Source organism: Phaethon aethereus, assembly GCF_964289735.1.
Source record: "Phaethon aethereus genome assembly, chromosome: 16".
NCBI lineage: Eukaryota > Metazoa > Chordata > Aves > Phaethontiformes > Phaethontidae > Phaethon > Phaethon aethereus.
Genome location: NC_138592.1, coordinates 16,660,751 through 16,716,048, shown reverse-complemented (window position 1 = coordinate 16,716,048; position 55,298 = coordinate 16,660,751). Strand labels below are relative to the sequence as shown.

Here is a 55,298-nt window from a genome sequence, read left to right as displayed (position 1 = left end):
CAGCTCATGACCGCGAGCGCTCACTTCGACCCGAAGCCCGGGAACGCTCTCCCACTCTCCTGCCCTTCGTTCCCTGGGTTCACTTTAGCCGTGAAGCGGAAAGAAAAGCGCAGAGCCGGCTCTGCATGTGGAATGCCAGCATTCTCGCCTTCCAACGTGCCATGTTTCAGGCGGCTCTTTTTCAGCCATGTAGCGTACCAGGCAGCACAGCCCTCTCCCGAGACCTAGGACAAACGCTGCTCCAGCAGCAAAGCCCTCTTGCACGCAGCTTTTAGCCTTCTGCGGCTTTTAGCCTTCCTGACAGGCTTTTCTGGATGGGCATTTCTGGGCCTACCGGCTGCTCTACGCGCGGCAACCGGACAAACCACCGACGGGCAACCGTACAGGGCTTCCTTCCAGCCTCAGGTGGCAGAACCTCGTTTTCCTCTGCCCCGGCTTCGGGGAGCTTTGTGCTGTCTGCGTCAACGAATGCTACGCAGGCGACCTCTCGTCCGCAACCTGCACACTCACCCCTGCTGCTCCCGCTCGCCGCTCCAGCTCTCGACACCGAGCCCGGTACTGCAGGACCTGGATGGGCACACGCAGTGGCCATGAGCGGCTGCAGCCTGTGAGGGGCTCGGCTCCTCCCGCCCCGGCTTTTCTCCCGGTCCCGACAGCCCCAGCACCGGGCCCTGCCCGGCGCTGCCCACACGGGCAACAGGGAGCCGTGGCGGCCCGGGGCAGCTCCCGACACGGGCCGGGCAGGCGCCCGCGCTCCTCACCTTCGCCTGTAGCAGCCGCACCGGCACCGCTTGGCGCTGCCGCGCCTCCTGCGAGCTCTGCAGCCGGCGCCGCAGGGAGGCCTGGCTCCGCGCCGCCATGGCCCCGCTCGCCCGCGGGGCTCCGCCGCCTGACGGGCCCCGCGGCGGGGGCCGCTCCGCGGCCGGCCCCGGCGGACCGAGCTCAGGCGGCCCCGGGCCGCGGGCCGGCGCCTGCCGGGCCGGGTGGAGCGGCTCACCCTGCCCGCCGGGCGCGACCGGGAGCCGGGCCGCGGGCCGGGAGCGCCGGCCTCGCTCGGGGCCGCTCTGTGGCAGCGCTTCCCTTCTCGCTCCTCGCTGACGGTGCCGCGCCGGGCTGCGGGGCTGCCGCGGGGGAGAGGCCGCCCAGGCAGCGGTTTGCTCCGGCGCGTTCTGCGCGGAGACCGTTACCGGCCGCGCAGAGCGCTGCGGGCAGCCCCTGGCACCGGGGCGGCGATGGGGCGTGTGGGCACCCTGGGGCGGGGGGGCTGGCACCGCGGCGGCACGGGGAAGCTCCCTCGGCCAGGGCAGCCCGCGGAGCAGCGGCAGCTTTCGGCTGAAAGCTCAAGCTTCAGCCCTTGGCTGCGCTGGAGCAGGAGGCCCCGTCTGGTGCGAAACCCAGAGCTCCGCGGGTGGAGTCGCTGGCGCTTCGTCTCCCCGGTTGCAGCACGAACGGGACGGGCTGCAAGCAGAAAAGAGAAAACACGCTGTGGCAGACAGAACTGCAAACCCACTGCCAGGACAGCCTGCTCTGTGACTGAAGCTCGCTGTCAGCAGCTCGTGAAGAAAGACAACAAACACACACGGCAAGCGGGGCTCAGTCCCCTTTGCCCAGACCAGGCTGTTACGTGGATTCCCTTATCTGCCACTCAAGCCCTGAGGCTGCAGAGCTTACACTTAAGTAACGCTTAATTCCTGCGCTTGCGAGCTAATCAAGAAAAAGGGCTAGTTCCCTGGCCAGGGTGCTCCTCCTCCCTGCTCCGCCACGCTGCGGGCGTCCCCCGCATCTCTCTGGGAAGCGCCACAGCCTCAGCAGTCCGGCTGCTGTTGGATCCGCTCCCAATGAGAGGAGGGGTTAAAGGAATCTTAGCAGTTAATTAGTAGATGAAGCTTGAAATCTTGTTAGCTATTGTGTGAAGTAGTTAAAGCAGGAGAACTGTAGTTCCTCCCAAAGACAGGTCCTGATAAACTGAAAGGAGCAAGAAGATTTGTGGCTCCTCACAAGGACGGTCCCTGATAAGAATTAAGAACTTACCTCAAGAAACTAGCTCTGCGGTTTGGATAGAAGCCAAAAAACAACGGAGCCTGCGCAAAGTCAAAAGGTTACTAGCGGTGATGAAGAGGAACCACCGGCCTTCATCCCCACGACCCCTGACGACCACCACCAGGAGGCAACACGCAAGCGCAGATGGGAGGAGAACTCATTTTAATACGAAGCGGGGATAGATCATGCATATGTATAGGTATATTGCTAAACTTTATGTATATGCAACACTTTGCTGTATATATTTGAAGTAAGTGCCTCGTTGGGCGCGCACGGTTTTTGGTGGGACTACCCCCCCGTGCTGCCCAGCGCTGAATAAACGTACCTACTTTACAATCTTACAGATTGTGGAGTCTGTTTTCCGCACGTCAGTTTTGGCGAGCCAGGCAGGAGACTCTCTGCTTAACCGCGGGACCGGCTGTGGAGCTGTCACCGAAATCGGGAATAAACCTCGTAACACCAATGTAGTGTTAAAAGGCAGGCATTCTTTATTCACGGCGCCGGGAACACGGGGGATAGCTCCTCCTAAATCGTGTTCGCTCGATCAGTTCAAAAATCAAACATTTATAGGCAAGATTAATACATATTCATCAAGTGTCCATACAATGATTGGTTAAGTATTCCTCGCCTACCATGTAAATGACCACGCATGCTCACTATAATTTCTTGGGATTTTACTTCCTTAATCTTTTGAGTCGGAGGGTTTCTTGAGTGGGTGGTCTCTGAGTCGGTGGTCGCGATCTCCCCCTGCCGGAATTACCTTTCCTACAAAGTTCACTTAAGCTTGGCAACACTCAATAGATCTTCACAGGCTATCGGTCCAGTATGCAATCATTCACCCCGCAGTCCTTTGTTTTAAGACAAGACTATAGAATGAATAATTACCTACCCACCGGACCGTAGAACTCACCAAGGTGTTCCTTCTTTCTGACTACTTGTTATTAGAACAAAACATAATACCATGATCACAACGTTACACTTAACTCCTTGATAATTAAATCAAGATGAGAAGGGTTAGGTGGGTTCTCGAGCAGCATTGCTGGTGCATAATGTTCTTATAGTTACAACTTTCTACAAATTCACAAACCTATTTTCTAACCCTATTTTATTTTAATTCTCTACCACCTTGGTTACATTTCCCCCCTTTGGAAGTTTTGAAATAATTTCTTTTCAATACTTCCATTACAAATTAATTTCCTTATTAACATTCAATCACTTTATTGTATGATGGTAGGAGCATTATTAGTTAGTCCATTTAAATTTTGGTGTTTTGTAGTCAATGCAAGTGTAATTCTGCTATCAATGGTAGCTCTTTTTGTAAATTTCTTTTTCAAACAATGATAAATGAATAATATTCTCAAAGATATTATTAATAATAATAACACAGTATCAATTAAAGGACTTCACCCAAGAACTCAAGTTTTATCCCTATCCACTGAAAATTTTATCAAACCAATTTTCTTGCATGTCTTGTTGCATTTCCTGAGTATCCTTTTCTATTTTTCTCAATAAGTCCAAATCATATTCAACATCCTGGGTAACATTTGGGATATCTATGCAACAATGATCTATCCTATCCCTCAGGTATCCACAAACTCCATGTTCTTTTAGTAAGAGCATATCTAGAGCTATCCTATTTTGTAGGGTCATCTTCAAAGTGGCTTGTAACTGTAAATTTAGTTGTTTAAATCCTTTCCTCATTATTTTGGCTAATCTTTTCACTTGACCTGTCAACTTATATAACCAATCCCTATTCCTGTAAGTTGCCAAGGGAGTCAATAAGGATTCTAAGGCTCATCCAAGTTTCACTCCTGTCGAGGGTTCATTCCAATCATCATCATCAATTTGTGATCTTTTTGTCCATAAAGTTAAAATTTTCAGAATCTCCCCTAAAGGAAGATTTCTTTCAGATTGGACATAATCTTGGCATTCCTAAAGTAATTTGTTTTACTTTCCCGTCCATTGGTAAATGGGTGGTCCAAGTTCCATCACTCATTGCCCAAACTAAATGTCCTGGGTTCTGAACTGTAGATCTTCTACAACTAAATATTGATCCCTTTCTAATTTTATATACACTAGTCAAATTTAAATCGTTCTTGAGTCCTCTGCACTAACACCCATATTTCAATGCAGCTGCTAAGGGAGGAACTTCTCGGACTGCTCTATCAACTGCACTGCAATTACATATCTTTTTACAATTCCACCAGGGTACTATGTCTTCCTTTTCCCTGGATGTGGTTCCCCTGTCATTAACTGATGGGAAAACTGTAAAGATTGTTCCGTCCCAGGCAAAACACCATGAAGTATTAGCCATATATTGAAATTGAGATAGAATAGTCATAGACCACACTGAATCCCATGCAGCCTCTGCCTCTAGCTTAGTCTGATTTTCACAATTATGGACTACATGTCCAGCTTCCTCGGGATCATGTACAGGGAGGCCTCTACTTATTTCTTTGCATAATTGTTTATCCCTTGTGCTTACTGCACTCAAATTTGTTGTTAAGATTCCCCATGGAATTGATTCACCTACTGCTCTTGGAATTGGAAGACATGCGGTTATTTGGGTTACATTTTGTGAATTTGCAAATTCTTTTATCAATCCTACCATTAAATTTTCTTCTGGAGTTCTCCTTGGAATGTATATTAGCTGCTCTGCTTCACTCTCCCTTCCAATTGATCTATTATCATCTCAAATAATGCTCCCAACATCATCAGTTTCCAAATCAAAACCCATTTTTCCATATTTTCCAATGATAATTTCTTAAACATGTTTTAAAATCAACTTTGCAGTCTCTGAATCCCTATTGATGACCTTCCATGACGGGGCTTTCTTCACTCGGGTGTCGTGTATCCCCGGTTCCACTCCTCCAACCTTGATTGCAGTATAAGTTGTTAACAGTACCTAGAATGGTCCCCTCCACTTTTCCTGCAGTGGTTCAGAGTTCCAAGTTTAAAGATCACCTGGCTGATACTGATGTACAGGCAAGTGACCTAGTCAGCACAATATATCTCCAAAGTGCTCCAAGGACTTTTCCTAAAGAAATTAGATACACTTGCAAATCAGTTTCCCCAGCTACCTTCATATCCCCTGGGATTAAAGGAGTCTGGTACAGTTTACCATACAGGACTTCATATGGACTTATACCGTCTCTTGACCTTGGTTGGATCCTGATTTTCAAGAGAGCTAGTGGTAAAGCCTGTGGCCACTTCAAAGATGTTTCCTGACAAATTTTACTTATTTGTCTTTTCAACATTTGATTCAATCTCTCAATTTTTCCACTCGATTGTGGCATCCAAGGGGTATATAAGTCCCATTTTATACCCAAAACTTTACTGAACTATTGAACTACATCTGCCACAAAGTGTGGTCCCCTATCAGAAGACATTCCCAATGGCATTCCAAATCTTGGTATTATTTCCTTCAACAACACTTTAACTCCCTCTCTAGCTTTGTTGGTGCGGTAAGGGAAGGCCTCCGGCCATCCAGAAAATGTATCCATTAGTACTAATAAATACCTGTACCCGTTCTGACTGGGTAACTCAGAGAAATCAATTTGCCAATAATCTCCTGAAGAATTTCCTTGTTTTATCATTCCTAGAGGTGGCCTCTTTTGGTTCATGGCGTTATTTTTAAGGCAGATTGGACATTTAGCTATTATTGATTTAACTATTCCTGTCATTCCTACACATACTACAGATGTTTTTAAACTTGAAACCATAGCATCTACTCCCCAGTGTGTTTGTTCATGTTTTTCCTCTGTGAGTTATGTCATAATTTGCAGGGTTACTATCACCTGTTTTTTTGTTTTACTGGTACTAGTGCAAGGATACCTCGTTCTGCGGCCTCTTTTGCAGCTTTGTCTGCCAATCGATTACCTATATTTACAGCCGTCTCACCAAATTGATGAGCTTTACAATGCATTACCGCCACTTCTTTCGGCCTCTGCACATCTTCCAGGAGTTGGAGAATTTCTTCTTTATACTTTATTGATGTTCCTTGAGCTGACAGCAGTCCCCTTTCTTGCCAGAGGGCTCCATGAGCATGGATCACACCAAATGCATATTTAGAATCAGTCCAAATATTCACCCTTCTTCCTTCAGCTATTTGCAGAGCCCGCCTCAATGCCACCAATTCTGCTTTCTGTGCTGAGGTACTTACAGATAGTGTCCTTGATTCCAATACCTCAGAGGTGGTGATGACAGCATATCCAGCCATTCGTTTTCCTTCTCGTACGAAACTGCTTCCATCTGTATATAGCTCCAGATGAGGGTTTTCTAGGGGTTCATCTCTCAGGTCTGGTCTGCTGGAATAAACTTGTTCAATAGTTAACAAACAATCATGTTCCAAATTTCCTGTTGGATTCTCTGTTGACAAAAATATTGGATTGCTGGATTAACAATCGGTGTGGTTTTCAATTCCACATCATCTTGTTCCAATAGGACAACCTGATACTTCAGCATTCTGCTGGGGGATAGCCAGTGACCCCCCCCTTTTGCTCTAGAACAGTTATTACCATATGCGGTACGTACACCACCGTCTTTTGACCCATGGTCAATTTTCGAGCTTCTTGGATCAGCAATACTGTTGCTGCCACAGCGCGTAAACATCCTGGCCATCCTTTACTCACGTTGTCAAGTTGTTTAGAGAAGTATCTCACTGGTCATCTCCAGGGTCCCAGCTGTTGCGTCAGCACTCCAAGAGCCAGATGTTGCCTTTCATGTGCAAACAACTCAAAAGGTTTGGTCACATCAGGTAGTCCCAGAGCAGGTGCCATCATTAATGCCTTTTTCAGTTCTTTGAATGATTTCTAACATTGTGGTGTCCAAGTCAGATACTGATCCTTGGATTCCTTTAAAGCCTCATACGGTGGCTTTACATATAATCCATAATCCAAAATTCAAAGTCAGCACCACCCAATCATTCCCAGAAAAGTTCTCAATTCTTTCAGGCTACTTGGTTCAGGAATTTGACGGATAACTTCTTTTCTTTCATTTCCCAATTGTCTCTGTCCTTGGGATATTTCAAATCCCAAATAAATTACTGTTTCTTTTCCTATTTGGGCCTTATTTCTGGAGACTCTATATCCTCCTTGGCCTAGGAAATTTAGTAAACTGATAGCAGAACACTTCCCTTTTGGTCCTGTCTCTTCCATATCTCTAATTCCTTTGCCAATTGATTCCCAAATATCGTAGGGCTATTTTTGAATCCTTGTGGAAGTACAGTCCATGTCAATTGGGTCTTTCGTCCTGTGGCCAGACTTTCCCACTCAAAAGCAAATATGTTTTGGCTGCCTATATCTAGAGGTATGCAGAAGAAGGCACCCTTTAAATCTAGTACAGTAAACCATTTATGTTCCTCTTTTAAGGAAGTCAGTAAAATATATGGATTAGCCACTACTGGGTGTATATCTTGGACTATCTGATTTATACCTCTTAAATCCTGAATCAATCGGTATTCCTTACCTCTGGATTTCCTTACTGGTATATGGGAGTGTTATATTCTGATTCACACTCTACCAATAGTCCATATTCTAAAAATTTTGTAATCAACCCCTCTAATCCTTTTCGAGCTTCCCACTTAATAGGATATTGTTTTTGTCTTACCGGTTTGGCTCCAGGTTTTAAAATCACCTTTACCAGCTCTGCCAATTTAGATGGTCCCAGAATTCCACTTGCCCAGACCAAAGGAATAACTGCATTTTCCACTTCTTCTGGAATCTGTTCTTCCCTGTAGGAATCCTGTAACATAAACACTCTTGCCTCTATGGCTTTTGATTCTGGCATTAACAACTTGATTTCTCCATCTTTGAAAGTTCTTTGTGCATCTAATTTACTCAATAGATCTCGTCCCAACAAAGACAGTGGACATTCAGGCATATACAGAAACTGGTGAGTTACCCATTGTTTTCCCAATTTAAACTTTAATGGCTCTAAAAATGGCCAATTTTCCTTCCGCCCTGTCGCACCAACAACATCTACTGATTTGTGACTAAATTTCCCTTTACATGTATACAATACTGAGTAAGTAGCTCCAGAAACTCTATTTCTTCATTCCCTAGCTTCAATGTAACCAGAGGTTCAGCTAGGGTTGATTCCCCCAGTCCCCTTCATAGTTCTTCATCCAGAGTCATTAATTTAATTGCCTGCAGAGCCGGATCTAATTCTCCTGCCTTAGGACATTCTCTTTTCCAGTGCCCACACTTCTTGCAAACAGCACATTGATCTTCTGCCAATCGGGGCTTATTTTCCTTCTCTCTCTGATATTCATTCCTTGTCCTCTCCCTCTGCCTATCCTGTTATTCCCTGCCAAAACTGCTAGTAGCTTTCCACCCCTTCGGGTTTGCCTCACCTATTTTTCTTTTACTCTATTGTTATATACAGCCTAAGCAATTTCAAGCATTTTACCTTAGCCACCCTTTCGGGATCCTCCTGATAGGTACCTGCAGTCTCTTTCCATGATCTTAAATCAGTAATTGAAAATTAATTTCACCACCACTGTTTCGAGTTCTCATCACATTTTCCCTTTTTCATAATCTTTACCATGGGATCATACAGATATATTCCATACTGTCTCTGCCATTCTGGATGATTTTGTAGTGTAAAGAACAAATCAATATAAGCCATTTCTTCCCATTTACCCTCCTTTTTACAAAACAACATTAATTGCAAGATGGTGTTATATTGCAATGTCCCATTTTCTGACCATTTCTCCCCACTGTCCAACCTTGGACATACATTGGCCACCAATGATTGCAATATTCAATTAATTGCTTCCGAGTCAGAGGATCACCTCCCAGATCTTTCCAATGCCTCAAAATACAACCCAAAGGTGTTTTTTGTGGGATAGATCTTTTACTCGGAAATGTTCCCATCTTCCCAAGACTAGTGGGTGTGATTGTGCACTATCACAGGCACTAGTCGGAGGGACCCCTACTCTCCTCGAGGGTCCCTCTGGATCTTCTAGCCCCCTGCTAGAAATCCCCCAACCTCCTTACCTGGGCCCCTAGCCCAATCTTGCGAGGCTTTCGCCGCGTCTTATAGGCAGGCATTCCTTGTGAGGGTCTCGTACCCTCACCCTTTCCAGAGGTACCTTTCAGCCCTACTCTGCGTAGCTTTCGCCGCGCCTTACGAGCGAGCTAGTGGGACTCGAACCCACGTTACTTCAATCCTTTAAAGAATGCCTTATTACCTTTCCAGGGGACTTGCTCAGAATTCTTTGGTCCGGGGATCAGAGGTTCTCCCCGAGAATCCCTCGGTGCCGGCTGGAGGTCCTGTGATCCCACGGATCCGTCGAGATTCACAAGCAGGGTCCCATCTGGGTCGCCAAAACTGTCACCGAAATCGGGAATAAACCTCGTAACACCAATGTAGTGTTAAAAGGCAGGCATTCTTTATTCACGGCGCCGGGAACACGGGGGATAGCTCCTCCTAAATCGTGTTCGCTCGATCAGTTCAAAAATCAAACATTTATAGGCAAGATTAATACATATTCATCAAGTGTCCATACAATGATTGGTTAAGTATTCCTCGCCTACCATGTAAATGACCACGCATGCTCACTATAATTTCTTGGGATTTTACTTCCTTAATCTTTTGAGTCGGAGGGTTTCTTGAGTGGGTGGTCTCTGAGTCGGTGGTCGCGATCTCCCCCTGCCGGAATTACCTTTCCTACAAAGTTCACTTAAGCTTGGCAACACTAAATAGATCTTCACAGGCTATCGGTCCAGTATGCAATCATTCACCCCACAGTCCTTTGTTTTAAGACAAGACTATAGAATGAATAATTACCTACCCACCGGACCGTAGAACTCACCAAGGTGTTCCTTCTTTCTGACTACTTGTTATTAGAACAAAACATAATACCATGATCACAACGTTACACTTAACTCCTTGATAATTAAATCAAGATGAGAAGGGTTAGGTGGGTTCTCGAGCAGCATTGCTGGTGCATAATGTTCTTACAGTTACAACTTTCTACAAATTCACAAACCTATTTTCTAACCCTATTTTATTTTAATTCTCTACCACCTTGGTTACAGAGCGGACGCCCCTGGGCGCGCCTCGAGCACTTTCCTCGGAGGGGAGTCCGCTGCCAGCCGCTCACCGCGGGAGCAGACAACAACCTCCTGAAGCTGCGGAAGAAAACGGTATGTTTTATGAGGGGAGCCTGTAAGTCGTACGCGTGGCCGGGGCAGCTGGTAAATCGCGCGGAGACGTCTGGCGTGCAGCACAGTCCCCGTAGGAGGAGGGTACCCTGTATGGGAATAGGGGGATTTGCTGACCGAAGGGGAGGCCGCTAGCGATCTTGAGGGTAGATCGAGCAAATCCGAGGTCACCGCTGCATCCCAGTGTCGGGAGCCAGGATGGACCTGCTAATGACTAGTATATAAGAAGCAGGAGAAGGGTAAGCGGACCTCCTCGCAGTTGCGGTAGGGTTATTATTTTATATATTTGCAGCTGCTGGATGGGTGTTACCTGGAGTGATGAATGTATAAATTAAGTACCCGGGAATTTTATGTTAAAAGTCTTTGTCTTTATGTGTGTAATATATAGAAAGATTGTGAATACCTTTATATGTTAATGAAGAAGCGGGGCAAAGGGAATTACTCCTTCAGTGGTTCGGGCTCGAACCTTGGGGATATCTAAATGAAGGAAGACATTGGATAAAAAGGGGAAATGAACAATTTTTTCTGAGGAGCGTATGTGACTCCTGCAGGGTGGAAAGTGGCCTCAGATTGGGAACAACCTTCAGACATTTTTTGTAAATCCCAGTGTTGGTGGACAAATAGGAGTAATTCCCTGTTTTGTGTGTGGAAAGGAAAATCTAATCCCGGAAATTTGGGAAGTGTGGGAAAAGAACTGGAAAGAAACCATAAAGAAGTCTAAGGAACAGCTTGTGTGGAAACTTATTGAAAAGTATATCAGAAACTAAAGTAATAGAAGAGCTTTGCAAAAATGGGTAACACTCAAAAGGGAGTTTTAAAGAAAAGCCCCCTAGGCTGTGTGCTTGCTCATTGGAAAAACATTGTTGGGATTGGGGGAACAGAAAGTAAAAAAACCCTTATTAAATATTGTAATCAGTGGTGGCCGTTGTATAAGTTAGAGAATGATGCTAAGTGGCCACTTAATGGATCTATAGACTATAATACCCTTTTACAATTGATGTTGTTTTTAAGGAGAGAAGGGAAATGGGATGAAGTTTCATATGCAGACATGTTTTTCACCCTCCGAAACCATCCGGAGTGGCAAAGGGACTGTGGAATGGTGCCACCACAGGACCCCCTGGTACTCGCACTTGAGCGGGAAAATAATAAAGAACTTAGAGGTAAATTAAAGCGATGTTGCTCGGCGTGCAGCATTGGACAAAGATGCATTAAAGTAAACAAAACCCACCAGGCACCGGAACCAGATTTAACTGACCTATTTAAGCCTCCCCCTCGATCTCAGGAACGGGATGTGGACTCAGACGAAACTTCCACCCCCCCAGATAGCCCCGTATCTTCCCGCACTAGGGGGAAGTCTGCTCCAGTGGCCTTACAGGCACCTCTCCGAGAGGCGGTAGGACCCGAAGGTGGGACAATGCTAATCAGAGTGCCTTTTTCTATTGCTGACTTACAAGGATGGGAAGGGGCTGCGAAGGATTACAGAGCTGATCCAGTGAGAGTAATGAGGCATTTTCAATTTATTGTGAAACAGCACAACCCTGACTGGAAAGATATACAGTTATTATTAGAATATATGACTGAGACAGAAAAACAGCTGATTTTAAAGACGGCAGGGAATTTAGCCGAAGATCATTATAAGAGTATAGGAGGGGACGTCAAAGATTATTTTCCTCTCCAAGATCCGAAATGGGATCCTAACAAATCCTCACATATGGAAAGATTGCAGGGGTATCAGGAATGGATTTCGAGAGGAATAGAAAGAGCTATCCCCAAAACAATAAATTGGTCAGCTTTGTATGCAGTCAAACAGGGCCCCTCCGAGTCCTCGTCTGAATTCCTGGATCGGTTGAGAGATGTAATGCGCCGTAACACACCGCTAGATCCTGGGTCAGAAATAGGGATACAACAATTAGTTTCTCTGTTCCTGGGTCAATCTACAGGGGACACCAGGCGTAAGCTTCAGAAGCTACGCACTACAGAAGGAAGGAATCTGGAAATATTGTTAGATGAGGCATGGAGAGTGTTCAGCAATAGAGAAGAAGGATATAGACAAGGACAGCGGAAAGTAATAGCGGCTCTCAGAGAAGAGGAAGGAAAAAGGTACAAACGAGAACCACCTCAGTTAGGCAAAGACCAATGTGCACTATGCAGGAAATTTGGTCATTGGAAAAGAGAATGTCCAAACAAGGAAAAGAGACGGGGCTACCAGATTGGGAAGATGGTAGCCCATGTAAAAGAAGATTGACGGGGACCCGGGGAATCTACCCTAGCGGATCCGCTGGTTATAATGAGGCTAGGGAAAGAACAACAGGAAGTGGAGTTCTTAGTTGATACAGGGGCAACCTACTCGGTTTTGAATCAAGCCTTGATGCCCCTGGGGAACGATTACATCATGGTAAAAGGGGCGACTGGCCAAAGCGAAAAGGCATATTTTTGCAAACCTTTGAATTATAAATTTGGAAAACAATGGGGGATCCATAAATTCCTATATATGCCTAACTCCCCAAAGGCCCTTTTGGGAAGAGATTTGTTAGAACAATTGGGTGCAAAAATTACATTTAGAAAGGGAGAGATTATTCTGGAGATAAAAGACCACGATTATATTCAAGTACTGAGCCTATTTCTAGCCAGTCTTCCTGGAGAAGGAGAGATTAGTGAAAAGATCCTAAATCAAGTATATCCTGGGGTATGGGCCACTGATGTACCTGGAAGGGCAAAGAATGCCCCACCCGTTGAAGTTAAACTCAAAGGAGGTCGGCAACCCGTAAGGGTTAAACAGTACCCCTTGAGGAAGGAAGATAGGGAAGGGATCCGACCAGTCATTGAAAAATTTTTACAATTAGGATTATTAAAAGAATGTGAGTCTGATTTTAACACACCTATATTACCTGTCCGTAAGCCTGACGGGTCATACCGCATGGTCCAGGATCTACGGGCTGTAAATAAAATAACTGAGGACCTTTACCCCGTAGTGGCGAATCCATATACCCTGTTGACTGTATTGACACCCGAGCTAACTTGGTTTACTGTTTTAGATCTAAAGGATGCCTTCTTTTGCCTCCCTCTCCATAAAGCCAGCCAAAAATTATTTGCATTCGAATGGGAAAACCCCAAAACTGGTCGCAAAACTCAGCTCACTTGGACGGTGTTGCCACAAGGATTTAAAAACAGTCCTACCATCTTTGGCAACCAGCTCGCAAAAGACCTGGAATCTTGGGAAATCCCGTCTGAAAAAGGGAAACTGTTACAATATGTAGATGATATCCTGATCGCCACCAAAACAGAGGACGATTGTATGACCTGGACGGTGAGTCTACTAAATTTTTTGGGGCTTCAAGGGTATCGGGTATCTAAGAAGAAGGCCCAAGTAATACAGCAGAAAGTGATCTATTTGGGCTACGAAATTAGTGCGGGACAGAGAACTTTGGGACAAGCCCGCAAAGAAGCAATATGCCAAACCCCGAGACCTCAGACAGTAAAAGAATTACGAACTTTCCTGGGAATGACTGGGTGGTGAAGACTGTGGATATAAAACTATGGACTTCTTGTTAAACCATTGTATGCATTAACAACCACTGAACAGAAACACCTTGAATGGAACAAGGAGACCGCACGAGCCTTTGAGCTACTAAAGAAAGCTCTGATGTCGGCTCCGGCCCTAGGGCTCCCAGACGCGAGTAAACCGTTTTTCCTTTTTTCCTACGAGAAACAAGGAATCGCTCTGGGAGTATTAGCACAAGATCTGGGCCCCTATCGACGAGCGGTTGCATTCTTTTCCAAACAGTTAGAAGCAACTGCGAAAGGTTGGCCTGGATGCCTGCGAGCAGTTGCAGCTGTAATATTGAATATACAAGAAGCCCGAAAATTTACTCTGGGCCAGAAAATGACCGTCTTAGTGTCTCACACCGTATCCGCAGTGTTGGAAGCAAAGGGTGGGCATTGGCTTTCCCCACAAAGATTCCTGAGATATCAAGCTATACTGGTAGAACAGGATGATGTGGAGATCGTAGTTACTAACATTGTCAACCCAGCCTCTTTCCTCAGTGGAAACACGGGGGAACCAGTGCCTCATGACTGCTTGGAGACTATTGAAGCAACGTATGCAAGCCGCCCAGATCTGAAAGACAGCCCTACGGAAAGCGGAGAAAACTGGTTCACAGATGGAAGCAGCTATGTCCTAAGTGGTAAAAGACACGCGGGATATGCCATTACCACTAGTCAAGAAATAATAGAGTCAAGACCTTTACCCATAAATACTTCTGCACAAAAGGCAGAAATAATTGCTCTGGCCCGTGCCTTGGAGTTGGCCCGAGGCAAAGTTGTGAATATCTATACAGATTCAAGATATGCTTTTGGAGTTGTACATGCGCATGGAGCAATTTGGAAAGAAAGAGGGTTATTGAGCTCTCAAGGGAAAAATATTAAGCATGCAGAAGAAATTTTGAGACTGTTGGAAGCAATCCAACTTCCTGAGAAAGTGGCGATTATGCATATTAAGGCACACCAGAAAGTAAGCTCAGAATTGGAAAGAGGAAATGAACTGGCAGATAGAGAGGCAAAACAGGTAGCCAAAGCAGAGGTAAAAACAGAAGGAGCTTTAGTCCCCGACAGGCGAATCTCTTTAGAAGGTAAGCCAAAATATACCAAGGAAGATCAAAAACTTATTACAGATCTGGAAGGATTATACAATGAAGAGGGGTGGGCTTATACCCCACAAGGAAAACTAGTTATTCCCTCTTGCCTAATATGGCATTTGGTAAGAGAGGAACACAGGAAGAGGCATTGGGGAATAGAGGCTCTATATAAACATTTAATTAGAGAAATTGTGGCCAGAAATTTATATACTACGGTGAGACAGGTTACTCAGCAATGTGATCTTTGCCTCCAGATTAATCCCAAGAATATTCCCAGGCTAGAAATGGGCCAAATTGGGAAAGGCAATGGGCCTGGGCAACAATGGCAGATTGATTTTACAGAACTTCCAAGAAAAGGGGGGTATCGATATTTATTGGTATTAACTGATACCTTTTCAGGTTGGCCAGAAGCATTTCCAACTAGAACCGCTAAGGCTCGAGAAGTAGTTAAAGCATTAATACAAGAGATAATACCACGTTTTGGGGTCCCAATGATAATGTCCTCTGATAGGGGACCACATTTTGTTTCAAAAATAGTACAACAAGTTAGCCACCATTTAGGCATAGATTGGCAACTTCATACCCCATACCGTCCCCAGTCAAGTGGCCAAGTAGAAAAAATGAACCACCTCATCAAGCAACAGATTGTGAAACTAGGACAGGAAGCAAATCTAGCCTGGCCTCAGTCTCTTCCTTTAGCCCTCTTGCGTATACGAACTAGGCCAAGGGCGAAGGAGGGACTGAGCCCATTTGAAATCTTGTATGGACAACCATATGGAATACAGAGAGGAATATCCACACAAGCTGGAAACGAAGTCATGACCTCTTACATGGTTGCCCTAGGAAAACAACTCAATAATATTAGAAAACACATAATTGGGACTAGGGGGAGAGGTTTGGATGGACCTGTACATAATATACAACCAGGAGACTACGTATATGTAAAATCTCTTGCAGAAAAGACTCTGGAGCCACAATGGAAAGGACCTTTCCAAGTCCTCCTTACCTCTTTTACAGCAATTAAAATTAAAGAACAAAACGCTTGGATTCATCATACCAGAGTCAAGAAAGCTCCTCGGCTACCATGGAAGTCAACATTAGCTGGACCTTTGAAATTACGCCTCCAACGAAAAGACGAACCCTGATCGTTTGTATAATGGGACTATGGGCAAAAGCTGTGTGTACATGGGACCAAAATATGTATGTACAAATGACTAAATCAATAGTAGATAACATGAACTTGTCTAGCTGTTGGGTGTGCATAGCTCTTCCCAGAGGTCAGATGGAGATACCCACTTTTGGAGTCATGTCTTCTAATTGGTCTATAATTAATGAAGTCACTGAGGTGGACATGTGGAAGTCAGGAAACACATCCAAACTAGAGTGTCAAACTAAGGTGACAATTAGAGAAAGAGGACCTAAATTTGAACTTCAGGTCCTGGAGGGAGGAATATTTTTTGAGGGATGTAAGAACAAGAGCTCCGAAGCATGTATTAGGGCCCCTCAATTTGGAAGCTTTAATTTGAGCACCATAAACTGTACTATCATTGATTTACAGAACAGGAATCAATCGGAACCTTAAGTAACCTGGTTAATGACGACCTACAGGTGACTTTGAATGGAATCTATCTTAATATAACTGCCCAAAGAAGGAGTAACGTGGCAAGCCCAGTACCTATATGTCCAACCCCTCAAGGGACTTGGTGGTTATGTGGAGATGGACGTGCACAAAAGATATTACCCAGAGCTTGGCAAGGGACCTGTACTCTTGGGTATCTCACAACACAATACAGGATCGTTAATCAAACTGAGGTACCTTCAGGAGTCCTGAGGAGCCCCTGGGTACGAGTAAAACGGAATAACCCATTGATAGATAGACCTACTAGTTTTCACAGTTTCGCTCGACGGTTCCTCCCTTGGTTAGGAGTAAGCGAACTTGAAAAAGCTATCCTAAACATATCAGCAACAATGGAGTTGTCTTTAAATGCAACAGGAGATGCCCTGTTGTCTCAGCAAAAAGAAATAGAGAGTTTGCGACTGTTTGCGGCACAGAATAGGATGGCTTTAGGTATTTTATTTGCTAATCAGGGAGGAACATGTGCAGTGATTAATAGTAGTTGTTGTTCTTACATTGATCAGAGTAAAAGAATTGCCGCAGACATCAACCAAATTTGGAAACAGTCAAAAATATTACACCTAGTAACACTAGATGACACTTCACTGGGTTTCTCTGATCTTTGGAATAAGTTGACTTCTTGGCTCCCAAACTTGACTTGGTTAAGACAATTATTTGTTCTGATAATTGCGATTATCTCTTTGGTTATAACTCTCTGTATTACAGTTCGATGTGGTCTCTGGTGTTTTCAGAACACAGGAGACTCTTACAGTGAATGGAAGAAAAACCAATTACGACGCAAATTGGAATCTAACAAGTACTTTGAAAATGTTAGATAAAGAAACATTGTATTAGAAATAGTATCAGAAATAAATCTAGTAAAAGAATTTACTAACTTTTCTAAAAAGGGGGGACTGAGAGAAGGGGTTAAGGGAGTCTTAGCAGTTAATTAGTAGATGAAGCTTGAAATCTTGTTAGCTATTGTTAAAGCAGGAGAACTGTAGTTCCTCCCAAAGACAGGTCCTGATAAACTGAAAGGAGCAAGAAGATTTGTGGCTCCTCACAAGGACGGTCCCTGATAAGAATTAAGAACTTACCTCAAGAAACTAGCTAAAACTGACTCTGCAGTTTGGATAGAAGCCAAAAAACAACGGAGCCTGCGCAAAGTCAAAAGGTTACTAGCGGTGATGAAGAGGAACCACCGGCCTTCATCCCCACGACCCCCGACGACCACCACCAGGAGGCAACATGCAAGCGCAGATGGGAGAAGAACTCATTTTAATACGAAGCGGGGATAGATCATGCATATGTATAGGTATATTGCTAAACTTTATGTATATGCAACACTTTGCTGTATATATTTGAAGTAAGTGCCGCGTTGGGCGCACGGTTTTTGGTGGGACTACCCCCCGTGCTGCCCAGCGCTGAATAAACATACCTACTTTACAATCTTATAGATTGTGGAGTCTGTTTTCCGCACGTCACTGTCAGGTGCCCTGGCCCTTGACCAGTTGTAGAAGGTGGAGGCTCATGTGCCTTCAAGACTGGGAAGACTGAATACATGGCTTCTGTCTCTTATCTGCAGTTATCTTCTGTGGTGAGCATAGGGTGCAAGAAGGAGCTGAGGCCAGCCATGACATCAGTGGGAAGTGTGTCTGTGAGCTTCTGGGGACCATAGGAATGAGGGGTGGCTCCAGCCAGGAAGAGGAAGAGTGCTGCCATCCAGTGGGGACTTCTGCCCCAGTGGCACCAGGACTCTATAAGCAGGACAGGCATCAAGGCTGTGGCTCCTCATGGAGCACGGAAGCTGGGGTCCTTCACAGGGTCCATCACAGGATTCCTCTGTGGGAGCCTGTGCCCTGGGCTCTGGATCCTCCTGCCAGCTGGGTGGGAACCTTGAAGTTAGAGTAGGAGGAGGGTGCTTTGACCCTGCATGCCTTTGTCCTCCCATCGGTAAGAGGAAAGTGGGGGTTTGAAGAAGTCCTAAACACCTGGGTCCTCCTCTAGCTTGCAGGGAGGAGGTTCCTTATGTCCTGGATGTTTGGTTGCTTCTGCAGACTGTAGATGAAGTGTTCAGTGGAAAGAGAAGGGTAGGGTGCCTGCAAACCTGGACACCTGTGTTTATCAGCCTTTAGTGGAAGTGAAGTCCAGGAGTTAGAGCAGGGAGCATGTCCTAATGCCTTGGTGACCTGCGTTCTCCCCAGGGCTCCTCTTCTAGCTAATCAGCAAGCCACACCTCCCCCTGAGAAAGGCATACCCTGATTATGACTGTAAGAGTAGTGGCTAATAGGACATTTGAGAAGATCCTGAGGAGAAGCGTGCAGTTATTATATAGGAGAAGTGTTGGGAACCCCCTGCCATAGCAGAGGGGATGCCTGTGAGAGGACACACTTGAAAATCTAGTTGCTGCTCTTCTTGGCTGCTCTCTGGGGACGGTGTTCCCTTTCCCTTCTCTCCTTCTCCTTTTGTTCTGGTTCCTCACCCCCCAATATACCTTTTGCCTAAATTTACAGTCAATGTCTGACATCAGCTGTAAATGTCAGCAGCAGGTCTGACAGTCTATTTCTGTCAGTGACTTTGAAATCAACCCTTACTAAAAAAAAAAAGCATTCTCCACCACCCACCTATCTTTAAAACTCAGTTCCCAGCATCTTTTTTCACCACCACTCTTTTTTTGGCTTTTAACAATTGCAAACTATAGGTTTGGATTTTGTTTGCAATGAGTAAACTTTCCTTCCACTCTCCCTTTTCTTCTTTACTGAATTCATTCTGTGGAGACTCATGTAGAGTTTAAACTTTCAACAAGACAGAAAATATCTCATTATCAGGAGTTGAAGCTGCTGATTCTGCCCTGAAAGGACAGGTCGTTCAAACCTCAGAATAGCCAAACAGGAAGCAGCTGTGCTCAAGACAAAGACAGAGTGTGACCTTTGTCTCAACTGTTCTTGAGATTTCTCAAGAACTTTTTAGAGTCTGATGTGTAAAACAGATCACTGAATTGCTTGATGGGAGAAGGAGCACTGTTGGCTAATGGAAAGGACTGTGCGTCTGCCCTCTACCTGGGAAGAGGACTTCTAGTAAGGTTTCACTGACCACTTCTTCAGGGTCAGTCCTCTAATTGATTGTCCTTTTAGTAAGTAAGTGGTTTGTATATTCACATCAGCTCTGGAAACAAGAGTTAAAGAATGCCTTTATTACAAAAACATAAAAGCAGTCTGCTGACCAAACAGGAAGTCAGCAGTGCCAGGAAAAAGAATGTAAAGAATTAGGATTAAAATGATCATTAAGATAATTGCAACAAAACCTCTCATTTGCACAACCAAGGGCAAGTCGTTAATAGTGTTTTTGTTCCCAGCAAAAACCAGGAAGGAAAGATAACATGTTAGAGAGTGCTGGGTGCTGTAACTCTGACAGTCTATCCCTCCACTGGGCGAGGAGGGGGCTTTTGTAGGCTTAAGACAGGTGGTTGAGAGGAAGGATTCCTGGCTCCTCTTAGTCCAGCCCATTTCTCCAGCCCGTCAAGGTCCTTCTGAATTGCAGCCCTACCCTTCAGTGTACCCTTCAGTTCTCTCTCCTTGCCAGTGTTTTTGTTCTCACTTACTCGCATTTTGTCCCCAGAAATCATTTGCCTGAAATAATGCTTTATAGATTCTAATACTCATCATAAGGAGAGGTTTGACGGCGCCAGCAGAATCTGAGAGGAATATAGGTAAAAGGCAGGGAGTGCCCTCGCCCAGCGGAGTTGATCCCATTTCTCAGATCTATGAGCCTTGATTCTCTGTCTTTGGCTTGGCAGAAATCCTTCCATTAAGACAGAGGTCCTGTTTAGACTAGGAAAAAAAAGACTGAAGTTACATACAAGTTTGCTAACATTAGCTAAATTCAATTACTTTGCCAATGAGGAGAAAGCTAATGAGGAGCCACCAAAATCAGATTACCAGCAATTGCTCTCCAGTTTTTTTCACTTTTAAATACTGTGTGAGTGGGTAAACCTCATGAAGGTCTTTCTTCAGAGTTACTGTATGTCAGGTTTTATTAGTTACAACCACATTGGGATATTCCGAGTTATTTATTGACACAGTATGGTATATATGTCTGTTTTAACGCAGACATGTCTATAGACTAACACGAATCAGTGTTTTGAAACAGGTAGCCTATGAATCTCATGCTCTTAAGAGATGTAAGTGCACTGTCATCTCATCATTGGGTAACAGCTGCTGAAACAGATTCAAACCACATTTCACTTCTGTTTGGCATTCTAAATGTCCTGAGCGTTTTTCATAAAAAATCAAGCCCCTAACATCTCCGACTTTCTCAGAAAAAAGTGCGTTACCCAAACCTTATGTGACCCCAGAATTATTTCTTAATATCCTTATACCATGGTAATCTTTATGCCCTGAGGACCTCTGACCGTCTCCTGATGATGATCATCTTTTTTCTCTGCGATCATCTTTTTTCTCTGCAAAGTAAGTGTTGGGCATTTTGCTTGTTTTAACACAAGTTCTCCTCCCTGTCTTTATGCAATATTCACGTGTCTGAAGGAACAAGAAACACTGGAAATGCTGAAAAACTAAAATTGTTTTCTTAAATAAAAAGCTTGCCCGCTTGTAAGAAAAAAGTTATTTTGTCCTTTTTAGTTTGTTTTGTTTCTGCTTGCATGAATGTTAAATCCCAGGGGGATTATTTCACTTCACTTACTATTGGTGTGGATGTTTTTCAATGCTCGTATGTAACCTTTGGTTTCATGTTCTTTTGATGTTGGTTCTGTATTTATACACACGTACCCAACCTCGATGAAAGTTGTTCTGCACACTCATTAAATACAGTTTTGCATTCCTTTTGCTTTCTCTTAAGACCAGGCTCAGAAGGAAACATGATTTGGAAATGGAGGGAGGGTGTTTATCTGTCTTTAGATAACTGAAGAGCAAGGTCAGGCTCTGCTGCATTAATTCAATTTTTAGCCAGCCAGCCAGCCCTATTCACATTTCTAGCATACCTACCTGGAAGACTTGAGAACTGATAAAGTTTAACCCCTGTTGTATCTAGAAAAGATACGACTTCTCCTGTGCTTTCCCTTTTGGCTGGTTCATGAGTAAGGACATGCATACTTGACTGACATAAATATGCATTTTGCCCTGAGCGCCTGTGAAGATTCACCGCCTCAGGGAGACCGGGGTGCACCAGACCCATAAAAGTACACGGAAGCGCAGTCTGGCGACTGCTGCTGCTGCTGCCAGCACCACTGTCAGAGGATGCAGTAGGGTTCAGTAGCTGGAATGTACATTCTTACACCGATAAAAAGAGCTTAGGTCTCTGACTCGGTCCGATACTGGGATCACGATGTCCTGGTTTTGGCTGGGATTTTTCTTTCGTTTTTCTTCCTGACAGCTGGTATAGTGCTGTGCTTTGGATTTGGTATGAGAATAATGTTGATAACGCACTGACGTTTTTGGTTGTTGCTAAGTAGTTGTAGTGTTTCTACTCAGTCAAGAACTTTTCAGCTCCCCGGGCTCTGCCAGCAGGGAGGTGCACAAGGAGCTGGGAGGGGGCACAGCCAGGACAGCTGACCCAACCTGGCCAAAGGGATATTCCCCACCAGATAACGTCACGCCCAGCGTATAAACTGGAGTTGTCGGGGTGGGGGGGTGGGAATTGCTGCTCAGGGATGGGCTATGGATCACCGGGTAGTGAGCAATTGTTGCACCGCGCATCACCAGTTCTTGTATATTCCTTTATCACTAATGTTATTATTGTTATCCTTGTTGTTTCCTTTTCTTTTGCTGTCCTGTTAAACTGTGTTTGTCTCAACCCATGAGGTTTTTTTCCCCGAGTCTCTCTCCCATCCCACCTGGGCGGGGGGTGAGCGATCAACTGCGTGCTGCTTAATTGCTGGCTGGGGCTAAACCACAAGACACGATTAGCACGGCACAGCAGTATGAGACCAACAATCGCCTGAAGGCTACAAGTGCTGGCACTCCCTCAGGTCCCTGCAGATCTGATACGATGCAAGCTCCACTGTTAACGGAGTCAAGGGAAAATGGAAGCAGTCAACAAGATGAGTAAGACTCAAGGGGAACATCCATGGAATATTCTCTATTTTCAGGCAAGTTCCAGTTTTCTGACTTTCCTCCAACCCTGCCTGACCTTGAGGCGAGTCAGAGACTAGACCTAGGTGAATGATGTTGTTTGGCCAGGGCCAACAGATGTGTCTAACTGACAGTGACTGGGGTGGCCCCTTCCTGACAGCCAGACAAAACTCGGCCTGAAGCACAATGCAAAGCTGTGCCCATCAGGACAGCCACAGTGGTTTTTGGCGAGAGCTCTCCTACTCCTCACCTGGTTCTGTAGCTCAGATAATCGACTGCAGCGAGCAGGAGACTCCTCCTGTGAAGAAAATGCAAGCGTTTCTTTTTAGTCTCCAGTTTGGTCGGGGCACGGTTGAATATATTCAACTTCCGTTATTAGGTCTGTACTGGGGGGCTGCTGCCACTGGGAGTTGCCATTGTTCCTCCTTGTGGCCACAGCCTCCTCCCACCAAGTCAGATTCTGTCCTCACCTCCCTAGAAGCAGGCATCTTGTGCTGGTCAGACTCCGAGAGAGAAAATCCACGGGCATCTGGCAGCGACCGACCACCATAAACTCTCTTCAGTCTCCTCCGTTCACGTTCCACCTGCACGTTGCAGAGGAGAAAGGGTCACAGAAACCTGCCACCGAACAAGGAGCAAAAGGACCTCTGGACATCACGCCATGGCAAGGAGATGTCTGCTCAGAGACTGTTCATTGCACCAGAGAACGTTACGGGCAGAAGGCGCTCGATGTAGACTGTGCAAAGAGAAAGAGCAAGAGGAAACAGTTCCTGACACACACGAGAGTCAAACGGGTGTGTGGGCGAGAAGGGTGGTACCGGAGTGAATGTGCATTTGTGAGGGCAATGGGGTGCCAGAAGAGAGGGAAAGTACAAAAGTGTGTGTCCACAGGGGGAAGTGGGAGAGGGAAGGAAACAAGCAGAGGACTCCAAAGCGCTGCCTGTGCAAATGTGTTGTGCTCCAGAGGACCGCGAGGCTTTGCAGAGGCGGCGAAAGCCTATTTTACCTGCTCAAGAGTCCTCCTGAGCTCAGCATTGAACTGCTGCAGCTCCGTCTTCTCATGTGCCAGCCTCGCAACTGCTCGCTGCAGACATTCCAGCCGCTGCAACAGGAGTCCCTTCTCCGAGAGCCACGGTAGCTGCTCCCCTTCTGCAACAGCCTGCTGGGTGTCCAGAGAGGAGATTATGGGAGCTGGTGCCACATAAAGGTTAGGAGGGCCAGGATCAACACGCCAGGGAGAGTGAGCGGACTCGGGAATGGACAGTGCCAAGTCCCTTCTTCTCCTCCTGGTCCACAAGCCAAAACAACACACGTTCTTCCTAGGGGCCCTCCTCCACATCAACTTGGAGAAATGCGCACAAATTTGCCTTCGTGCTTTTTGGACTGTGGCACACGGACATCCTGAGTGTGCAGTGAAGCTTTTACCCTGATCAGGCAACGCTACAAATTCCATTCTATTTAATACAGTGGAAAAGCTGCACCTCAGAAATCTGCACCTCTGAAAGCATCCTCTAAGCACCGGCAGTGTAGCTGCTGTTCAGACATCGCTATAAAATTCTACCAAGTTTAGCGCATTAGTTTGGTCCGCTGTGCCCTTTCCTTTCCATGCCCAATCCTAACCATGACACGCCGGCTAAACTTGCCTAGACAGGAGATGGGAATTACCCACCCCCAACCTTTGGACTTGACTGAGTTTTCACAGCAAGCTCTGTAGTTCTTTGAGTACTTCTGGACTCAACAGAACACATTCGAGCATGTGAACGGTCTCTGGCCGCAGCTACACAGACAGGCAAGCCTGCTGGCTGCAATCCTGGTTTCTTTGGCCAAGCAGGTCATATCTTTATGGGAAACATATATTCCCATGTTTTTATGGGAAACATCTTTAGAATCCCTTCTAGACATTTTAGGTGACTGATGATCAATCACAGTGCCTACCTGAAGATGAAACCGGTCCTTGTCCCTCTCCGAAACCATACTCTGCAGGATGGCTACTTCTTGCCTCAGAGTCCCATTGGCCATTTCACTCTTGGTGAGGGCAAGAGTCAGTGCTTGTGCCTTCTCTTTCCATTCGATTTCTCCGCTTTCAGTCTGCTTCAAAATAGCAACCACACGCTCCAATTCTTCCCCCTTTGCTCTCCTCTCATCTTCCAGTTGTCGGCTTAGCTCCTTCTGCCTTTTCAGGAGATGGTCTCTCTCCTGGAGAACTTTCCTCTTCTCGGCTTCCTCTTCCTCCCATTTCTGGAGTTTCTGGATTTGTTTCTGTAGGGTCTCCCCTTCACCGTTCCATCGCAAAGCTGATGCCAGTTTTTTCACGAGTTCACTCTGCCTCCTAAGCTCTCGTTCTCTCCCTGTCAGAGTCTTCTCTAAATACCTGACTCTGTCTCTCTGGCGCTTGATCTCTTCATCCTTCTTTGTCAGAGTCTGCTGAACGTGCTGGAGGTCTTCCCGAAGACCTCTTATTTCCTCTTCTAACTCTTGTAGCTCACCTTGAGCCTCGGTCTCTCCTTCCCTCTCAAGCAAGCCTTCTTCCAGGAGCTTCTCTTGCTCTCCGTGCTGTCTAAGCTCTTCGTTCTTCTTGGTTCGCCTAAGCTGGAGATTCTGCAAGGCCTCCAGGTCTTCTTCTTGGAGCTCCAGTTTTTGCAGAAGAGTTGCATTGTCTTCATCTCTCTTCCTCACCACTTCCTCAAGCAGATTCACTTGCTTCTGGCAGGATGCTAGTGCTTCTTTCACGCTTTCTTCATGAAGCTGCAACATGTTCATTTGCTCTGTCTGCCTGAGGAACTCCAAATGGTTCTTCTTCACTATTTGGCTCATTTTGTCTAGATCCTGCTCTAGACTCTTGGCCTGCTTGCCTTCCAACTCCTTCTGCTCCTGAAGGGCCCGGACATGCTCTTGCAAAGACACTATCTCTTGATCTCTAGCTTCTAGAAACGATTCAGCACGTTCTAGTTTGTGCAGGATGGCTTTAGTCTGCAGCACTGCCTCCTCCTTTTGCTGTTGAAGCCTAGAGATAGTCTCCTCCAGAACCTCTATCTTTTTTTCGCTGTCTTTCAGAGTCAGTTTTGGTGCTTGAAGATGTGTTTGAGATGTGTTTTGCTCAGCTGCATGCTCTTCCTCCTTTTCCTTGCGTGCCTCACATTGCTTTCTAAGGCATAAGATTTCTTGTCCTTGCTCCTGTAGTGCCACTTGAAGATGCTGCAGAATTTCCTTCTGCTGTTCAGAGTCTTGTTCTTGTTTTTGGAAGGCCTCAATCACTTCCCTCTGAGACTCAATCATTAAATCCTTGTCTTTCAGTATTGCCTTAGTGTATTCTAAGTCTCTGTGTAAGATATTAATCTGTTCTTCTGTTTTTTCCTCATAGCTCCTTGTTTGCTGCTTGTGCATGTCTAGGAGTCTGTCCTTTTCTTTTAAGGTTGCTGAGGTCTGCTCCAGTTGGTCACGGACAGTCCTTAACTGCATTCCCATGACTTCTTCAGCTTCCTGGATTTGCTTTTGTTGTGACTCAAGCTCTCGCTCTTTTTCAGATAAAGAAAGTGTCATCTTCTCTACTTTACCACGAAGCTCTTGCAGGTGTCCCTCTTGCTGTTCCTTGTACCGCTGCAAGAGACTTAACTGATCCCTTTGAGAATCACACTCACTCTCTCTGTCCTTCAGAAGTGCCTTCAGGTGTTCAAGGCTTGCGTGCAGAGATTTTACCTGTTCTCTCTCCTTTTCCAGTTCCTGCATCTGCTGAGTCAGAGACATAAGCTCTAAGTTTTTCTCCTTCAAGTTTCCTTTCATATGATCAAGATCCGCAAGCAGATTTCTCACTTGTGATGTACCGCGTTGCTCTAGAATCATTATTTTCCCCTCCTGGGATCTGATCTCCTGGTCTCTCCCCTCCAGCTCTTTGCTCATCTTGCTGACAGCAGCCCTCTGCAATTCCAGCTGCTTCTCCAGCTCCTGTATCTTTTCTTGCTGGGATCTGATCTTCCGGTCTCTCTCCTCCAGCTCTTGGCTCATCTTGCTGACAGCAGTCCTTTGTTTTTCATGCTGCTTCTCCAGCTCCTGTATGTGTTCTTGCTGGGATTCTGTCTTCTCTTTTTCCTCTGCTATGTCCTTAATAACCTGATCAAGAGCAGTTTTATGCATTTCTTTCTGCTTTTCCAGCATTCTCATCTGTTCCTGGTATAACTTCAATTCTCCCTCCCTCTCTGACAGGAGGGCAGTCATGTGAGTGAGAGTATCCTGCAAAGCTTTCACCTCTGCTGCATCTTTCTGTAGCATCTGGATTTTCTCCCACCGCATTCTCAGGTCCTCATTTTCAATTTTTAACATAGACAATGTAGTTTGGAGTTCATGTTCCCGGGAGTGATTCATATCATCTCTTGCTGTATTTGCTTGGGTTTCAGAGCCTGTGACTGATTCCTGAAGAAGTTTTATCTTCCATACCAGTTTTTCTCCAACTGCTTGAAGCCTCTCCCGTTCATGCTGCAAAACAGGGAGGAAAATATCTATTTTCATATATATATACAGAAAAATATATATAGGTCTAAAATATATCTAGACGTTTGTTTTTCCTACAAGAGTTGAACTCCAGCTCCAGTGGCAGTCAAGCACTGAAGTTTGAGCTTTTACTAGAAATTAGCAGCTATTCAGTTGGTTTCCCTGCTCGATGTAAATGTTCTGCTGTCTCTCAACGAAGATTTGGGAAGTGCACTGTGTTTACCAAACTCTGTCCACAGCTGATTTTTGGAGTCATTGTGAAATGGAGAAGTGGGAAAATATTGGTCATGTAAGAACAGCTGCACTGGCTCAAATGTCTGAGCTACTCTCCTGCCTATAAGCGCATACACTGGGAAGAAAGCCTCAGGGTGGGGTAGACTGACATGATACCTCCCCAAGCCCAGCACTGTTCCAGCTTGTGAGAACTTTCGCAGCCTCCTCCTGAGGCCATGCAGACCTGCTGTATTTGCAGCACCCTTTGCCAAGGCGTTCAACAGGCCTGCTCTGCTGTAAGTACACCACCTCCTGTCCTCTGCCTGCAGCAGAGGCTCTCACTACCTTCATCAGGTGGCTCTTGTTCATCTCCCGGAGAAGAGAGTGAACGACCGCTGCCCCCTCTCTCCCTGCCTCTCAGGACGGTGGAGCCCTTTCCTGCACCACTCTTTAGGTTGCGTCTTGCCCAGCTTCTTCAGCCAGCCCCATCTTTCTTTTTGCCCCTCTCGGAAGCTCTTCTGGCTCTAGTGTGTTCTTCTGGGCAGGAGCTGCCAGAACTGCAGCCAGGATTTGAAGTCCAGACTAAGCATCATTTAGGCAGTGGCATGATGAAGTTCTCTCTATTAGGATGGGAAGAGAGAATACCTCATTCACCTTTTTTTTTGGTTTTGGACTTCTACTGTGCAGAATTTTCATGGTACCATCCTCTAGAACCCCACTGTCCTCTCTTGAAAGAGTAATGGTCAGATCACAGTCTATCACTCTGCGTTTCTGTGGCTGAAATCAGGACTAGTTTTCCCCTTGCAGACATGCATATTTAGCTGGATCAGCACTTTCATTTCCCAAATGCCTCTGTTTTCTCCCCGCTGTCTGTGCTCAGACGGGCAATGTTGAACAACTTTCTGTTATTATCCAGCTTTGTCTTCTCCCCCTGTTTTCCTGATCCATTGAGAAATCTACATATGGATTTGGACACCAATAATTGCCAAACCATGCAAGGTAAGTAAGTAAGCAAGGTAAGCAACAAGTTTGGAAATTACTTTGACTTAAGCTTCAAGCATAGAAATCTTCAGAACTGAGGAAAATAAACACCCCAAATCATAACTGAGTTTTCTATGACTATGGCATCTTTTCCTACTTATTCACAAGAACGCAACTGGAAATGTTAAACCAGAAAAAACACCACTGGTCTAAGCAGTATTCTTCTGCTCTTGTAGTGGTCTGTGGTCTCTCCACATAGTCTGTGACATTGGTCATCCTAGCAATCTCTCCTTTCTGGACTGTCTTCTCTTACCCAAGGCGATGACCCTGCTAATGCAGCTACACGGCCTGGCAGGAAAGCAAAAGCCTGGGAAACAAGGAAGGAGGAGTGGAAGGAAGGGGAAAATGAGGGAAACTACTCTGCATCTTCTCACATCTGGACTGAACCTGTACACCACCACCCAAAATCAGCTCTCCAACGGAAAAAGTTGCTCCTCAGAATTAGTAACAGAAGGCAAAAAAAAAGTGTAAGGAATGGCGCTTCACGGCATCTGCCAGCCTCACCAGGACATCCTTCCTTTGCTTCTCGGTACTCTCCAGTTTCCTTGCCAAAGATGCCACCTCTTGATGCAGAGTCACAGCCTCCTCCTTTAGAGCAGTGGCCTCTTCCTGCAAGGCAGCTTGTAGAGAGTTCTTCTTGCGTTCTGCCATCTGTGTCTCTGCAGCAGCAAAGGGGAAGGAGAAGGAGAAGGTGAAAAGCGAAGCAAAACCAAACCCTGATTTGCACCCTATCGAGAAAACATCATTTTTTCTCTGCCTGTCTGTGTTTTCCAGGACTAAGCCCACACGGGCTTTCAAAGTAGACATGAGTACAGGAAACTTCCAGGCAGAGAAAAAAAAGAAGAATGGAATGTGGCAAGGTTCAGAAGAATATGAAAATGTGTTTGCTCTTCTGCTTGTTGAAAGGCCGGGGCTAAGGGCATGGCAGCACATCACCCACAGTGTCAGAAGCAGGTTGAACCAACGTCCACGAAGCAAGGACACAGACAGCAGGTGAGAGCCAGATCTAGTGCGCGAAAGGAAAAGGAAGCAGCAGCAAAAGCAAAGACTGACTATAACACAGCTAATTGACCAGGAAGACTTAAGAGACGTTAGAGAAAAGAACAGATGTCAGTGTTGTGCTTGAAGATGCACTTTGCTACTTGTCCAAAAGGACGCTGGGCAGTACGTTGTGCATGGGCAGAAAAAAGAAGAAAGGAAGTATCCCAGTGATACTAGGACAACAGCAAGGCCAGAACAATTGAGCATCACACCAGGACCGAGACCTGAAGCAAGGAGGACTACAGATAGACAGGAACTAAAACTAAGCCAATAGACCAAACTGATAGACAGGAACTAAAGAGGAAAAGAACTGAGGCGTGGGCCAAGCAGGATCCATCCAATGGCAGAATTTAAAGTACAGAAGCTCTTATCATATGTAACACATGTGGTAAAACTACGGCTGTTCCAGAAAAAGGGATGATCTAAGGCCTGAGACGATCTCTCCTGTAAAGAGTCTGAAAAATGACCAGCAGTGCCATCTCAGAGCGGGAACATGAAGAAATGCTGAGCACGTAAAGGCAGGACATGAGCAGGCGACAGCCTGTGGCAGAGGCAATGAGCAATGCCCACCCTTCCCTGTTCCTGCAGTCTGAGACACGGAAAACAAGGCGATGAGATGAAAAAGCTTTTCTGATGGGGAGAGTGGGAAAACAATGACAGAGGAAGGAGCAGGGATGCCTGTCCAGCTATGATGTAGAGAGGCCAATAGCCCTGGAGGCTCTGGGATGGCCTGCAGATTAGAGGAAGAGGTGACTAGCTACATGTGAAAAACAGTTTATAGATAAACCCAACGTGAACACGTTAGCAAAGGCGTAAGTAAGAAGTGGCTAGGGAAGTCAGAACCTGTGTTTGCTATGGCTCTAAGCTCAGACACCAAATCAGTATCAGCAAGAAAACAGGTAAGAAGGATGCAGAAGCACGAGGCACCAGGGAACGAGGAAAAGCAGCGGAAGAAAGGATGCAATAACGCAGGAACTTAACACTGAACTAACGCTCGGTGAATCTGCCACGTAAGAGGAAAAGGAAGTCACTAAAGACAAGCCTTTTTGCAGGTTGGTGCTGTTACAGAGCATATGGAGACGGATGCTGTGAGGCATCAAGCTACCCCTACCTAGCAGTGACCCGTGACCCGAAGGCACCACCTCTGCACATGTGTCACCGGTAGCACAGCGAGATGCACTGCCAGCCACTGGATCCTTCTCTCTCAAAAGCTTCCACTAGTAGTTCTACCGAGAAGTCTCTTGCTTGTTGTTTTACTCCCTTTCCCATCTCTGGGCACTGCACTTTCCCTCTGCCTGGTATCAGAGAACCCCGCTGGTGAGACAGGACGGGGTCAGTGGGTTGGAAAGGAGAAGCTGTACCTTCCTGGCTTTGAGACAACTGTTTCTGCAGCTCTTGATTGTGGGCGCTGAAATGGTCCCTCTCAGCTTGCCTCTTGCTCAGCTCCAGCTCCAAGTCCTCTATCTTCTTCCTCGCATCATTCTGGAAGAGGAGAGAAGAGAAGCATCACCTCACTGCTGGCAGGAGACAAAGAGGTGCAAACGCTAAGGCAGAAGTAGCCAAGGCAGGAGGGGGTGTTGGACAGTAATGGTAGCTGTTATCATCATTCTCCTTACTCCCCACGGCAGCAAGCCAACCTGCCCTACAAGAATTTACCCCCATTCTGGCTTGGGCACTCTGCTCGTCGGTTCTGTCCCACCGAGGGACGGGATCTCTGGCTGCACCAGACATACGTTACCAGATCTTGCTGAGTCTGCTTCAGGTGCTGACGCAGGTCTTGTAGGGCTGCTGCCACTCTGTCCACTGTCAGCTCTGCAGGGGGGTCCCTGGCCTGAGAAACAGTTTGGCCCCACACATGTCCCTGTTCTGAAGAAAGAAGCCATTCTGTTTCAAGCTTTAACTGAAGGGCCTCCAACCAACAAGGCCACCTTTCTACACAGGAGAAGGTGGCGGTGCCTTTGACGTCGTCCGAGAGCTCACATTACAGCAAGACGTGTGTCACAGGCTAGCGTTATTTGGATGACCGCTAAAGCCAGCGCTGCCCCAAGGAAGAAGGCACGTGCCCTCTGACTTGGCATGACTTGGGCCCTCTTTCGTTTTCATGCTGGTCATTTCTCCATGTACAAACATGGACTTGCCTCTCTGCAGCGATGACAGGCTTTCAAGACTTCCCGAGGCTTGAGGCAGCCGAAGCGGAAAGGATGAGGCTACCACATCGGGATTACAGCGAACCACCCCTCCCTCCATCTGCTCTCCTGTACGTGCTCTATGGACTTGCTCAGCCAGTCTGCCACACTTGCCTGAGCTCCAAGCGACCAAGTCTCTGCTGTCACAGATCGTGTGGTGGAGAACCAAGTGCAGTTGCTCCAGCTGGGATCGCGCTTCACAGCGGGCGCTGTCAGCCTGCTGACGCTCCGCGGCCAATGCCTCTGCTCTGTTCTCTGTGCTACAAAGCCTCAAGCGCAGTTCAGACGTCTCAGCCTCCAGCGTGCGCAGAGTCTCCCTCAGGCAACGTTCGCCGGCTCGGGACTCCTCCAGATCCTGCAGCAGCTGCTTCTCTTGAGCTGCCAGGTCAGCCTCCTTCTCCAGCACTACCGCCTGCAGTGACTGTATCTAGAACACAGACGCACAGAGCCTCAGGGACACTGCTGCTCCTGAGGCAGCGGAGCGGGAACTAGAGGAAGCAATGAAGGAGAAATCACCTCAAGCAAATCAACCACTGGAAACAGAAGGCACAAAGCCAAGGATTCAAACTGAGCAAAATAAGCTAGAAACAGGTATCCGGAGGCTGAGGGGCCCGAAGGCGGTTTCCCCATCCCCAAAGGAACGATCAAACTGTCAGGCTTTCGTGCTTTCCAACCTCAGAAACGAAGCTCTGTGGGCGGGGTGAGTGTGAGAGCGGGTGGCTGGCAGGTGAGGTGGCAGATCAAGCATCCCCACATGGAGAGAGGGGCTGCCAGGGATGCTCAGGAGTAGAAGTGAAAGGGAGACAATCAGCATCCTTCATGGGGCATCTCCAAAATGCCCGAGGAACCGGCTGAGATGGAAGTGACTTCCACAGACTGCCATAACCACTTCTGTTTCACCAGACTGCTCAGTGCCCGTCGAAGGCAGAAACGCCATCTGGGGATGACGTTTGTAACAGAGGTACTGAGAAGCTCCAAAGGAGCCTTCCGTTTCTCCTCAGAGATTTAATGCCGTGAACCATGAGAGAATAGGGGAAAGCACAGGCAGAACATCGCAGATCCAGCCTTGACCTCCATGTGCAAAGTCCCTGGGCAGAGTACAGCAGGTGTGTACGTTGTTGGGAGGGGAAACAAGCTGGGGCCTACAAGCTGAAGGTGGGATTCTATGTCCCTGGAGAAGAAGATGCTAGTGCCTAGCTCACCTGGTTGTTGAGCTCTTGTATTTCCCTTCTGTGGTCTGAATGCAGCTTCTGGGCCTGGTGAACAGCAGAAAGAAGCTGAGACACCTCGTTTTGCTGGGCAAGGTTGTTTTCTTCCAGGGTTCTGAGGCTCAGTTCCTTCTCTTCCAGAGACAAGGTCAGCCTGCCAGACAAAGCATGCAACTCATTGCTACGTGGCATAACGTTTAATAAACTCTTAGGACTTCCACCACCAAGGGGAAAAGTGCTTTGTCTGCTGAGGTTTGTCTAAACATCCGGGCTGCTGCTTCAGTCCTAAGGCAGGTTGGCAGCCACACCCAAGCATGTGCCCACTACGCTTGCTTCCACAGAAGAAAGGGGAATTACTGCCTACATACCCGATCTTTCTGGAGATGGGAATGTGAATAGAAACACAACCAAGTCCTGAAATGAAGACATCAGGGAAGAGGAAAGTTTTTCTTCTGACTAATGAGATGCCAAGGGAGACGTTTTGTCAATAATGCAGAGACATTTTCTCCCCCTAGCTTGTATGTCCTGATAGGAAGAGCAGCAACTGACAGCAAGGTGATCCTTGGGGAGTTTTGCCAGCACCCATATCACTTTCAGCTAGAGAAATGACGGCTGACACCAGCCGTGGTAATGGAGGCTTGGAGGAAATGCTCAGATCCGTATAGAAGTCGCAGGATCCCTCGCAGGGGAAGCAAGACTGCACTGCCTTTTATTTCTCTTCTTCAGGGAAGACATGTGCTGAAGACTGGCAGGACTTTACCAGGGGAAGTAGCCTGCCTACCCTTTCTCTTCTTTCGTGCACTCCTTGGACAGTCAGTCCTATCTGCAGCTGCTGAGGCTGGCAGGGACCCTGCTCGAGCCTCTCCAGACACCTGTGGGGATTTTCTGAGGAGCGAGGAAACAGATGGCAATCAGAAACATTCTTCTTTCTTGGGTGTCTCAGAGGGGAATCTGGCTTAGTTCAAAACCATGGTTTTAAGATGGCTTCTCCCAACCAGAGGTATCGGGATGGAAGACCGATACAGATCCCAAATGCTTCAAGTTTACTGGACCCGAGGAGGAGCTGATGGATCAATCCAGCTCACTGTACTGCAGCTCCACCTGCCTCCTTCGGTGCATTTCAGGTTTGAACCCCCTGAAAGTCTCGTTTATCAGTATTAATGTGCCGACCTAACAAAAGAACACCGCCTTTGAAGGGAAGGACTACTCCAAAAGCCACCGTCTTCAGAAAAACAGTAACTGAAGGATTAGAAGAAAATGAAACACAGCATCAAGAGAATGAAACATCTCTGCATGGGTAGTTCAGAAGTCTGCTTTTTAGGAAATGCTGCCAGAGCCGCTTGTATATGCAAAGATCTGGAAATGGCATCAAGCCATCAAACAGAAGGGAGACTCTCACTGGCTTTTGTTTACCTGGCTTTTTCACTCTCAAGGACCTTCAGCAAAGCCTGAAATTCTCTGTTGCAGTGCTCCGCTTCTTCCCATCGACTCCTTTCCTCCTGCAAGGACTGCAGACACGCTTGCAGCTCCTCATTCTGATGTTCTGCCTCCTCCCATTGACTCCTCTTCTCCTCCAGGATCTTCTGGAGGTGCACAACCTCCAGCACCTTCTGCCTTGACAGTTCCTGTGCCTCACTCAGATCTTGCTGAGCTTTGCGGCCAATCACTTGCTGGGACTCTTTGGAGGCTGCTAACTGAGACGTCAACTCTTCCACCTCAAGCAAAACAGAACAAAGCAGTCAAAGACTACAGCTTGTCACTGCCAGACATATCACACACTGTGAGGAAAGGGACAGAACAACTTTAAATTTCACCCTGTCACGACAGTACTAGATTCACAGTGGATACAGCCGACTTGTTGAAAAATCCACGTGGGTCACCACGTTCATCTGAAAAACCACCTCACGAAACATGGCTAGCAGTAACTGGCCAGCAGAAATCCATTCTGATGATCGCTGGCAAACAGGCAGAGGGACTAACCCATCTGTCCAGGGCAGCAGCTGCAATTCAGCTGACCAGTAAGTCTCCTTCAGACCAGCTGAGATGGAGACCACAGTAAGGTGGCAGTCGGAGGGACTACCCCATCAGCCTGCTGCTCTGCAATGGAAAGGCAAGAAGGGGAGAGACCACCTGTTTGATGACTGGAGTCATCTATTGCTGTTCCAGTCACCTGGTTTCGTAGAGCATCCCTCTCCTGCAGAACAGTATTAATTTCCTCTTTGGTGGTTTGGATTTCCTCATTGTGCCTCTTCTCCACTGCCTTGATCTCTCTCCGAGTTTTGTCCAGCTCTGCTTGCAGCTTTTCTGTGATGTTCTGTAAACACAAACGGAGAGCAAGTTACTGGCACGTGCCATCAGGGTCACCTCTCTCCTCTTCCTGTCTCAGAATCACATTCACTCAGCCACTTCTTTCTGCTTTTCTGCCCCGCTCTGCTTCTGCTTGCCTGAGGAGTGGAGGAAAAGGCTTCAAGATGAACTCCCAGACAAGCTCCGCAAAAAAAAAGCAAAGCTTCATCCCTCCCACAAACCCCCACCTCAACAGTGCACAGCAGTGGCTCTCTGCCATCCATAAATCATGTCCCATCAAGGAACTTAAAGGGAGGCTCAGCACAGAGAAGAACCATAGAATCATTTAGGTTGGAAAACACCTTTAAGACCATTGAGTCCAACCACAAAGAAAAGGGGATGTCTCCTTCCCCTCTTTGATGGCTGCCTGTTTCCTAGCACCTCTCTTCTCATGATTTCTCTCTATTCTCAGAGTCTCTATTTTCAAAGCTCACCTGCCTTTTCATCAATGACAAGGTGCAGGTGGACTGCAGGGTGAGAAAGAGACCAGTACCCTGATGCCCTAGTCACAACACAGGCCACGAACTGAAGTACCAGGAACCAGGGGCCTGTTCCGTAAGCTGCCATGCTTTGGGTGGAGACCACCCAATCTTCTGTTGAACTCGTCTTACGCCCACACAGAACCTGTGGCTGCATATACTCTCCCACCATAGCCCCGTGGTCTTCACGGGCCTTCAAGTGCGAGCCATTGGCTCTGCTGCCTGGCCTAGCAACGTGTGGCCTGTGACAGATGATTGCTGCCCTTTCACATGCTCAGGCTGTTCTTCTCCTGAAGCCAGCCCACAAGGCTTGCATCAAGAATTCAGAAGCATATTGTTTCCTACCAGGTCTTGCAGGAGCTTGTTTATTTCCGCTTCATGATCAGCCTCCCGAAGCTGGAGGGTACTGTCACACTGCTGTTCTGTCCGCAAGAGCTGCTGCGCCATGTTTTCCCGTTCCTGCTTCATGAGAGATCGCTCTGCTTCCAGCTCATATCGAAGGCACTGCACTTCCCCTGCAAACACGGCAAACAGCAAGATTCAGAGTCTACACAAGCAGCGCTTCTGACTTTACTGACCTTACGCCATTTGAATTTCGGTCTAGGAGGGATCTGCCTCCAGCTCCTTCACTCCTCAGAAGCACTGCGGACACAGAGCCATTTTTATACCACCTTCCCTAGGGCAGGGCACCACCAGAAACAAGGCACATGAGGCTCTCACCTTGTATCACCTCCTTGGCTTGCTTGACTGCGTGAAGTTGGATTTCAAGCTGACTCCTGCTGATCTCCAGCTGAAATAAGTGCTGCTGAGCCTCAAACAGGCTGGATACCAGGGTCTCCTTCACAGACCTGCAAGTTGTGAATACGGAGAGAAAGGAGCTTCTTGCTCCTGACATCCACGCAGACTTATTCCAGTAGGAAGTCGTTCAAGGTCCCTACACCTGAGGATGGAAAATGGCTTGCATGGAAACTTGTATACAGACATCACATTTCTACCGTTGCAAGAGCAATGCAGGCCCCTCCGAGGGAATGCCCGGGCTTTCCTTACGACCTAGCGTAACGCAAAAAAGCCCAGCCGAGTTTGATCTCAGTAGACAAATCTTAAATTGCTGTTGTCCGATCTAGGACACGCGGGTAGCTGTGCCCACAACGTCTGTGCCGGCAAGCAAAAGCCCAGCCTCTGCTCGCAGCCCTTAATCTCATCAGCACTTCCAGGTTGCTCTGCAGCAGCACAGAAAACAGAAGAGTATTACCCTGACTCGTGACTTTTTAGTGCTGTTCATAGCATAGGTATAGGTAGGTAGTTTTCCAGACTCCCTATATTTAAAAGGGGCCAAAGAAATACATCAGGTGATATAGTAAAATCTCATGCTGGTAGCAGCATTTGTAAGAAATCAGAACTAGATTTTATCTGAACAAGAACGATCTGAAAGGAGAGACAGGTATCCTTCCGTTTAAACGCTGGGAAGGTCAAGAGAAAAACTTGCTACCTTTATTTCCACGTTGCTAACTAAGTAGGCAGTAGCCCAAATGACTTGTCACTCCTTAGACAGGAAGCTGTAGTACTGCAGAGGCAAACTGTTACTCCAGAGACTTCAACCAGCTGGTGCATAGATACACAGGATTCTGGAACCAGGAGCTGCAGTTACCTCCCTGACCTCACACAGCGCCCTGCGTGCCAGCGTCCTCCAATACACAGCACCGCCTCACTAGTACAGGGATGCCATCAGGGTAACGTCCTTCAGGGCAACGGGGCACCCGAGTGGTACAACAGCAAAACCCTCAACGGGAGGATTTCACTGCTTTGATGGACAACGGAGGATCGATCTCCAAGAAGGAGAACAAGCACAGATTTCTGATTACGCCGATCTCGGGCAGTCCAGAGTAAATGTGCCCCATTTCATGGATAAATAGAACTCAGGCTCTAAAACAGAAAAGATGGGACTCCAAAACTGTGACAACAAAAGGCTCTTGAGAACAGCATCTGGCAAGAACAGTTGCTGATTTTTCATTATCTATTGCCAAAGGTTCTTCATAACTAACTGATCTCTTTTTAAAAATAGCATTTATCTCTTTGGCGGAAAAAAAAAAAAAAGGAGCTGAACATTTAATAATTTAATAACAGCCCAATAATTGACCAAACATAATTCAGTTGGATCAAATAAGAGAAGCTGGAGCTCCAAAGAAGCAGCAGCTCTCAAGAAACACACTGAGTCAAAATGGCGTTTATCAGCCTTGCTAACAACATACTCTGGAGTGGTAAAGTGTAGAAGTCAAGAAGTACGACAATCAATCTCAAATACCAAATGTACAGATCTGCAAGTTCAGGAGTCTTCTAAAAAACACCTAAGACGAGGACAAACATCTCAAGTCTTTTTCTCTTTTTCTTTGTGGAAGGGAAAAGCAGAACTTGTCACATGTGATCTCAGAAACCCGATACAGCAGAAGCACAGAAGCTTGTTCCTTCCCTGTATAACTTCTCCGCAACGTCTGTCTCTGAACAGCAGGTGGTAAGGAGCCCAGGACCCAGGCATCAGTGATGGGCAACAATCCCCAAAGACTGGTGAGAATTCAAAAGAGGTTTCTCTGCTGCTGCTGTAACCAGCTCTAGGTCCTGCACCATACTTGACAGGAGTTAGCTTAGAAACAGAAGGCCCTCAAGATTTTCAGCCTCTAGCTTCACCCTAAATGGCAGTGTCCTCCTCACAATGTCCGTACGCAACAGCCTTGAATTCTGAAGATCCCATGCCAAACTACTTATTAAGGGAAGATCTATGTTCAAAGGCACAGAACAAGAAACCAAAACTAGAGAGAAACTTCAGGTTTCAGTAAATGTCTGCATGGTTTAATTGCTACTCAACGCAGAGCCAAGTTGGCTTGCTTTGGACTTCACACCTGTGTGAAGTGCAAGGGGGCAGAAACATGAGCCCAAGGCTCAGGGGAGCTTTAGCTGTCAGAAAATAACACTCAAATCATGGTAGACTCTTTTTTCTTTTGGCTCGAGAGTCTTCCATTTTCTGTGCATGGAAGGTGAAAACATCTGAAAAGCACGCAAGATGCAATAAAACCTCGTGTAATGATTACCTTTATAATTACAGACATTAAATAACGTCCTGCCTAGGCTCTCCTCCCTGCCTTTACCTGGTTTCCGCCAACTGCTCTGAAAGGCCTTGGTTGTCCCGCTCCATGGCTGCCAGTCGCACCTCTAGGGCGGCCTTCTCATGCACCAGCAATTCCTTCTCTTTGGATGCCTCGGCCAGCGCGTGCCCTTGGCGACAGGACTCCTGGCGCAACTGCTCCAGACCACTGCTTGCCAACTCTTGCTGATGGTAAACCTGAAAGCGGGACAAAATACAGTTAGAGCCCTTTCTCTGGAGTTCTGTGCAGAGCCAGCCAGTGCCACTGGTGAACCAGCTACCGCAGAAAGAGCTCCTGTACTGTGGGCTGAAAGCTTAACAGCATCTGCTGTATACCACGCTCATACCCTGGGCTGCCAAAAGGCACTGGCACCGTTAACTTGGAAGAGATGCGTAAGGCCCTACTGGCGTGCCGGGGACCACACAGCTCCTTCACGACAAACGTACGTATCCCACACTACGTGTTTTCATGCACAAATTCTGCATTTTCCAGAACTGCCACCTTGCAAACTGACATTCTACCAGGATCTATTGTAGTGCTGGAAATTTTCAGGAAGGTTTGAGCAAAAGCATCTTTGCTCATGGGAGAAAGTGAAAATACACATGGTTTCACCTTCTAGAAAAAGAAAATACTCAAAGTGTCACCTACTTTGGTGTCTAAAGTCTGGCTGATGTGGCCAAAGAGATGGTAGACTCTGTTGGCACAGTAGCTCATGTCAAGAACACTGTTTACTTGTCTTACACAAACAAGTTGTCTAATATACCTTGCTGGTATTCCAGCTTGAAGATTAACCACAATTTTTGGGCTTTTTTCTTCAGTCTAACACCGCTGCTGGGTATTTGCCAAACATACCACATACTCCAAAACTAAGGCTATCTAACAGAGAACAGACCGTCAGAAACAAACAATTCTCTCAAAGCTATCCCATAATACCCAAGATCATACATTGTGACACTGACATTTCCGTGATGACAAACTCCCTAGTCTCCTCCAGGGACATGATTCTCCCAAGCTCTTCTTCCAGGCTACCAAAATCAGTTAGTCCTGACTGAAGAGTCTTGTGTGATCACCTCTTTCTCCTCTTCTTCCTCAACGCCTAAAGAGACTCTAACAATCCATAGAATCACAGAATCATTTCGGTTGGGAAAGACCTTTAAGATCATCGAGTCCCACCGCACACCTAATAATGGCCAAGACTGACACCCACCTCGCTACAACCCCCGTTCAAGTACTTGTAGAGAGTGATAAGGTCTCCCCTCAGCCTCCTCTTCTCCAGGCTAAACATCCCCAGTTCCCTCAGCTGCTCCTCATCAGACTTGTGCTCCAGACCCCTCACCAGCTTCGTTGCCCTTCTCTGGACACGCTCCAGCACCTCAGTGTCTTTCTTGGAGCAAGGGGCATAAAACTGAACACAGTAGTTGAGGTGGGGCCTCACCACTGCCAAGCACAGGGGCACGATCACTGCCTGCCCTAGTCCTGCTGGGCAGGACCTGTTTCTGACACAAGCCAGGATGCTGTTGGCCTTCTTGGCCACCTGGGCACGCTGCCAGACGATACGCAGCTGGCTGTCGACCAGCACCCCCAGGTCCTTTTCCCCTAGGCAGCTTTCCAGCCACAAAGTTGCATGTATGTCTTACAATACCATTTCAACAATTTCAGGATGTCACTGCCGCTCTTAGCAATACATGACAGCAGGCACTGACTTGCAGCTTTGTCCCGCTCTCTAGGCTCAGACAAATGGAGTTTTGAAAGTTGCAGACTTCTCAATGAAAAACATAAATAGGAACATGCAGCCCTGCTTTTCACCTCAGAAAAAGGACTCAGAGCTACACAGTTTGCTGCTTTGGCCACATGTGAGAGTAGTAGCCCCACTCAGATTCATGGACAATGCAATCGTCTCTTTGCAGCTTACCAAAAGCTCTGCAAGCCATCAAGACGTTTCCAAGAAGAAGTAAACATGACAGTAAAAGCATGACCTCCAGCACTGCCATGTGTCTCCTGGACAAAACCACTGCAGAATCCAACGGATGCAGCTTCACTGAGCCAAGCAGCCCAATGCCCACCCAGAAGCACCAGGTTTTTGGTCTCACCTGACTGAGTTTCTCTTGGATTTCTTCCTTCTCCTCTGCCAGCCACCTCAGCTCTGCCTGCAGCCTCTCCTGTTGCTCCTCTGCTTCCTGCAGCAGCTGCTCCAGGTGGGCTTTCTCTGCGCAGAGCTCATCATTTGCTCTTTTACACAGGCTCAGCTTCTCCTGGTCAGACATCTTTGCTCTCGCCATGTCGGCCACTCTACCTGACAGAACTTCATTCTCTTGCTCCAGCTACAATCACAGAAGCAGAGAGGAAACAAAATACAGTTTTATGTATAAATAAAATACAGAGTTTACTATGAAGAAGCTTTGGCATGCACAGGAAGAGGAACAACATGTCCATATTCAGTCAGCCGTACGGTCGGAAGGCAAGAAGTCTCAGAAGCAGCAGCAGCTGGAGACAAACACCTCACAAGCTCTTTGGCAGCGCTGCTCACCTGCAGCACAAGTTTGTTCAGCTGCACTTTATCCAGTGCGAGAGCTTCATTGATGCTGCTCATGGTTGCTGTTGCAACATGCAGATCAGCATTTTCAGCACTCAGCTCACTGTGAGCCCCGGTCAACTCTGCTACCAACTGCTCAGCCTGAAGAGACAAAAGAACAACATGACAATAAAAGCAGGAAAATCCCCGACTTCAAGCAGCAAGCCCACACCCCCGTGCGTTTCTGACATACTCCCAGTTCAGCGCTCCCAATAAGCACGTGGGGACTAACTACCCCAAAGAGCCTGGGTGCTCTGATCACCGTTTTCCAAGATGGAGAACAACGTTGTCCCTGTTCTCTACTGCCAGAAGCAGCATCTGCGGTGGTCTTGTTATCACAACTCCCTCTCCCACAAGTGCTGCCTAGCAAGATGGTGACCATACCTTCTCCAGTGCCACCGTAAGCTCGTGTTTCTCTTGCTTCAGCAGATCCCTCTGAAGGTGCGATTCCTCCAGTGCCTCTCTCGCAACTGCCAGCTCACTCTGTAATAATGAATGTTTGCCTTCAAGTGCAGCTAAGTCCTTCAGTCTAGGAGAAGGGGAAAGGCAAACAAGTGGTTAATGTAAAAATATGCTCATTTCCAAAACCAAGAGCACATCCTGTGTCCCAGATATGGCAGTTTGAATGACTTCCAACAGCTTCCTATTTGCACCTAACAAATACTGGAATTCCCTGACTAGAGCTGCCTCACTCTTTGTCATTGATGTAGGTGAAACACTTGTCACTGAGAAAGTAAAACAAGCTTCCAGAAATCACAGAACATTTCCAAAAGGTTCAGGTACTCTCAACCGCTTCCTGCCTGTTAGTTCTCTCTCTCCTTTTCCACACATTGGATACGAGACTTTCCAAAGTTCGTCTTTGGGCAAGACAGACTTTCTAAGTCCAGATTCATATTCCCATAATTGCTCTTGCCTTCAGCAGTGAGATGAAGGAAGAGCCTGCAATCTGTTTGGGGAGGAGATGTGTATGAATTTCCAGTCCAATAATCATAGGATCACAGGATGGTTCAGGCTGGCAGGGACCCCAGGAGGCCTCTAGCCCAATCTTCAACTCAAAGCACCTGGGGTCAGCTATGGGATCAGCCCAGGTTGCTCGAGGCTCTCTCCACTCGGGTCTCCCAAATTTCAAGGGATGGCATCTGGATGGCCTCCCTGAGCAACCTGTTCTGCTGCATGATCGTCTTCATGGTTCAAATTTTTTGTTCTCCTTGAATCCAGTCTGAGCCTCTCTTGTTTCAGCTTATGCCTGTCAGCAACTACTCTGGCCAGGTTTGGAATGACTTTTTTTAAAGGGTCATAAAGAAAGTACAAGGAGGCAGCTATGCTGTGTGTCAGTAGGTAGCCAGACCTGCCCACGCAGTCCCATCACCCTTCTGTGCTACAAACGAGGAGCATGCAAAATTCATTCTTTTACGGTGGGCCTCCTCAAGTCCAGCAATGCCCACCCCTGCCCAGAGAAAGCTTTAACGCTCACAGGAGCTCCTGGTCACAACGTGCTCTCTCCATCGCCTGTTGCTGCTCCACCTTTTCCCTCTGGGCTGAATCTCCCTTCAACTGCAGTTCAGAGTTACTTTGACGCAGACGCGAGGCTTCTTGCTCCGTTACTTCAAGCTGTTGCTGTAGCTCTTCCCTGGTTTGCTCAAGGTTTGCACAGTCACTGCAGAGACAAGGCTCACTTAGAAGAACACAGAGGCCTGAAGAGTCACAGGTCCCATTTTCATCACGCCAGGATGGAGTTGTGGGGAGCACGGTAAGGAAGAACTTGCTCTCCCCCTTGCCAGGTAACCGAGGAGGGAAGGAGAAAGGAAGGCAGGCTTTTGCCTTCATTCAGTGAGCAGCAGTGGCTAGGAAGGGCACCCAAAGAACACAATTCAGAGAAGCAGCATGTCGAGAGGGAGGCCTCTTGTAGTCCAACAACGCTCGGAATCTCCAAGACAGCCTTACGATGCACAGTAGAGCATGAAAAGCAGTGACAGGAGGATGACAAAGTGCCAAGCGTGGCAGGGCAGGCGAGTTCTTTGCCCATAAATCCTCCGGACTCCCAGCACTGGAAGCAGATTGCCTCTAGAGCGCAGGAGGAGGAGGAAACACTCACCTTTGGAGGGCTTCTACCAGAGCCTGGAGGTGCTGCCGGTGGCTGCTGGACGCCTTGCATTCCTCCTCCAGTTGCTCAAGCCTTTGCTGCAGCTTCCTGCACTTCTCTTCCTGCTGTCTGTGCTGCTGCTGCAGGAAATTGAGAGAGTCCTGCCTGGCAGAAAGCTCTTCTCTTAGGGCCTGCAAGGAATGGGCAGGGAAAGAGCACAAAAAAGCCATAAGGAGCAGGGAAGATGGCTCCAGGTAGCTGGAGTGGAAGCAGCAAGCAGAGAGACAGCTCACCTGAAGGCAAAAGCTGTCACGAGGGGGTGGAGATCAAGGAGAGAAAAGAAGTAGAACACAGAGCTGGCGAGACTGCCAAGGTAATACTCAAGGTAGCAATACTCAATAGCAAGAGTGGGCAGGCTAGAAAGGAACTGGCTCAACTGGCAAAGTAAATGGAAAGCTGTCAAGCTAAGCATGGCATTAGCAGCTGAGCCAGCAGGGAAGACAAGCAGAAATTCTCACCTGTGTTGCTCCTCGCCTCCTTGCCAGTGCTTCCTGAACCAATACAAAGGCACGCTCTGCATCAAGGGGGCTCAGACAAGAGAGGATGTTGCTAGGCTCTGCATGCTGGGAACTCTCAGGGCAGGTAATGCTGACCGTACTGTCACTGTCATCTAACACCACCTGAAAGCCCGCATCAAGCCGTTACTCTTTGCTCATTCTATTGGGCTTCCTTTATCTATTTCTCCTTTTCCCCCCACTTCACCCTAGAGTCATTCAAAACTCAATTCTCTCATTTCTTCAGTCAACAAAGCAGTTTTGTCCCTGTGGCCACAAGTGCTCCGCGATTGTGGTCCCAACTCCTGAGCAACCTGATCCAGTTAAAGATGCCCCTGCTCACTGCCGGGGGGTTGGACTAGGTGATCTTTAAAGGCCCCTTCCAACCCAGACTATTCCATGGTTCTATGAGTCTCTGAACTCTGTACTCACCTCCATTATATCTTTTATCAGCTTCTGGAGGGAAAGATTCTCTTCTTTGACACTTCTAGTCAATGAAGCTTCATATTCTTTCTCTAATCGACTTCCTTCCTGGGAACAATAAGGCAAGGGTGGGCAGGGGAGAGCTGCTCCCCTCTGTAGCATTCCCATCCTCAGTAGCACTGCCATGCCGATAAGCCTCAGCCCTAGTGACTCCAGTATATTCCCTCCCACATCTATTCAATTTCTTCTTTGCAAAAACTAAGAGGAGAAAGACCAACAGCTAGTTTCTACAGACTGCTGTCAAGCTATCCATTCCAAGGAACTCTCATCCCTAGAGACTGAAAGCCACAGGCACAATAGCACCGCTGCAACCCCCCTGAGGAAGACACCTGAACTGTCTCCAGCCCCCCTGCCACTGCCTGCACCTGGACTGACTCCACATGGGCCCAACGCACGAGGAATATTGGGCCATGTGCCTGACGTTCCCAGACAGTTAGCACCTTTGCCACTCTTTCTCTTGAGGAAGCTACACCTCTTTGTGCTGAGCCTGGAGAGCAAATGCTGCGCCACCTCCCAGATAAAGGGAAAACATACTAGAATCTCCACGGTGTCGTGAAGTGTCCTCATGGTCGTCTCCTTCTCCTCATTCTGTTTCTGAGACTGTACAAGCAAGGCCGAGAGCTCCACCACCCTGAGAACAGAAGGTCCACGTGCCATTCCAGAAGCATTGCACACCATCGCCTGTTAAAGAGCTCAGCAGCTCCCAGAAGCATAGCAGAGAAAGTTCAACCCAGAAAATACAGCAAGGGCAGCATTCATCTCTACAGGTTCATATGCTCAATGTTGCAAAACAGCACTTCTTGCCCCAAAGAGGCCTTCTGCACTCAGCCTTGCAAGGACTTGTCAGTACACAGGTGCTACACTGCTTATGATGGCCCTGGGCAAATGCCTCCCAACTCCCTTTAGCACAGCCCTGGCTAGCAAAAGGGCTGTACGAGAGACAGAGCTCTCTTTATACTGGTCTCAACCGCTCACCAAGAACCACTTAACGGCAAAAGCACTGAAAGACGCAATCTCTTTTCCAGTCCGGGCTTACTCAGAAGAGCTGCTGTCACTCAGACCGTTTCTTCTGTCCTTTCTGCGGAAGGCAGTACTTTGACGAGGGACAGAAACAAGGCTGTGCAGAATGGCTGTGTTTTAAACGTGAGCACAGCCCAGCTAGGAATCCAAGCAGCAGCCACAAAAGATCACGCTGGCAACAGCCACATTTAAAACACCTTCACCTGTCTTGAAGCTCCTTCTTCTCCAGGTCCCCCTTGACTTGTAAGCTCATCACTTCCTGAGTCTCCTGGTTTATCTCCTGTCCCGCTTGCTGCTCTGCCCGATCCTTCAGGACAGCTCTACCCAGCGTGATGGGCTGCCGGAGCTGTACGACGGATTTTAGATGGGAGCAGTTTACAAGTATAGATCCAGAAACCCTCATTTGCTCTGCCTTCAGCTCAGACAAATCTCTGAAGAAGAATAAAGAAAGAGCTCATGTTCACGCCACCATCTTTAGCAGCCGACTCACCTCTGAAGCACGTAATTGTGCAACAGTAAAAGCTGGCAGGAAAGATGACATCTTCGTTGCGGACGAATCATTCATCTGACACTTTGGGACCAGGACACATCTTGACAGGTGAGCAACAAGTCTAGGGACGGTTGAGAAATGAGCCTGTTTTCTCCTCAGAGAGAGGAAGAAATGGAGGGCACAGCCAGAAGTCTTCATGAGCCTCTCATTACTCTTATTAACTGTTGCTCCTGCTCTCTCTTATTAATATCCTCTAGTTATCATCAACAGATGTAAGGCATTTTACCAAGGTCCCCAGCTTCTATACCTACCTAGGGGATCAGCCTTAAGCGGGCTATTATTATCAACCCTTGGACTGCTAAGAGGCTCACAACAATATCTACATAATAAACATTCCAGCAAGGTGCTGTAAGAATAAGCTTAAAATGTTGTAGCAAAAAAAGCACAAATATCACAAGAATTGAATAGTAAGTCAGGCACACTCCACACACTAAGGATGGCTTATCGCCAAAGAAGGTAAATGGCTGACAATAACCCAGAGTTGGAAATAAACTGCATGCTGACACCAGAAGAAGGTACTATTACGGCTATGCTACATTTGTTTGTGTAGAAGGCAACTGTGAGAAAGGAACTTCAGAGAGCCCAAATACAAGAAAACAATCACAAAAAGAGGTATTGGACTAAGCAAAATTAATTGGATAAATGCAGAAACAGGGTAGAGAAGATATTCTTTCTCTCAGCAATGCTGGTACAGGACTAAGCACATACAAAGCGACCAGAATAAATGTAAGCTGGAATTGAGAAGAAAAAAAAAAAATATATCCATGAATGATCTCTCCATCGGGAGCAGTGGGAAAAGAAACTCAGTGAGATTTAAGGCAGATTTTCATCATTCTATAGAAGGGACTGCTCTACGTGCGGCATGCATAGCGCTGGTGAGTCTCTTCCAATGTGTCCACACACGCCTGTGTCTCTGTGAATATGCCCAAACATCACCATAGTCAAGTCACCTGAATAAGGCCCCTGCATTGCCTATAGCCCGAGCCCCTCAGCGTTACCTGAAAACCAGCATCGAACAAAATGCTTCTGAAAATAGCCTAAAGCACGCTTAATGCTTTAGGAGAAATCTGAGCTTTAGCCACAACTAAAGTTAACATCGAGGCTCAAAAAGCAGGTGTGAAGGGAAGCTACAGCTCTTCTGCAAGAGCTCTAGCCTTAGCTTCTACTCACCGGTCAGTGGCAGTCTTCATTGCCAGGAAATGACGGCGGAAGGTTACCACCTGGCACCACAGGCCGAGGAGACGGTTATGTTCACCCCTTAAGTAGCTGTCATAAAGCTGAACGTGCAAAGACAAAAAGAAATGCCAAGTCAGCCTTCGCTGCCACTGCACAAGTCTCTCTACACAGGAGAGACTACAGCCACCATCCCCAGGTCTCCTTTAGCAACCACTGCAACAGGGGCATCAAGGGCTCAGGAGCCACCACAGAAGCATCCTCAGCAGACCTGCCACCTGACTGCCAAGAAGGGAACGTCCACGCTCCTCCTGCAGGAGTGGACGGCAGCAAAGCAAACTGATCACGATTCCTCCTCTCGCCTTGCCGAGGTGTCCAGCGGTCGTGGTGGAGGAAGACAAAAACAAGCCCCTCCGAGACCCGCGTCAGATTTCCTGCCAACAGGCTGTTACGGGAGGTAAGGGAGGCCTGCCTTGTTCTTCTGCTGGCTCCTCTGAACCTCAAAGCACACAGTCCTCTCTGGTCTCCACTGCTCTAGACAGACACCTCAGGACTATTAAAAAGATGAGCGGTCCTCTGTGACTGCCCTGCAGTGCCCAGCAACAGCAAGCATTTGCCTCCAAGACCGAGCAGTACGCTCACAGCAGGTGGGCATCTTCCATCACCACAATTTGCTGACACTCCTCCATCTCACACCCCTGGCTTCTGCTCGTCAACACCAACACAGCCTCAACAGAGCCACAACCTTCCCACAGCAAGGCCTCTAGGCCACAAATAAAACGCACTCGCATTCCACCCTGGCATCGCCCGTGACGCTCCCGTAGCCGCTCCTTACCTCACGTTCAGCGCGCCGTTCACTTTCCCTCAATTCCAGCTCCTGCTGGGCCCTCATCCAATCCGCCATCAGTTTTCCAACATTTTCTCTGAGGGCTGAATTAACCTCATTCGCTTTATCGAGGTGCTCCCGCAGGACAGTGTTCACTTTGGCCAGCTTCTTACACCTTGGAAAGGGAGAAACAGCAATGAGGCCTCTGAACAACTGCTATCCACAAGCAGCATCCCCGTCATTTCCCAGCTCCCTCCACACAGACTTTGTTGTCAAACCGAGAGGCAGTAGAAGTGCTTTCTAGCATTAACTGAGAGCTCTCTGTGAGGGCAAACTCATTTGCTTAGACTGGAAAGGGTCCTTTGGATGTCGCCCGGAATAGCCCCCCACCCAAAACAGAGCTGTTCGGCACACACCCCTAGGACTGCCCCACGGAAAACAGACTGTGGACCCTTCTCCTTTCAAAGCAGCTTGCCCAGCCGCTTCCCCTGGGGTGACCAGGTAGCACTGACAGGTTTCCCCTCACTTCCACGAGCATCCAGTGTATCAAGTATGAGGGAACGCTCCTTCCTGGTACCTTTGCTGCTCCTCTTCCCACTGAAGCAGTGCTTTCTTCAGGGGGTGCTCTTCGGCGGCTTCCCACCTGCCTGCAAGGGAGCCCTGAAGGAGAAAGGACATGTTTAGTCAAATTCTCCTGTTCCCTTCGCTCCTGTCAGCACCCATCGCTTTCCCCTCCCTTTGTTGGCTATCATCTCAGGAGCTCGGGGCTCCTTCCCGGCGTAACGGTGTCGTGACTATGGACAGGAAGGGAGGGGAGGGGCGTTACTAGCTAATGGCAGCAGCTCTCCTCAGTCTCCCACTGTTGCACTCTCACAGCGAGGCATCCTCAGCTCATGACCGCGAGCGCTCACTTTGACCCGAACCCCAGGAACGCTCTCCCACTCTCCTGCCCTTCGTTTCCTGGGTTCACTTTAGCCATGAAGCAGAAAGAAAAGCGCAGAGCCGGCTCTGCATGTGGAACGCCAGCATTCTCGCCTTCCAACATGCCATGTTTCAAGCGGCTCTTTTTCAGAGACAGCCATGTAGCGTACCAGGCAGCACAGCCCTCTCCCGAGACCTAGGACAAACGCTGCTCCAGCAGCAAAGCCCTCTTGCACGCAGCTAAAAGCCTTCCTGACAGGCTTTTCTGGATGGGCATTTCTGGGCCTACCGGCTGCTCTACGCGCGGCAACCAGACAAACCACCGACGGGCAACCGTACAGGGCTTCCTTCCAGCCTCAGGTGGCAGAACCTCGTGTTCCTCTGCCCCGGCTTCGGGGAGCTTTGTGCTGTCTGCGTCAACGAATGCTACGCAGGCGAACTCTCGTCCGCAACCTGCACACTCACCCCTGCTGCTCCCGCTCGCCGCTCCAGCTCTCGACACCGAGCCCGGTACTGCAGGACCTGGATGGGCACACGCAATGGCCATGTGCGGCTGCAGCCTGTGAGGGGCTCGGCTACTCCTGCCCCGGCTTTTCTCCCGGTCCCGACAGCCCAGGCACCGGGCCCTGCCCGGCGCTGCCCACACGGGCAACAGGGAGCCGTGGCGGCCCGGGGCAGCTCTCGACACGGGCCGGGCAGGCGCCCGCGTTCCTCACCTTCGCCTGTAGCAGCCGCACCAGCACCGCTTGGCGCTGCCGCGCCTCCTGCGAGCTCTGCAGCCGGCGCCGCAGGGAGGCCTGGCTCCGCGCCGCCATGGCCCCGCTCGCCCGCCGGGCCCGCCGCCCGCGGGGCTCCGCCGCCTGACGGGCCCCGCGGCGGGGGCCGCTCCGCGGCCGGCCCCGGCGGACCGAGCTCAGGCGGCTCCGGGCCGCGGGCTGGCGCCTGCCGGGCCGGGCGGAGCGGCTCAACCTGCCCGCCGGGCGCGACCGGGAGCCGGGCCGGGGGCCGGGAGCGCCGGGCTCGCTCGGGGCCGCTCTGTGGCAGCGCTTCCCTTCTCGCTCCTCGCTGACGGTGCCGCGCCGGGCTGCGGGGCTGCCGCGGGGGAGAGGCCGCCCAGGCAGAGGTTTGCTCCGGCGCGTTCTGCGCGGAGACCGTTACCGGCCGCGCAAAGCGCTGCGGGCAGCACGCGCTCCGGGGAGCGTCCGCGAGAGCAGGAGCGGCGGGATGCAGCCCCTGGCACCGGGGCGGCGATGGGGCGTGTGGGCACCCTGGGGCGGGGGGGCTGGCACCGCGGCGGCACGGGGAAGCTCCCTCGGCCAGGGCAGCCCGCGGAGCAGCGGCAGCTTTCGGCTGAAAGCTCAAGCTTCAGCCCTTGGCTGCGCTGGAGCAGGAGGCCCCGTCTGGTGCGAAACCCAGAGCTCCGCGGGTGGCGTCGCTGGCGCTTCGTCTCCCCGGTTGCAGCACGAACGGGACGGGCTGCAAGCAGAAAAGAGAAAACACGCTGTGGCAGACAGAACTGCAAACCCACTGCCAGGACAGCCTGCTCTGTGACTGAAGCTCGCTGTCAGCAGCTCGTGAAGAAAGACAACAAACACACACGGCAAGCGGGGCTCAGTCCCCTTTGCCCAGACCAGGCTGTTACGTGGATTCCCTTATCCGCCACTCAAGCCCTGAGGCTGCAGAGCTTACACTTACTTAAGTAACGCTTAATTTCTGCGCTTGCGAGCTAATCAAGAAAAAGGGCTAGTTCCCTGGCCAGGGTGCTCCTCCTCCCTGCTCCGCCACGCTGCGGGCGTCCCCCGCATCTCTCTGGGAAGCGCCACAGCCTCAGCAGTCCGGCTGCTGTTGGATCCGCTCCCAAGGCATTTGGGACCGGCTGATGTTTTGTACCTTCCAGCTTGGCAGTCTGGTCTCCACCATCGCCCAAAGTCAGCAGAGTCGGACAGAAGATCACACCAGTGATGTCCAGCAGTTCAATTTCTGTTGCGATGCTGACAACCCGGCCAGTGTCGTCTTTGACAGCGATAGTCCCCGTGGTTCTGGTACGCAACAGCTTGGTCGTAGCTGCTGATTAAGGAGTCCAGCTCTTCCAGTTGAGAGCACACTGTGCCCCACAATGTTCCTAAGGGTACGGACCAAGTTGTAGGCAAGAATTGCACCAGCATTGGTGTGAGGTTTGCTTTACAGTTTCTCTAACACCGTCCACAAGTTTCTGGCACTGTAACATTTCAGAGAGGGACAAGGACTGGTTTAGTCTTCACATCGGTGCTGTGCTTGATCATCAGTCGTCTCAATTGTCTGTGAAGGATTCTGATGATGTTTCCCATGAAGATGTGCGAATATATATTCCCACAGATATATGTATGACCTTCTTGGCCAAAGAAGCCATGATTGCGGCTGCCAGAAGGAGCAAGTGGTGGGTTCCTGGCAGATTAATTAACTTGGTGCTCTGTAGGCAGCCGTAATCAAAGTAAAGGCAGTTAGAGAATGTTGGTGTCCTATGGGATCCTGATTGGTTTGAGTCACCTCATCTGGGTCCAAGCCTCACCGGCTTACCTAAAACACCAGATGCAGCACTGACCAAGCCTGTGACAGGAAATAGATCTTAGATGATTAAGATTTATGTGCAGGTTACACTGCCCTATCGACACAACTACCTGGGCAATATTGGAAATGTGGAGAAAGGACATTCAAGCATTTGCCCGCGGCCCGGGGTGCGAAGTGTATTCCAGCTGCAGGAAAAGCACCCACAGCGGTTAGAACCAGTATCTCTCCCGCCTCTGTAGCTCACAACTACCAGTACATATAAGAAAAAGCACTACACCCCTCTGATGGAGTGCAGCACTGAGTTCCACCCGCCTGTAAGAGCTCTTATGCCATGGTTAGGGCTTCTTGAACCACAAAGAGCTCTTGCAAATAGCTAACTACATTACTCATAACTAAGTAACTAAAGCAGAGCTGTGTGATCGATACTGTTGTCATTACAAATCCAAAGTAGAGCACCATAGAGCTCCCATGAAGAGAATTAACTCTATGCCAGCCAAACCCAGCACACACCGGCACCATTATAACTAAAGGCCCATACACCCGTTCAGTTGCAAACACAGGCGTAAAATATATATAAACACAGACACAATTAGCGTCACAGACACCACACCCCGCAAAATTATTCATGCAAGAAAAGTCGCACAAACCAGTACGCATACGACTGCAGATACCATTACAGATAAAGACACGATTACACGTGCAGTTGCAGATACAAGCACACTTTCCGTTACACCTACAACTCCAGCCCCCGCTTGCGGTACCGTTACTGATGGAGGCGCCGGTAAACAGGTGTGGTCCGAATGCGACTGAAGATGCACATACAGGTGCCCGTACAGACGCAGACACAGGCACAACGAGGCACGCAGGTACCCACAGAGATACCACTGCAGACGCTGATACTGGAACCATTAGAGAGGCCGTTGCAGATGAAGGTGCCAGTGTAGATGCCCGGGCAGACGCAGACACCCCTGCCGAAACACATGCAGTTCCTGATGCGATTGCAGGCGGAGGTGCCACTGGAGATGCAGGTGCCCCTCCAGATCATAGACTCCTAGACTCATAGAATGGTTTGGGCTGGAAGGGACCTTTGGAGGCCATCTAGTCCAACCCCCCTGCCATGAGCAGGGACACCTTCAACTAGATCAGGTTGCTCAGAGCCCCGTCCAACCTGACCTGGGATGTTTCCAGGGATGGGAACATCTACCACCTCTCCGGGCAAGCTGGGCCAGTGCTTCACCAGCCTCACTGTCAAAAATGTCTTCCTTCGATCGAGGCGAGATCTTCCCCTCTTTCCGTTTAAAACCGTTACCCCTTGTCCTACCGCTGCAGGCCCTGCTAAAAGGTCTGTCCCCAGCTTTCTCAGAAGCCCCCTTTAAGCCCTGGCAGGCTGCAATAAGGTCTCCCCGGAGCCTTCTCTGCTCCAGCCCGAAGCACCCCAGCTCGCTCAGCCTGTCCTCACAGCAGAGCTGTGCCACCCCTCTGAGCACGTTTGTGGCCTCCTCTGGCCCCGCTCCAACAGGCCCGTGTCTTTCCTGTGCTGAGATACCCTGCATGTGCTGCTGCAGATGGAGACAAAACGGGACATGCAGAGGCCCTTGCAGATAGAGACAGCGTTGCTGATGCAGATACCGTTGCAGAGGAAGGTATCTTTGCAGAGGCCGTTGCAGACGCAGATGAAATTCAGGATGGAAATGCAGATGGAGATACCTCTGCAGATGCCGACAGCATGGCAGATGCCGACAGCATGGCAGAGGGAGACGCCGCTGCAGATGCCCAGACCATTGCAGATGCCCATACAGGTGCAGATACCATCGCAGGTGCAGAGGCCATTCCAGATGGAGATACTGCTGCAGATGCACAGACCATTGGAGATGGCGTTGCAGATGCAGAGGCAGTAGAAGAAGAACATTTGCTGGGGGGAGACACCACTGAAGACAGCTTTGCAGACGCCCTTGCAGATGCAGATGACACCACTGCAGATGCACATACAACCACAGGTGCCCTTGCAGATGCATGTACAATTGCAGACACAAATAGAGATGCAGATGCCAGTGTGGCTGCAGACACCGTTCCAGGTGCCATTTGCGGATGCAAATACTGTCCCAGATGGCACCAGCCCGCACCCAGGGCCTCCTCTGTGCCAGCTGGTCCAGCCTGACGTTTGCTGGCAGACGACAAATCTCCCACCAGCCACCCCACCTCCCCCCGCACACTCTGGGGAAGATGCAGGCACTCGCCCCCGCGCCAGTAGCCGGCACCGGGCACATGGGCTGCCACCCAGGGTCCAGCTCCAGCCGCCAGTGCTGAGCGCGTCACGGACAACGGGCTTTGGGGGCAAGCGAGGCAGGCCAGGCTCTGCTTCCTGCCAAGGGTTTGACTTGTCTCCGCGGGGGGCCGAAGGCCTCCCTTCCCCAGGGGATGCTGCACCTCGCAGGGTCAAGGGCCCAGCCTGCGGCACCGCAGCGTAGCGAGTTCCCGGTAGAGAGGGGGCTGCTCCCCCCGCTCCCTTGGGGTGAGCCCTGGCACCGCCTGCCTGAACCTGCTCACGTGCACGATTCTGGGCCTCCGCAATATACCCGTCCCCGGGCTCCGGACAGACGAGACCCAAACGCCGTGTGGCAGAGCCGTCCCCAGGTGGAGACGCCGCTGTCCGTCCCCGGAGCGGCGAGAAGTATTCGTGCAGAGCCGCTTGGGGAGCTCGGTTGGAGGAGAAAGGGCCCTGGAAAAAGGCTCTCGAGGCAAAGACCAACATTACCCTTCACACAATGTGAAAAGCAGGCTTCCGAGAACGGGACCCGTCCCTCCACCAGCCCGGCAGCAAAGCTTGCTAAACGAGGCAAAAATGCTGGCTACTTCTCGCCTCCCTGGTTAAGATTCCCTGTCAAATTGGGCCTTAGCGTGAGAGAGGCTGTCGGGGGGAAGAGGATGAGACAGGTTATAGCAGGGAAAACGCCCAGGCCCAGTATGGCCTGGCTTGAACGAAGGTAGGCACAAGCAAGCACTTGCGAGTGAACACTTTATTGCGAGCACAAGGGTGTAAGGTCTGTCCTTGGTGCCTGGTGGAGCTGCCCAGGGGCTCTGCACCTCTCTTGCCACACGCCTCCTCAGGACGTCGTCCACAAGCCTCCCAACTAACGCCCTCGCTTCTCATACGGGCTGCTGGGGCTCGCCTCGGACAAGTGCGTGACGCGCACCGATCTGCGCCGTGCTCCTGTCTGGGCAGGCGGCTTCGGACCTGCTGGGGGGACGGGCTGTCTGGAAACGCGTGCGCCCGTGGTGGGGAGGGCGTTCTCAGCGGGACAGCTCTCCTTTCCATCTCGTGGTCTTGGCGGTTCTGCTACACGGCTTCCAAAATGAACTTTGGGGGTCCGTGCAGTTTGGATGCCCTCCCTGGCAGCCGTGCGGCTCAGTCGCAAGTCATCGGCAGCGGTTGTGTTTGCCAGTGGTTGCGACACAGGCAGCTTTGCTCCCTTGCTTGCTGCCAGGCTCCGCTGTTCAGACGCTCTGGGCAATCCTCGTCCTTCTTCCCCACCCTGCCTTGAGAAAGGTGTCTGGGGTGGCTGCGGCTGCCTATTGGAGACATTTCCCCTGGGAAGCTCCAGGATTTTGGAATCGCTGCAGCAAGAGTGTTGTTTAAACGGGGAAGCCACAAAGGATTCCATGGTGCAGCAAACACCGTCAACAACTTCTCTGGTGAGCCTGGCAAGGGAAGCCTCTGAAAATGCTCCGTCGGAAGCTGCCATTTCCGCCTGCCCCGATTTCTCTTCCTCCCATTTGCCCACTCGGCTGGCTCCGTCGGCAACAGGCTGCTCCTTCCGCCTGGCTGCCGGCCCTGGCTCGGACGCTTTGGGTGTGCTGGACGCCAAACGGTTGCCCAAGCTCTCCAACAT

The 55,298-nt window shown here is 48.8% G+C and overlaps 1 protein-coding gene across 1 annotated transcript; it reads right to left on the bottom strand.

The window, feature by feature from the left end:
* Positions 1-19,690: 19,690 nt before the first annotated feature.
* LOC309410748 (uncharacterized protein) lies at positions 19,691-49,676 on the bottom strand (the record flags this gene model as incomplete). Its single annotated transcript, XM_082007194.1, is given in 27 exon segments — positions 19,691-23,127; positions 23,550-23,705; positions 24,479-27,013; positions 28,787-28,941; positions 30,685-30,805; positions 31,062-31,187; positions 31,619-31,936; positions 32,712-32,871; positions 34,131-34,456; positions 34,888-35,031; positions 35,888-36,057; positions 36,263-36,390; positions 38,683-38,876; positions 40,770-41,000; positions 41,207-41,353; positions 41,636-41,780; positions 42,726-42,908; positions 43,347-43,525; positions 43,853-44,014; positions 44,321-44,419; positions 44,906-45,002; positions 45,595-45,822; positions 47,112-47,218; positions 47,950-48,115; positions 48,518-48,600; positions 49,327-49,383; positions 49,578-49,676. Coding segments are annotated over 27 exon segments (6,738 nt in total). The 3' UTR covers positions 19,691-22,905.
* Between the last annotated feature and the right edge of the window lie 5,622 nt (positions 49,677-55,298).